The 72,089-nt window shown below is 40.3% G+C and overlaps 2 protein-coding genes and 1 pseudogene across 4 annotated transcripts in view; 2 read left to right on the forward strand and 1 right to left on the reverse strand.

Annotated features, from left to right (window-relative positions):
• Window positions 1-7,727: 7,727 nt before the first annotated feature.
• On the reverse strand, window positions 7,728-8,187 carry LOC102910856 (large ribosomal subunit protein P1 pseudogene; annotated as a pseudogene).
• A 10,603-nt stretch (window positions 8,188-18,790) lies between these two features.
• LOC102911175 (T-complex protein 11-like X-linked protein 1) lies at window positions 18,791-36,882 on the forward strand. Its single transcript, XM_006997910.4, has 11 exons — window positions 18,791-18,835; window positions 19,745-19,846; window positions 20,250-20,389; window positions 24,053-24,182; window positions 27,573-27,693; window positions 28,592-28,812; window positions 30,635-30,771; window positions 31,946-32,163; window positions 32,255-32,436; window positions 33,574-33,737; window positions 36,456-36,882. Exons 3-11 carry the CDS (start codon window positions 20,266-20,268, stop codon window positions 36,683-36,685), a joined length of 1,527 nt encoding a protein of 508 aa, XP_006997972.1. The 5' UTR covers window positions 18,791-18,835; window positions 19,745-19,846; window positions 20,250-20,265; the 3' UTR covers window positions 36,686-36,882.
• A 17,288-nt stretch (window positions 36,883-54,170) lies between these two features.
• LOC102910553 (melanoma antigen preferentially expressed in tumors-like) overlaps window positions 54,171-72,089 on the forward strand; it is an 18,147-nt gene continuing 228 nt past the window's right edge. Inside the window, exons 1-11 of one of the 3 annotated variants that reach the window (XM_076561764.1) lie at window positions 54,171-54,311; window positions 54,496-54,612; window positions 55,151-55,266; window positions 61,624-61,722; window positions 65,521-65,614; window positions 65,979-66,073; window positions 66,783-66,857; window positions 68,266-68,386; window positions 69,544-69,847; window positions 70,282-70,866; window positions 71,625-72,089. The exon at window positions 71,625-72,089 is cut by the window's right edge and continues 228 nt beyond it. In XM_076561764.1, coding sequence (XP_076417879.1) covers window positions 69,552-69,847; window positions 70,282-70,866; window positions 71,625-72,089 — 1,346 coding nt within the window. In that variant the 5' untranslated portion in view covers window positions 54,171-54,311; window positions 54,496-54,612; window positions 55,151-55,266; ... (4 more) ...; window positions 68,266-68,386; window positions 69,544-69,551. Of the gene's footprint in view, window positions 54,312-54,495; window positions 54,613-55,150; window positions 55,267-59,109; window positions 59,205-61,623; window positions 61,723-65,520; window positions 65,615-65,978; window positions 66,074-66,782; window positions 66,863-68,265; window positions 68,387-69,543; window positions 69,848-70,281; window positions 70,867-71,624 lie in introns of those variants that run through there. The other 2 variants (XM_042269539.2, XM_042269540.2) reach the window with 2 other exon arrangements.

A 72,089-nucleotide genomic window follows, 5' to 3' on the forward strand; every position in this document is an offset into this window, starting at 1 on the left:
TGATTTCAGTCAGAGGAGTTAACAAAAACTTTTTATCAGGAACACTGGCAGCCAAGGACACTCTCTGTGTGCACGGCTCCCCCTCCCTTCCTTCCTAAGCCAAGTTCTTCACTGTGATAACTTCAAGGTCTCTTCTGCCGGCCAGCAACTTCTCCGGTTAACCCTTCTCTCTCCTGATATTGCCTGAAAAAGAAATGTTGAATTAACAGTCAAAGATACATGGATTTTGGTCATTTGAGTTCAATGGGCTACAAATACTTGCCATTATTTAAGAGAATTGGTTTCAAGTTATTGTTGGTTAAGATAAAAAAAACTGTATCGCCGGGCGGTGGTGGCGCACGCCTTTAATCCCAGCACTCGGGAGGCAGAGCCAGGCGGATCTCTGTGAGTTCGAGGCCAGCCTGGGCTACCAAGTGAGTTCCAGGAAAGGTGCAAAGCTACACAGAGAAACCCTGTCTCGAAAAACCAAAAAAAAAAAAAAAACTGTATCAAATTCCAAGTAAAGGATAGCTCAATGAATTAAATAAAAAAAGATGTTTTAAGATGTAATGTTTTTATAAAAATATAAAGGTCTGAGATATAAAGATAAAAGTTTAAATAAATGATTTTTTGGTTTGAGGAAGCAGTTTAAGATGTAAAAATTTAAAGCTTAAGCATGTCATGAGGGTTTGAGTATGTGATATCTTGGGTCTGAGTAAGTAGTTTGAGGTATAAAAATATGGAACTTGAAAGTCTAACTCTAAAGTTTAAGTAAGTTGTAAGGTTTGAGTATAAGTAAAATTTATGTAGGGTCTAAGATGTAAAGGTTTTAGGTATGGGAATATAAAAAGAATGTTTTGGGAAGAAGGAAAGTATGTAAAATGCAAGTTATTGGGATGGGTAAAAGCAAGTTATAAAGGTCTGAGGATAAAAAGGCTTAAATAATGGTTTAAAAAGTGACTTGAGGTGTATAAAAGAATGAAACATGTTTCAGATTTCTTTCTCTTGCTAGTCTGCTGTTACATTGAGACTCCAAAGGGTCATAGTTTTAAAAATGTCTGTCTACCCTGCAGGTATGAATGAAAATGTGGCCACATGTATGTTTAGTTTTGAATGTCTGAATTTGCATGTCCTTTGTGTTAAGGAACACAAGTTAATACTAGTCATCCGGCTATCTAGATACTAGTTTAAAGCATACACTGTTCTATTTAAATAAAAAGAAAAAAACAGAACCTGAGAGGTGCATTTGACTAATATATATACAGGAGAACAAATTAGCCAGGTTGTTACCAAACTTAGAGATGTTTTGAAGATTAGGCCTAGATTTGTTTAGCTCAGATATATTTAGTAGATAATGGTCCTCAAACCCATCAAAGACCTGATGACTATGGCATTTAAATTATTTGATAAAAAGCTTACTATATACAAACAGAGACTCCCAGCTCCTAGCAATGACTCCCAAGGTCTCCAAAGAAGATATGGAACAACAACAAGACGCCACCTGAATTGCAGATGACACTGGCCACTGGGCAAGATGCTCTGACTCAACACCTGCTGCCAGGGATCAGGCCCAGAATGGACAAATGAGACACTGACAAGATAAAGTCAGTCTTTACCAAGTTGCTCCTCCACAGGGAGAATTTCATGTTATGATCCCAGCAGCCAAGACTGATGCTGTCCTGACACCTGTCCTGCCAACGATATGAAGACTACAGGAGCCTGAGATGATGGCGATCTGGGTAATGGATAGTTTCTGTCATTTTTTCAAATAAATTTGGAAGTCTGCACTCAGGTAAAATTTATCCTTCTCAGGTCTTTGATGACTGGACTAGCTATGGCTTTGTCAGTTTAGTACCTGAGTGTGGTGGTATTGTGTTCCCCGAAATATTGTGCACCCTAATAAACTTATCTGGGGTCAGAGACAGAAAAGCCACAATATTAAACATAGAGGATAGACAGTGGTAGCACACGCCCTTAATCCCAACACTTGGGAGGCAGAGCTAGGCAGAAATCCATGTGTTCAAAGATACAGCCAAACATGGTGACTCATGCCTTTAATCCCAGGGAGTGATGATAGAAGGCAGAAAGGTATATAAAGCGTGAGGACCAGGAACAAGAAACATTTGGCTTGGTTAAGCATTTGGCCTGGTTAAGCATTCAGGCTTTTGAGCAGCAATTCAGCTGAGACCCATTCTGGATGAGGACTCAGAGGCCTCCAGTCTGAGGAAACAAGACCAGCTGAGGATCCGGCGAGGTGAGGTAGCTGTGGCTTGTTCTGGTTCTCTGATCTTCCAGTTCACCCCAATACCTGGCTCAGGTTTGATTTTTTTTAATAAGAACTTTTAAGATTCCTGCTACACCTGAGTTTTCCACAAGGTTGCAGCCACCTTATTAATTGATTGATCAATGAATTAATTAATTAAAGCTAATAAATCTCTTAGAAAAAGATAAACAGGTTCTGAATATAGACTTACAGATGCTTTTCATTGGGCCAAAGACATTTCAGTCCAATATATAGCTGGCTCTCTAGATAGAAAAGGCAGTATGGATTTCAGGGCAAATTGATAATATTATAATTACTGAGACAATGGGTCTGAAAGTTCCAAATAAGTTCACAAATTTTAACTCCTGTTCCTAGTTTATATCTGTCTCAACAGGTTTCCACTTGGCTGACAGATACATCCAAGCATCATTTGCTGGCAACAACCTACTCCAATTGACTGTGAGCCCTGAACTTGCTGAAAGCTGATATGGACCAATTCAGTCTATATACATACCATCTCTACAGCTGGTCAATAAAACGTTCCCTCCTTGTCTTTGACTAACATTTTGGCTTTCCAGGGCCCTGCCAACAATGTCCCAATGTCAGCAGGAAGTAATTACAGAAGAGAAAACATCACCCTTGTTTTCTCCCCTAGAATGTTAGCTCAAAAGGCAATTTATGTCATAGGGAACCTGAGATAAAGTAATAACTGGTCCCCATTCTCATTTCTGAGTTGGCTCAGGATAAGGAACTCTGTCAGCCATCACAGGGCTTTTGGCCCTTGTGCTTCTGCTAATTACTGTTGGCTCTTATGTCACTGATGTCTTAACTAAATGATGATTCTTGTCTGGGTACCACTAAACTGAGGATGCTAGAATCCCAAAATCCACCCCTGAACCCATGACACACTAATGTGTCACTAATGCTCACTTTGCCATTGATAATGGGAAAACTCTTATGTTCTGGTCCAATTAGTCTCCAATATGATCTACTACCCTGGTCATAAAGTCTTTTACCAAAAAGAAATATCTCCAAGATTGGAGATGATATACTACTCAAGTAGAGAATGAAAGGCCCAAGTAGATGCCATAACAGGCTGCTCAGTCTTCTCTCAGAGATCAGGCCTCAATTTCAGTTTCCTGAGACTTGAGCAAGCAGTTTCTGGGAGGCCGATGAACAAAACATAGTCCTTGCAGTAGCTCCCTTTCTGCACGTACTCTGACTGCTCAAGGTTCAGCCGTTGTTTACTGTCTGGGACTCTTCAACAGCTTAGAGCTATGTGCATGGGTCAATGTGAACGTGCAAGGCCAGCTAGCCTCCATGGCAGCTCAAGGACAGAGCCTGGGCCACTGAGTCAACCCCCACACTCAGTATGTGCTGGGCCAGCCAGCCCCCATGGAAGCTCAAGGACAAAGCCTTGGACTTGTCCAGGACTGCCTTCAAAATATAATTGTTACCCCCAACCAGTAAATTCAAAGGTTATATACCCTCACCCAATCATCTGATGCCAAGGTTTGTACCACCCTGCTTGTGGTTTTTCCCTTTACAAACCTCTCACCCTGGGAGCTCAGGGCCGTCCTCCTCCACCCGCTGTGTCCAGTGTTGGACACGGACCAAGCCTGGGTTTGCTTGTTATCAGTAAACCCCTGTGTGTTTAGTATCTGATATCGGCTCTGTGGTGGTCTTGTTCAGGTGTCTCACGAGGCCGCCACAACAATAACATAAGTAGGCTAACTCTCCATCTCTTCAGATGGAGCAGAGAGAACCTGCAGTAGTTTTGGCTTCTCTGAGTGTCTTGGCTGGACCAAGAGAACCCTGATTCCCAAAGAAAGAACACAGATTTTCAACCATGGGGGTAGATGAAGGGCAAGGGTAAACAAACAATTGACATAAAGAACTGATCAGGAAGACTAGGAGAGCCTGTCACAATGTTCCAGACTGTCTGACTGCCTGGGGATTCAAAGACCCCCTCACATGGCTATCCCACCTTAAAAAGAGGGTCACTGATGTTTACAGAGTGAGACATATCCCTGGAGAGAAATGAATGCCATAATCCTCCGCATCCTAGAAGCCCTTCTGAAAATGTTTTTCTTTTTTGGTTTCTTTGAGACAGGGTTTCTCTGTGTAGTTTTTGGTGCCTGTCCTGGATCTCACTCTGTAGACCAGGCTAGCCTCGAACTCACAGAGATCCTGGCTCTGCCTCCCAAGTACTGGTATTAAAGGCGTGTGCCACCACTGCCCGTCCTGAAAGTGTTTTAACATACACTTTAGAAGGGTTCTTGGGCAGCTTCAATTCCTTCTATCACAAGGGCAAGTGGCAGACTGACTTAAAGATACAGAGACAAACAATACAGACACAGGCAACAACAACCAGACCAATCACAGGTGGCCATCAAGCAGACATTCATCCTATACGCACAGACTCTAAAACAGGATCCAAGGACTGGACTGGTAGTGTCGGACCTCCCTTCATGTGTCCTTTTTAACTGGCACCTTCTACAGAGTGAACTTATCTCCAGAGGTGTTCAGACCAAATGACTTTCATTTTACTCTTTTGAGTGGCAATGTCGGGGTGCTTTGGAGATCTCAGCAGCAATTCATCAGAGAGGATTTCCTGGGGCTCTGGACTATCTCAGGTCACATGTCCCCTAAGAGTTTTCTCTACCTGGTTCACTCTTCATCGTTCTTGGGGGTCCCAAGGCCCTAAGCATCTGGGTCCAGTCTCTGGGATCTTGGTGGGACCTCCAAAATATTGCTGGGAGCTCACTCAGACAAAGTGTATATAGTCAATTGAAAGTCTTTATTCCGGTCTGGGACCACACCCAAGTGAACAGGACCCTGAGTATAGCCCCTAGTGTCCATGATACAGGTGGTTTGTTTGTTTGTTTGTTTTTCAAAGGCAGAAATTATGTCCTGGCATCTTGTTCGGCAGCTGCAGGGGGCTTCGCAGAAGTAAGCATTTGAAGCAAGCAAGTTTAACAGAAGCTAAAATAAGCAGTTAGTTGGAGGGGGTTCTGCACAAACAGGCAGCTAAGTTAAGTTAGGTGGAGGGGATTCCATACAAACAGGCAGTTTAACAGAAGCTAAATTAGTTAGAAAATCCTGACCCTTGGTTCCTAGAACAGAGTTTGGTAGTTTTCTGTAAGCTTCTCTATCAAGGAGATTAGATTATAATTAAACCTGGAAAGGCTTCAGCAAGAATACAAAATGGAGGAACCTCTGTATGGTCTTGCTCCATCACATTCCCCACTGGTTCTATGGCCGTGCACCAGGAATTCTTTTGTTTCTATTCCCCATAATATAGGTTAAAGGCATTTGTGCAATCACACCCAACTTGTTATATGGGTATTGGGATCTAAACTTGTTCTCATGGTTGTACAGCAAGCATCTTAACCACCAAGCAATCCCATCCCTGTGATACATTCTTTTTCTGTGGTACACTCTTATTTGTAATGGTCTTGTAAAGAATGAAAAACACATAGATGAGTATCAAGCATGATATTTCAGACCTTCAGATTAGGTACGTAGGTTTTGATTTTCTGTTTTATTTTTATACACATTAGACCTGAATTTTAAGGGGACAAGCAATTGGTAAGCATAGAATTAGTGGAAGCAGAAATAGTAATTCAAGATACTAGGAAAAGGCTGCATTATTATTACATATGGACAGAATGAATATTTTCTTTACTTGGTCTCTGGTTTACATTGGAGGTGGCAAGAAATGATGTAGTTTATCTTCTGAATGAAGCTTGTGCTTTCTCACTTGGTTCAGAGCACATGCCACAACTAGAAATCCATTACACAAAGGCTTTTTCTTAACACTTTGCTGTCTCAGCCACATGGATCTAATTCACTCTTATCCAGGAGTAAACATCTTGCAAGTATCTAGTTTTGTATGATTCTTTTTTTTTTTTTTTTTTTTTTTTGGTTTTTCGAGACAGGGTTTCTCTGCGTAGCTTTGCGCCTTTCCTGGAGCTCACTTGGTAGCCCAGGCTGGCCTCGAACTCACAGAGATCCGCCTGGCTCTGCCTCCCGAGTGCTGGGATTAAAGGCGTGCGCCACCACCGCCCGGCATTTGTATGATTCTTAAAATAACATTGAAACAATAGTTGTCATACAGAATCTGCTCTCAACCTCAAGTTAAGATATGTGTGTGCAGATTGCTGTAGCTCAGATCCTCTGCTTATGTTGCCTGTCACCAGTGGTCTTTTCTGCATCTTTTCAAAGTAGCTGAGTAATCTGGCCATCAGTTTTGAATTATGTCATCAATGCACACAGAAAGATGTTACCTTAGTTACCAAGAGCAGGGGGGAAAATGACAGAAAGAAATAATATGCTATAAGCCAATCTCAAAAGGAAAAACATTTATATAATATCTCATGCCTAGTGCATTTCATTTTATCATTAGATAAAAAAATCTCATTTACTCTGATTTTAAATTATTATAAAATACCACAAGTATATTAGTTTCAAAACTAATCTAGAATTTAATGAATCAACATTTGTATCTAAATGTAAAAATAAAAACAAAGGTAGGTCTATAATACGATCCACCTATACAATTCTTAGGTGCATACCTGAAGGACTCTAAATCATCATCATATCACAGATATCACTGCACATCTGTGTTTATTGCAGCACTATTCATAACCAATTTTATAGAACTAGCGTAGATGACAGCCAAAAGGTACACAGGATAAAGAACATGTGGCATATAGATAGTAGAGGTTCATGCATCCATAAAGAAGAATAAACTAAACTGTGGTTGGGATGTAATGTATGAGAGAAGAATTTTTAAAAAAGGGAAAAATAATAAATTATTTCTTTTGAACAAAAATTGATACAACTTTAAATCATCACATGTATTACATGTTTTCTCTCATTTGTCAATATTATATTTTACATAGATTCATAAAATCATTTATTTATATAGGCCATGAAAGTGGAAGTGAGACAGGAGTTCAGTTCCCAGCACCTGAGGGACTAGGGACAGAGTATTGACAGGCAGATAAGGACAGGGACCACAATAGAAAATAATTAAGAAGGCAAAGTTTTGGCTTCTTCCTCACTGTCTGGACCTCAAACAAAGGACTGGAGGACTTTTTGTCCTGCCAGTAGGGCTGCATCCCTGCTGGTGGACAGATCTGACAAGTTCAAGGCTAGACAGGACACTATACAGCTTCTCTATCAGCTTCTCTTTCTTTGTTTAAACTGACCAACTTTAAATTAAGGGATGGACACCTCCTTCTGCTCGCTGTCCTGACACACACACAAATACTCCAGTCCTTCCAGTCCACCAAAGGCTCTTAATAACTTCAGCCCTTTGGAAGAGATAGTACTTCAGCTTTTTTTAAATTTTATTTAAGTATACAGTATTCTGCCTGCCTGCATGCCTGCAGGCCAGAAGAGGGCGCCAGATCTCATTACAGATGGTAATTACAGTGGTTGCTGGGAATTGAACTCAGGTACTTCAGCTTTTTTTTTTTTTTTTTTTTTTTTTTTTTTTTTTACGGGTTCATCCTTTTATTGCGTATGTTAACAAAAGAGGTTTAGTCAAAAAGACCAAAGCCCATGTCGTCATCGGACTCCTCAGATTCTTCCTTCTTTGCTTCCACTTTCTTCTCCTCAGCTGGGGCAGCAGCAGTCGAGGGGGCAGGACCGCCCGCTGGCGCGGCTCCAGCTGCTGGAGCAGGCCCACCAGCCCCTACGTTGCAGATGAGGCTCCCAATGTTGACATTGGTCAGGGCCTTTGCAAACAGGCCAGGCCAGAAGGGTTCAACATTGACACCAGCTGCTTTAATGAGGGCATTGATCTTGTCCTCCGTGACCGTCACCTCGTCGTCGTGCAGGATGAGGGCGGAGTAGATGCAGGCGAGCTCCGAGACGGAGGCCATGTTGCGGACTGCCGGCACGGTGCTAGTCACCAGATGAGAGGGCCTCATCCCAACGCGGCCTTAGCTTCCTCGGAAGAACCGAGCACCTTGGTGGCAGCTGAGGAAAGCTCAGCTTTTTTTTTTTTTTTTTTTTTTTTTTTTTTTTTTTTTTTTTTTTTTTAAGTATACAGTATTCTGCCTGTATGTATGCTTGCAGGTCAGAAGAGGGCGCCAGATCTCGTTACAGATAGTAATTAGCCACCATGTGGTTGCTGGGAATTGAACTCAGGACCTCGGGAAGAAACAGCCAGTGTTCTTAACCTCTGAGCCATCTCTCCAGCCCCAACCCCTTCTGATTTGCAAGTGTGCCTTGCTCCTTGCTGTATCTGTTCCCTCACCTTTTAAAAAACCTTTCTTCACTAGGGCCGGGCGGTGGTGGCGCACGCCTTTAATCCCAGCACTCGGGAGGCAGAGCCAGGCGGATCTCTGTGAGTTCGAGGCCAGCCTGGGCTACCAAGTGAGTTCCAGGAAAGGCGCAAAGCTACACAGAGAAACCCTGTCTCGAAAAAACAAAAAAAAAAAAAAAAAAAAAACCTTTCTTCACTACCTGATTCTAACTTCTATGTCTAAGGTTCCGTCCCCACCCCACCCCCCATCCCCGCTGCTACCAGTTTTCCTGCCTTTTAATTTTTGGGTTTTTTTTTTTTTGAGACATCCCTGGCTGTCCTGGAACTCTCTTTGTAGACCAGGCTGGCCTTGAACTCAGAGACCTGCCTGCCTCTGCCTCCAGAATGCTGGGAATAAAGGCGTGCACCACCATTGCCCAGTTCTGCCTTTTTTTAATTGGCAGAGAAAACAAACCTGATTCAGACCTCTAAGATTAGTGGTTCTCACCCTTCCTAATACTGTGATTCTTTAATATAGTTCCTTATGTTGTGGTGACCCACAACCATAAAATTATTTTCGTTGCTACTTCATAACTGTGTTTTCCTACTGTTATGAATTGTAATGTAAACATCAGTGTTTTCCAGTGGTCTTAGATGACCCCTGTGAAACGGTCATTCAACTCCCAAGGGGTAATGATCCCCATATTGAGAACCCCTGTCCTAGATATTAACATATTCACATGAAGTGACTCCTAACTGTTGTAACTGCTGGTCCAAATAATCTGATCCCATCTTGTGGTCTTTCTGGGTACTTCAGTCATGTGCACAAACACTCAACACAGACATACATACATACATAAAAATTACTAAAAAACCCATCTAGACACAATGAGCTGTGGAAACTGTGTCTGTAAGTCTCAAGAGAAGTGTGTGTGTGTGTGTGTGTGTGTGTGTGTGTGTGTGTGTGTGTGTCTGCGCGCTGCCATGACCATGGCTCAAAGCCACCATACACCATACAGGTACACAAAACATAACAGCTTTACTTCCTGCTGTTCTTTCAACTGACATTGGAACCTGATTTTATGTTTAAAGAATTTTAAATATTTGTTATATCCTATGTATGTGTGTTCTGTATTTGTGGATGTGGATGTGAGTGCAGGTGCCCACAGAAGCCAGAAGAGTGCATGGATCCCCTGCAAATGGAGTTGCAGGGGGTTGTGTGCCACTCCATGTCGGTGGTGCACACTGAATTCAGGCTCTCTGCAAAAACAATACCAACTCTTAACAGATGAGCCATCTCTCCAGCCCAGAACTTCACTTGCTATAGCTTGGTGACATTGATAATAAGGAGACACGGGGAAGACTCAACAAGGAGAAGAGGACTGAAGGCTGGATGCTAGAAATCCCAAACCTCATGTTCCACAGTCACTATAGAAGGGAACAGAAGGTGGGAAGCCACCACAGAAGAAGTTTATGGTACCTCAAGCACATGGCTTTGGTCCACAGTAAAAAACAAACAAACAAACAAACAAAAACTGATGGATACACTAGAAGTTTCAGTCCAGTATCCCATATATAAATCAGAAATTCCTTCAGTGAATCAAGTCTTAATAATAGGAAATATACATAGTCAAATATTACCCCAAGGGAGATTATATCCTGATATTAGCTTGGTGGTCTTGTTTTTTCATTAGCCTTAGCTGGCAAAATATACTATTGCAATGGCTTACTGTTGTATTAGCTTTAAAAACCTAGAACCAAGGATAGCAGAGATGTGATACTTCTTGTTATAAATCTTTATAATTTCTGGAAACCATTAATATTCAGTGTGCAAACAAAGTAGTTATCCTTAGAATATCCTTCCCAGGGTCTAGGAGTTGTTAGTCTTATCAAGTACTTAGCATAGTGTGTAACCAACTTTTCCTTGATCTTTAAACTTGTCAGGAGTCAAATCATTGTGTTAACAAAGGATAGAGCTTCCACAAGCTGTTACCAATGTTCTAGCATCCTATAAGATCAATGAAGCAGATGAAACTTCCAACTATCTCCAAATATCAATTTTGATAATGTCATTGTTCTGACAATGCAGAAGCATTTCATAAATTCAGGAAATGAAACAATAAGAATTACTAATTCAGGAAATAAAAGATGAAATCATATCTTTGTGAGAAACCTTTTTTTCTCCTCAGTAAATATTAAGTTTAGATAAAGAAACTTAGACAGTCATTTTTAGCTTTGCATTCTTACTAATATTAGACCATATCAGTCAAGGCACAACAAACTCATTTTTAGAGATAAATATTCAACATTAGTGCTTGGCATTGAAATGGGCTGAAACTACAATTATTTCAGAGATCAGAAACTGATTAGAGGTCAGTGTCCTGTCTTAGGTTCACGTAAACTTAGAGGAGTTCTGTAATAATTGTGTGTGGGGTGGGGCAGGGAGTCATGCATGTATGCAGCAACACATATGTTCACCCATGCTTAGGAAAAATTTTCTTGTGTAAGTTCAATAAATACAATTAAAGAAACAGGTATAACAAAATATTAAGAATATCTAACTCCACTCTATTTTAGCTAGATAAGGAACTAGTGACAAATTAGGTTTTTTAAAATTCTCATATTTACTCTTGGATTCAAACTTAAGGTGTTGGTATTTTAAAATTACTTTTGGGGGGCATTTATGATAGTTTCTCTGTGTAATAATAACCTTGGCTGTCCTGGAACGGGCTCTGTAGACCTGGCTGACCTTGAATTCAGAGATCTACCTGCTGCTGTCTCCTGAGTGCTGGGATTAAAGGAATGAACCACCACTGCCCAGCTTAAAAATAATTTTTATTTTATGTGTATATTTGTTTTGCTTCTGTGTCTGTACACCATGTGCATGCTTGGTTCACTTAGGAGTCAGAAGAGGACATCAGATTCCGGAATCCCCTGTGGCTGAAGTTATAGATGACTGTGAGCCACTATGTGGGTGCTAGGAATTAAACCCCGGTCCTCTGGAAGAGCAGCCAGTGTTCTTCATCACTGAGCCATCTCTCCCAACCCTTAAGATATTGATTTTGGTGACATTAAGAGAGGCAGAGGGAATGACACGTATTAGTAATAGTTATTCTTGCGCATCTAGAATTGCTTCTTAAACCCCTGGTGGCCCAGGACTTGGCCCACACTTTCTTGTTGGGTGTCTCATCAAACTCTTAAAAAATCAATCAATCAAACAAACAAACAAAAAACCCAAAAGCAAAACAGACAAGCAAAGGAACAAAGCCTTTTACTGAGAAGCCAGATCCAGAGAAATGTTCAGGAAAGCATTTTCCCATACTCTCCAGGAGAGGGCATGAGTTTACCATTTTTGCTGTCTAGCTCAATTTTAAGTTCTTCTTCTTCTTCTTCTTCTTCTTCTTCTTCTTCTTCTTCTTCTTCTTCTTCTTCTTCTTCTTCTTCTTCTTCTTCTTCTTCTTCTTCTTCTTCGACAAGTTTTTTCTGCAAAGGGGCTTTTTTCAGTTAAGAATTGAACTGTGTCATGAATAAAATGATTTGACTTCATGAGGTTTAGTAGAATTTGATAACCACTATGAAATCCCCTATAAGACCCTCAAAAATCTATGTAGAATGCACTACTGCTCCCAAAATAACAAGATTCCACTCAAACTCCATTGGTAAAATTACCCTGGGACTTTCAGGCTTTTTGTTCTTCCTTAATTGTGCTTTATCAACTGTTCTGCATTTCTCTTTCTATTAGCTATTGTGCTTATGATCTATGTTAAAAAAATGTCCTTTGGCAGATCTCCAATACTGCTAAGAAAAAAAAATCCCAAGGCACAGGTGTAGTTGGATTTTTCTTTGGGCTACTAGCTCACAAATAATGACAGTGAGAAATTATTAATTATGAAAACTCGGGCTTGTTCTTCTTACAATTTAAATTAACCAATTTTTATTCATCTGTGTTTTACCATGTGGCGGTTTACCTTTCTTTCATTCTGTATGTCTGACATACTCGTGTCTTGATGATGTCTCTCTGCCTCTCAATTTTCTCCTCCGGCTTCTTTGCTCTACTAGGAAGTCCCACCTATACCTCCTGCCTAGCTATTGGCTGTTCAGCTCTTTATTAAACCAATTAGAAGGTGCCTTGGCAAAGATACATCTTCACTGTGTAAATAAATATTCTGCAACACACAGGTAACAAGAGAGAAGGCATTCTAATATTATCACACCAAAGAAACCTTCTGCATAGCATAGGAAATCAGAGAGTGATTACACAAGCCACAGAATGTAAGAAAACATTTTGTAAGCTATTCATTCAGTAGGGAGTTCACACACAGAATTTATAAGAAACTCAAGGAGCTAATAGAAACAGTAACAACAAACCTCACCTCCTAGTTTCCTTCTTTCTTATCTGATGTGATAAAACATTGACCAAAAGTATGCTGGGGAGGAAAGTATTTATTTCACTTTACATTTTCAGGTAACAGTTCATCACTAATGAAAGTTAGGGCAGGACCCTGGAGTCATAAATTGAAACAGAAGTCAAGAAAGAATGCTGCTTGCTGGCTTGGCCTCCATGACTTTCTCAGCTTGATTTTTTTTATATAACCCAGGACCACTTGCTTAGGAATGGTGCCACCCATGGTGGTCTGTGCCCTTCAACATAACTAATTAATCAAGACTTCAGGGCCTAGAGACATGGCCACAGCCCAGTCTTATACAGACAATTCTTCAATTGAGATTCCCACTTCCAAGTATCTAGATTTGTGTGAAGTTGATAAAACCAACCAGCACACACTAAAAATAATTAATTTAAAATGTGGACCATAGACATAAGCAGGTATTTTGAAATAAATAAATATACAAATGATTTATAGGCATGTGTAAAAATCTCAGCATTACTAATCAAGAAATGTGAATGAAAACAACAGTGAGATATCATCTCACTCTTATTAAAATGTTTATTATCAACGACTGACAATAACAAGTGGGGGGGGACAAAGAGAAAGAGGAAAAAGAGTTTTCATATAGTGCTGGGGAAATGTAGATTATTGTAGGCATTGTAGAAAACAGCATGGCGGCAACTCAGAAAATTTAAAATAAATCTACCGTACAATCTAACAATATTACCACTACCTGAAAGAAATGAAAACATCAGAGACATCTGCACTTTTGTCCTTATTGTAACACTGTAACAGCCCTAAACTGAAGTCAATCTATAAGTAGTCACTGATTGATGAATGGATAATGAAAATGTGATGGATATACATAACACAGAACACTACTCTGCCACAAAATGTTGCAATCTGAAACAAAATGGATGGAATTAGAGGACATTATGCAAAGTTGAAATAAACCAGGCACAGTAAGAAAAATACCACATGATCTCAGTCACATAGGTCTAAAGATGTTGATCTTTTTTTCTTTTAGGCTTTTCGACAGGGTTGCTCTGTGAAACAGTCCTGGCTGTCTTGGACAGCCTCGAACTCACTGAGATCCGTCTGCCTGTGCCTCCTGAGTGCCGGGATTAAAGGTGTGTGCCAGAAGCTGAGGAGGGCAGTGGGGAGGATAGAGAAAACCTGGTTGAGGGACACTAATTCTCCAAATCCTATCCAGAGAGTAACTGCATTCGACAGCAAACCATTTAACTTTTTCTAATGAGCAGACCACAACAAAACAAGTAATTCTTTCCACAGTTGGACAATGTTTGCTGAGGTCAGCAGAATCCCTGATAAGAGCAAAGGTATAGTATACAGTAGCATTCAACTTTTCTACAGTCTGGCTTTGTCTGTGCTTTATGCTAACTGAGCCTATTAGTCACCTCTGCTACTTTAACAGTATATCATGCTCTAAACTCAGGTTTCTGTTAAATCAGATGAGGCATTGATAACATTACAATAATTGCCCATAGTCTTCCACTTCCTCATAAAAACTCGTAACAAATGAATTTACTCATCAAGAGGAGCTTGTATGGGTCATTCTTTGGGCTGTAGGTATAATTCCCATTGGGAGTGTATTTTAATTTTATATCTTCCCAGAAAAGTTATGCAACATTTGGTGCCCAAGTAGAGACCCAAGAGATGTAAAGGTAAGCCAGGACAGAACATCAATGAGGATGATACTTAGGTAGCCATCCTTCTCCCAGATGGTGTGGAATAGCATGCCTTCCAGATGTGTGTGGCTTAGTATGACTATGGAAGATGCTTTATAGCTAAATAGGATGCATTGTGGGCAGGACAAGCTCTTTCTCTTTGTTTTTCCCTCTCTCCTCCCCCAATATCCCAGTCCTTCAGGGAAAAGGCAAAGTAACCATTTGCTACCCCTCCTTAGTGTTTCAGGGGGTACAAAAGTCTTTTGTATCCTAAAGTGCAATTACAAGATGAACATACAAAGCTTTTTTGTTCCCTGTACATTTTGTCTCCTTTCTCCCTTTTCTTGTTGAATGCAAACTGAACAGGTTGCTTTTTGTCCTTCAAAGTCATGTGAAGGTGTTACTATCTTGGGCAGGATAGCTGTGCATGGTCAGGTGATCTTAGTTTTTTTCCTTCCGTTGTAAATGTAGTTTGAATTCAGCTTTCTTTTTATAAGTTAATGATTTGTTATACTACTTTGTCTCATGACTAGATTTTAAGTATAAAGTATTTTATTATATTAAGGGAGGAAAAAGGGATAAGAATGTATCACGGAAGAAATGTATTAAGATAAGTGCCATGTTGGCCTGCCATGAGATGGGACTGACAGCAAACCCAGTACCTCCAGGCAGTGGTAGCACACGCTTTAAATCCCAGCTCTGGGGAGGCAGAGGCAGGCAGATCTCTGTGAGCCAGAGGCCAGCCTGGTTTAGTTCCAGGGCAACCAGGGATACACAAAGAAACCCTGTCTCTTTTAAAAAACTGAAAAAAAAAGAGAAAAAGAAAAGGAAAAAGAAAGAAAGGAAGGAAGGAAGGAAGGAAGGAAGGAAGGAAGGAAGGAAGGAAGGAAGGAAGGAAGGAAGGAACCTCAGTACCATCTCGGTATGTTTATGGAAATGTCCAGAGCCAAAGCAGCAGTTCCCCAAGGCAGGAAAAGATGAATGTGTTCAAGCTATACCTATAGCACTTCATGCACTGGAATTAGAAGTCCTCATGCGGTGGGGTTCCAACCCCCCCGCCTCCCCTCAGATGATATTACTTGTAAGAAACAAGCACCATGCTTATTTGGAGGTGGGGGACAGGCAATCATCCTGTCTAGGAGTATACCATCTGTATATCTTCCCTGAAAGAAAGGATAAGATGTGTTTCCTTAAGGAGTTTCAAAGATAGTGGCATTCTGGTAGTGGTTGGGAAAAAAAAAACAATTTATTGGTTTTTAGAGATAACAGTATTAATAATTGCAAGGTGTCTTAGTGTTTCTATTGTTATGATAAAATACCATAACCATAATCAACTTGGGAAGGAGAAAGTTAATTTCCATTACACTTCTACATCACAGTCCATTCTCTAGGGAAGACAGGGTAGGAACTCAAGGCAGATACCTGGAGGCAGGAAATGAAGCAGAGGCCAAGGAGGGGTGCTCCTTACTGGTTTGATCCTTAAGGCTTGCTCAAGTCTGTGTTCTTCCAGCACTCTAGCCTAGAGCTGACACAGCCCACAGTGAGCTGGGCATTCCCACATTCATCATCAGTCAAGAAAATGTCCCCAAAAGCTTGCCCACAGACGAATCTAGTTGAGGTATTTTCTCAGTTGAGGTTCCTTCTTCTAAAATGACTCAAATGGTGTCAAGTTGACATAAAAACTAGCCAGCACAACGGGTATTAATTCCAGTGAGTAAGATCTTTTGTCTAGGCCAAGGTAGATTTCCTTTATCGCCACATAAATTGCTACCACACATCTATTTTCTCCATCACCCTGCCGAAGGAATTTGATGTTGAAATACACTCAAAGAGACTGTTTAACTGATTAGAATTAAATTCTAAATACAGTTTCAGATACCACTGGCTGAACTGTTTAAACAATGCAATTTTGTTAGAAAATGAATTTTTACCATTTTGGAAATATTTTCTGGGTGAGAAGTCAAATAGAATTTTCTGTTTTAAAGTGAGAAATCATTTGAATCTTTTCATACAATATATTTTGATCATTTTCCCCTCCATCAACTATTTCTAGATCCTCCCTGCCTCCCTGCTCACCAAAAATTAAAATGAGAAGTTAATTTCTGGTATAATACAATATGTAATCTAAGGATATGGAAATTTATATGCAGATGATAGTGTGGTGGGGTGGCACAGCCACATCCGATGGAAACAACCAAGATCATAAAGCAACACAGATACTTGACACAGATCCAGTAACTGGCTGCTGTGGCACTTTTGGTTTTGATCTCCACCTGTTGCATGCTTGGGGGGGGGCTTTTAATATTTGTACAATTTGGGGATATTAGATTTATGGAAACTTCATATAAATAACTTGTGGCCTCTTCCAGGAGTACTGCTTCTAAACTTCCCCCCCAAAAATGTCCAGAGCATACTAACCCCCTACTTTTACGGAAATATCTTCTACTTCAAGACCTTCCTTACTCCTTGGAGGTTGTGACACACAGAGAGGCCAGAGGTCTCTTTATGAGGTTCTGAGATATTCTCGAAATATCTGTCCCTCAGTGAAGATATGTTTGTATGTGAGGGGGACCCAGGGTTGCCCTACTGCACTCAGAGATCTCTCCGCCTTTGGATGTGAATACACTGAGCTGGTGCCTGCACTAATAAAACTCCTTCCTAGTAAAAAGTCCTCGTTGCCTTTTTTCTTTCTGTGAGAATTCTGTAAGCATGTGAAATGTAGTTTGAACATTTTTCCTGGGTTAGGTGTGACAACAATTTAACAGGGGAGGGGAGGAGGGATGCAGATTTATAATCTTATGCTAGAGTCACCAGTTAAACAGATGCTTTATTGCCCAAGTTCCCTTGTGTATTACTATGCCAAGAGTATAGAGTGAACTTTCCTCAGACTAAGATGTCCTTGACTCGATTATAACTTCCTTCTTCAAAATGAACTTGCTCAAGATACCCACATTCTATTATTATCGCTAGCAAGGGATGATTGTGATAAGAATTTGGCAACGGTATCATCTTATTTTATGAAAAACATAAGTTAATGTGTTAAGAACGAAGTGAAGGTCCCAGTGCACATACACCACACTAGAAAAACACCCATAGGACATAAAACAAGAACAAAGGAAGTCTTTGTAAAATAACTGAAGTGAAGGTACATGAAGGATGAGCTATTGTGAATGAGTGAACATCTTTTAAAAAGATTGAAGCAGGCCAATTTTGCTCTTGTAACCAGCTGAGGAGTGACAGAGGAGCCTAAGAGTTAAAAGTAAGAAGCATGGGAACAGTGAGAGTCAGCTCTTCCAGCATCCTTGTGTTCTAGATGAGCATCTAGCTTTTTTAGTTTTTTTTTTTTTTTTTGGTTTTTCGAGACAGGGTTTCTCTGTGTAGCTTTGCGCCTTTCCTGGAGCTCACTTGGTAGCCCAGGCTGGCCTCGAACTCACAGAGATCCACCTGGCTCTGCCTCCCAAGTGCTGGGATTAAAGGCGTGCGCCACCACCGCCCGGCAACATCTAGCTTTTTTAAAAAGTATTTTTTTTTATTTTCCAGGTTATAATATATATCCCCCTCCCCTTTCTCCTCCAAACCCTCCCGTATATCTCTCCTTGCTCTCTCTCAAATTCATGACTTTTATTTTTTATTAGTTGTTTATATATATAATTCCTAGATACATAAATATATCATGCTGTCAGTATAAAATTACTTGTATGAATATGTGTTTAAGGCCATTTGACATGGGATAACTGACGGGAACATCCTTCCCTGGGGAAGACTATTTGTCCCTTTCTCTCAGCATTTCTTAGTTGCCTCGAGCTCTTCCTGTGGGGTTGAGGTTTCCTGAGCTTTCCCCCTAGGTTACTTTACTATGACTATTGTTGTCCTCATTCAGCTTATGTTCAAGTAGTGATGTTGATAAGCTAGTATTAAAATTGAGTTGTAATCAAGAATGAACTGTTAATTCGGCTGGAAGAACAAAAAAAAAAAAAAACAGGCCCCTTCTCGACCCCATGATCTGCTTCTTTTACCACATAGCGTCTATGACCAGGAAACTTAAATGACTTTTAGTTTCTGTGTTTGTAAAATATGCGTTTAACAGTTTGCCCCTCTGTTGTGGGGTCTCCACCAGAGAAGGAGGCTCACACAGGGGTCCAAGCCAATAGAAAGTCATTATTGGCTGGCCAATGACTACACTGGGTGTTTGGGTTGATTTACTCCAGTTAATAAGAACAATCAGTTAAAAGAGGAAACTCAGAAACCAAAAATCAAGGTTAGTACATTTACAGACTTTCCTAGGATGATGGACTTGGATGGATTCTATCTTTGTTTTCATTTTGGCAAGTGGTGCTCTCTATGTACTGAATTTTACAGCCTGAATGGTACTTCCAATCATGGAAGTCAGCCATGCTAAGGTCTGTGGGCCTAGTAAGGTCTGGGGCACCTCTCTCCATTGCCTTTTGTAGACCCATTTACTAAATAAAAAACAAAAAGCAAACACTCTTTTAGAAATTTGTAACTTTCTAGGTATTTCACTGTTAAGATCAATGTAAGAGAAACAGACTTTGAACAGCATGAAATTAAATAAGAATGCGTTCTTTTTCCTTTCTAAATAGTTATTTGCAAGCTATAAGTTTCATCTGGGGGAGTGGGACTAAAAGCTTTGGATGGCTTCTTTTTTGTTGTTTTTTTGAGACAGGGGTTCTCTATGTAGCTTTGGAGCCTGTCCTGGCTCTTGCTCTGTAACCAGGCTGGCCTCGAACTCACGGAGATCTGCCTGGCTCTGCCTCCCAAGTGCTGGGATTAAAGGCATGTACCACCGCTGCCCGGCTGGGTGGTTTTTTGATTTTAGATGAAACCAAGATTTAGGGATTAATTCTAATCTGAAAAGAATGATAGCAGCCTGAAGGCCCTACACAGGAAAGTTTAGCCTCCTGCTTCTATTGTGTAGTAAAGTGAACATGTTTGCCTGTCTGTCTGCCTTGTGTTTTGGGGTACCCTTGGTGTAAAACAACCCCCAGTTTACTCCCCAGGAAGCACCATCCTTTGTGACTCATTTTGGACTGTCTAACTTAGCGTCATGCGTAGGGGGGTGTGCCACGCGGGCTTCATGATTTCCATGGTCCTGTCAAAGACTTTTCTGATGGTATCCCCTCTCCCTGGCGGCTGTGGTATGATCCAGAGACCTCCTTGACTGGGAAGCCAGAAGGCTTTTCAGTAACAGAAGCAGCTATCGTGGGGAAGGCCTTCAAACAGCAAGGACCAGAAAGAGTTAAGGAACCAGGTAGGCTTTGTGTGTGAATGTTCCCTGTTGTCCAGGTTTAGGACACCTAATGGTGGACCTGCAAAGAGAATTCAAGAGGAAGAAGCTTTTCCTAGTTGGGCTGGTCAAGTGTTGTGTCTTCTTTCTGGTGAGTCCCCTTTTGGATTATGGTTTCTCTTTTGCTTGTTTAATGCTAACGCTAATTATTTTAGTAAAGGAACTTCCATTAGCAGCAAGTTATTCTTAAAGTATGTTTGAGGACCTGGGTTCTTTCTCTCGGAGGCCCTAGAAGCACTTTTACTCTCCACAAGGACTAGCAACATTGTCTCAAAGGCCCACCAGAGCCATTGAAGAGCTAGCTCTCCCACCTTGTCCTTGAGTCAGACCCGTGTGTTAGATAAATTTCCCTCTTTTCCCCTTCCAGTCCAGATACCATCAACATGCCCAAGGCCAAGAAAACTAAATCCAAGAATGACTCCAGTGAGTCAGAAAATGGGGTCCCAAAGCCTAAAGCACCAAGCAAGAACCAGGACGATAAGACCAGTTCAGAGGGCCCCTCTCCAGGTGGGTCGGTAATGAAAGTTATTATGGCAGGTTAGAAGACCTTGCCTTGGAGGAGGTGGGAATGGGAGGTGGGTTGTGGGGAAAGGCTGGGGGTGGGTGGGAGGAGGGAGGATGGGGGAATCCATGGTTGATATGTAAAATGAATAGAAAATCTCTTAGTGAAAAAAAAAGGAGAAAATAAATTGTGAAACCACCAGGCGTGGTGGCACACGTCCTCAAGTGCAACACTCGGGAGGAAGAGGCAGGTGGATCTCTGTGAGTTTGAGGCCAACCTAGTCTACAAAGTGAGCTCCAGTGTTGAAAATACAAACAAATAAATCAGGAAACCTGTGGCATAGGTGCCTTTAAGGGATATAGAGAAAAAGCCTTTCGCAATGAGTCATTTCCTCTTCATTGCTCTGCCTGGCCCCTCTTAGGTATTAATTTCTTGTCTCTCTTCCAGTCTTATCTTTACATACAGGGTTTAGGGCCTTCATTGGTAAGTGAAATGAAAATACAATGTTAGAGACAAAGTATAAATGTCTGTTTGAAGCCTTATTAGTGTTTGAATCACTTAAGGACATGGGGAATATAAAGCAGACGCACCAGGGCAGTTGCCCTTATGAGGTCACAATGACTGTGACAGCATGCTCAAGAGCTGCACACGCTCATGGCAGACAGACTCTCAGCATGGGTGGGGGAGGTGACCACAGAGCTTCAGCCATAGTTGGGAAGCTATTGGTAACTGGTAGCGCTGTGAGATGGAGTCAGCTTTCTCTGGCCTCCTCTCCAGTAGATGGCTGCACGCTCAGTTATCGATAGCTCCTCAGCTGTGTTTTAGTCATCTGTCGATTCATGAACATAAGACGACTTTCCAGCTTTTAATGTCTTTGATTTGTATTTTCTGCATTTTGTAATACTCACTTGACAGATCTTACACATAATTGGGCAAGTTTATTCTAAAGCATAATTCTATTTTGATGGAATTACTTTCATGAGTACCTTCTCCAAATTCATTATTGATACCTAGAAATTTTTTTTTTTTTTTTTGGTTTTTTCGAGACAGGGTTTCTCTGTTTCTTTGCACCTTTCCCAAGTCCTGGGATTAAAGGTGTGCACCACCACCGCCTGGCCCAAGCTGCTGGTTTTTGTAAAAAAAAAAAAAAAAAAAAAAAAAAAAATTAGGACAACTTCATACATGTATACAATATGAGATTTTATGCCCAATTTCATCCATAGCTACACTGTATCTTACTAGATTCACTTCTTATTATTTTTTCTTGTCCTCCTCCTTGTTGTGCTGCACCATCTCTTCTGTCCAACTAGTCCCCTTGCTTTGATGGTTACACAAATTTAGAGTTGCTTGAATGAGGATGGGTGGGGGATATTTCGTAGTATTTGAGTGGGTCTTACCAGTGATTACACCACTGTGGAAAGGAACTACTTCACCCCTGGCAGCCAGTTAACTGCCCAAAGCTCCTCAGAGTGGAGTGGAACCTCATGAGCTCCTCCCTCAACTATCATGGAAAATTGATGGGCCTGATCTTGTGTGGCTATTGTGCAGGTAAATACTATGGGTTCCTGGTTGCAATGACCATACCATATCCAGAAGATAGTATTTCACAGTACTCTTCCCCAGTCTCTAGCTCTTCAATTCTTTCCACATCCTTTTCTCTGGTTCTTGGAAGGGGTGGTATAGATGTTCCATTTAATGCTGAGCATGCAACACTCACTCTCAGCCTTTGGAACAGTTGAGTCTTTGCATTAACTGCCATTCACTGTACAAATAAACTTCTCTGACAAAAGGGTAGAGCAGCATATATGTTGGGTATAAGCACAGATATTTAGAAGACATCATGACAGCATCCATTTAGCAAAATAAATGTAGTGGACTGTCCATTGGGGTTGTGTCTTCCCCAGCTGTGGGCTTTTGACTAGGTTTATAATCCCAGGCGTGAGTTCTGTCCTATGGAACAGGCCCCAACTCATGTCACAAAGCAGTTGATTTACCCCATAACAGCCATGCCATTGTTGTACCATTGGAGGTATCTATTGGAGGTAGGTATTTGTTCTGGTTTGAGTGCAAAATATGGGCTATAGGTTCTCATATTTGAATACTTGGCCCCCAGCTGTTGCTGTTGTTGGGGAAGGTTGTGTAACCTTGAGTAGGAGTCTTACTCAGGGAAGTGAACACTGGGGGAAGGCCATGCTATAGCATGGCCCCTGTCTTAGTTAGGGTTTCCTATTGCTGTGAAGAGACATCATGCCACAGCAAATCTTATAAAGAAAACATTTAATTGGGATGGCTCACTTACAGTTTCAGAGGTTCATTCCATTGTTATCATAACGGGAAGCATGTGTATTATTAGGTCCAATTTTTGGATTTTGAGGGTTTTTTTTTTTTTAAATTGGAGATTTGATTTTTTTGTTTTTTTTTTTAGATTTTATTTATTTATTATGTATACAGAAGAGGGCGCCAGATCTCATTACAGATGGTTGTGAGCCACCATGTGGTTGCTGGGAATTGAACTCAGGACCTCTGGAAGAGCAGTCAGTGCTCTTAACCTCTGAGCCATCTCTCCAGCCCGATTTTGAGTTTTTTTAAGGCCTATCTAAAGATGAGAGTGGAACATTGAAGTTTTCCACTCTCATTGTATCAGTACCTATCTGATCTTTCATCCATTTAGTGTTTTTTTTTGACAATGAGGCCCCACCATTTGGTGTGTTAATATTTCAAATTGGTATGTATATTTGATGAATTGTTTCATTTACCAACAAGCAATAGCCCTCTTTATTCCTTGTGGCTAATTTTGGTTTTAAGTCTACTTTTATCAAATATGAGAATCACCACATAAGTTTGTTTATAGCTTCCATTACATGGAAGAAGGTTGATTTCCATCCATTGGCTGTGTTTGGATATCTTTGCCATTGGACTGTTTCTTATTAGAGAGCACAGGTAGTTGACTTTTGTTTTTTAATCCAGTCAGTCTGTGGTTTTATATTGGTGAATTGAGGCTATTTATTTATTTATTTATTTATTTTGACCAGTATTGAGAAAGGTTTGCTCATTATTATGGCTTTGTTGGTTGTTCTGATTGGTTGGATTGTTGGCAATTAGTTTCTTCCTCCCACATTGATGTTAGGAGTTTTCTGCTTTCTTACTGGACTCTTTCCTGGTTGTTTTTTGTTCATCATCTTTTCCACTCATGAACTGAACTACTTCCTGTCTCCTAGTAGGTAAGACAGCATTTCTTTAAACATTTTGCAGTCTTGGTTCAGTTGTCATAAATTGCTTTAATTTATACTTGCCTTAAAATACTTATTTTGTCATCAATTTTAAGAAATATCTTTTTTGGATATAGCATCTTGATAATTGACAGTGTTTTTTTTTTTCAATGACAATGAGGCCCTACCCATGAAGTCAGAACAACACAGTCACCTAGACAAGACCTGCACAGTGACAATACCAGTTGTCATCTCAAAATGGATCAGAAAAATCCCACTTCTAGATGAAGAACTACAGGCAGTTGATGCCTGCTGAGAGGGAGAATCAGTCTAACATCATTTTCAATAATAGTTTTATACTACACACTTTCTTAGTATGATTTTATCTATATGCATAGTTTGTTCTCTTAGCAAATTTGTGTGGGATCTCTTTTGATGACTACTATACTTTTCTTCCAGTGAGCCAGCCTGTAGTACTTTCTACTGAAGATATAGAGACAGCTAATGAAGTTTCCAAATTGAGCATTGCCCATGAAATCGTAGTAAACCAAGATTTCGCGGTACAGGAGAATGATTTAGCTGGAAACAGGTACACATACATATTTATTTACTTGTCATAGTTACATAGGATAGATAGTTTTTGGTCATGTTTGATTTTTTTCTATTAAAACATGCAGTGCTTGAGTCTGTCTTAAATAGTATCAAATAGAACAGCAGAATAATCAGTATAATTATTTAATTCTGCTGAGTGGTGGTGACACACCCCTTTAATCCCAGCACTTGGAAGGCAGAGGCAGGTGGATCTCTCTGAGTTTGAAGCCAGCCTGGTCTACAGAGTGAGTTCCAGGACAGGCATCAAAACTACACAGAGAAACCCTGTCTCATTAAAAAAAAAAAGGAAAAAGGTGTTCAAGTGGGACGAAGAGATGACCCAGTGGTTAGGACCAGTTACTGCACAAACGTGAGGACATAAATTCAAATTCCCTGAGCACATGTAAACAGTATGGCATGGTGTTGTGCAACCCATGCCCTGTAAACCAAGCAATATGTGGGACAGAGACAAAGGGATCTTTAGGCCTTGCTGGCTGCCACCGTGACTCCATTTTCTGTAAGAGGCCCTGACTCAGGGGAATAAGATGTAGAGTGACAGAATAAGGCATCCAGTGTCCTTCTCTGGCCTCTATATGTGAACCCTCTCAAGAGCACATAGACTATACACACATACACCACAGTCACACACACACAGTCAAAATATCAAACTATATCTAAATATTAAATAAACCAATGTAATTATTGTCAGAATGTTAATTCTTGGTTTTTAGAGAAATTTTTCAGATCCTTTCAGGTAGACTTGGAGGTTAGAGCTGCTAGAAGCTACTCTTAATTTCCTGCAAATTAAGTGGATGCAGATAAACAACTTTCTTTTTTATTTTAATTTCATTTTCTGTGGATGAGTGTTTTGCTTCCATGTACGTCTGTGTATCACATGCACACAGTGCCCAAGAAGACCAGAAAAGGACATTGGCTACCCTAGGGCCACAGTTCCAGAGAGTTGTGAGCCACCATGTGGTTGCTGGGACTCAAAACCTGGCCTTGGAGATGAGCAGCTGGTGCTCTTAACCGCTTAGCCATTTCTCTAACCCCTCAAATAACTTTTCTAATAATGATATTGCCATTTGTCACGAGTAAGAAATTTCAGAGCATTTATATTTTCTGATTTAATAAGAAAAATGAGCCTTTTGGATCTGTAATTCTTCATAATTACATTGATATTGAAATACATAAATGAGTCATTCAGCAAGTATGAATTGAATACCTCTAATGGATCATTAGTAGTTAAGTGTGGGCTAGAAAAATGACTTAGAAGGTAAAGGTGCTCACCATCAAGCAAGCCTTACAACTTGTTTGATCCCTGGAACTTGCATGGTGGAAGGAGAGAACCAAATTGTACATTTTATCCTCTTACCTCCACACAGATTCTGTACACTCTGTATGTGTGTACATATGCATACACACACACACACACACACACACACACACACACACACACACACGCAATGTAAATATAAAGAATTAAAAGAATATAGTTTTTGCCCCAATATTATTTTATAGCTTTTTAAACTTCCCATCTTGAATTCCTCTCTTATTTTGCCACTTTAGGGATTCTGTTACTAAAATACCATACTCTATCTTGGTTTTTGTGATTCTCATGTATCTTGGATTTATTCTGCTTGCTGCTAATAGTGACACATGCTAAGTACACCTTCCATGAATGGAGTTTTCACCAAAACACATGTATTCTAGAAATCTTCATTCAGCTCATAGTCCCTAGAATCTGAGTTATATTTCTTTTTCTGGATTTACTTTCCAGTACTTATAGAAACACCATTGCCATTCATTCATTTAACAAACATTTATTGAGCACTTATTAGGTGGAGAGAGGAATGGTGAATGCTGAGGACATACAGGTAAGTATGATGTTGTCTTTGCCATCCAGAAGCTCTGTACAACAGATAATCCAAGAGCTATTGTGCAGAGGGACACATTCTGTCTTAGCTAATGGATGGAGTTCTTTGTTAGTATGCAGTTGCCTGGGTGACTATCAGAGGAAGACTGTTTTGAAATCATAAAATTTGAGTTGACTCCCCAGAGTATGAATAGGTACACTTTAGGTGATCTATTGTGAAAAGTACTCTAAAGGCTATGTCTCTTCAAGGGCAGAGAAAGGTAGAAAATAATTACTACTCACTCTAAACAGATTACTGTTGCTTCAGTGCAAGGTGTTGGGAGAAGGAAGGATTCAAAGTCAGGGAGAGTTGACAGAATAGCAGTGTGCTGAGTCTTGAGGCTGTATATCTGGATTCTGTGATGGAGATCTTGAACGATGTTAGATGAACAGGACATGTGACAAGATTTGGATCTTGGGAAAATCATTGATTTTTAGCAAGGATGTGTCATATTTTGGGGGGGGGATGTTCACTTTACAGACCACTGTAAATGTACAGGTGTGAGATGATGTTTGATAGGATGGATTCCAGAGACACTTAAACACTCTGGAATTTTTTGATCAAATGAATAAAATGGACAGGGGCAATGGAATTCAAAACTCTTGAATATGTCAGATGGATGAGCGTTGCTTGCCTTCCACGGTTAGATGGGTGTGTTGGGGGAGTAATGTTAAATTTTTGTATCATTTGTATTTCAAAAGAAAAAGGTGAATTTTTATTGTAAAAAGTTTATTTTTGGGAAAAAAGTAAGCTTTCCAGTTTTTAGAAATAAGGTGAGTGAAAAGCAGGTCTGAAAGGGCGAAGGTAATAAGTTACATTTTGTCCTTCTGTGAAGTGTATGAAATCCTTCATCACTATCAACATGAAGAAAAAATCCTCTCTACACTTCAAACCCGTGTGAAAAACATCACATACTATGTATGTAGAAATAAAAATGCAGTCATACATCTAGGCTAGATGCAGGATTAGGGTCAGAAAGTCTGAATCCCATTTTAAAAGGTTTGTGGTTCTTCTGAGGGGAAGGTAGAGGGAGGGAAAGGAGAGGAGAAGAGTGGGGTTGGGAGTGGGGGACAGACTGAGAAGAAGAGAATGGGACAGACACAGATACGTTGATGGGGGAGATAGAAAGACAAAGAGAGACAAGGAGATACTGGGAAGGAGGGAGGGAGAAAGGGAGGCGGGGAGAGAAGGAGGAAGGGAGGGGAGGACAGAAGGAGTGGGGTATGTGTGGGGAGACAGTGACTGTGCCCTCTGGTATCTTTCTGTGACGATCTAAGGGTTTTTTAATTTTTTATTTTTTTTTAATCTGAGACCAACTGCAGTTAATTCGGCACTTCTCAAATGTAAATGTAGCTCTACTCTGGTCTATAAGTTTAATGGTTTTTCATAATTTTAAATGCTGTTTGAGGGGTCATGATCCTGTATCAAGTCTCTAGGTAAAGATCATTTTGCACATTTAACTTTCTTAATAGTCTGGAAAGCAAGTTTGTGGAGACAATGTACAATGCATTTTGGGACCACTTGAAAGATCAGTTGTCACACAATCCTCCTGACTTTTCTTGCGCTCTTGAACTTATAAACAACATAAAACAGGTGAGTAGCCAGCCCTCTTTGTGTTGATACAAAGTTTCCAGGCCTTAGACCTTGGATTGTTAATATTAGCATTATTAATTTTCTAAGTAGCTTACTTTCTGAACAAATATGGGGTGGATTGACCCCCATTTTATTTGTACAAGACATAGCTTGAGGGTTAGGGCATTACTTTAATAACATAATATGTCATTCAATAAAACATATTTCCACTTAACTTCCACTATGATTTAAGTGTTCCAGAAGCACAGAAAATAATGCGAGTTCTTGCCCACAAGGAATTTATATTTTGATTCAAAAAACTACTTCAAGTGAACATTTAAGAATACCTTGCTTGCCGGGCGTTGGTGGCGCACGCCTTTAATCCCAGCACTCGGGAGGCAGAGCCAGGTGGATCTCTGTGAGTTCGAGGCCAGCCTGGGCTACCAAGGGAGCTCCAGGAAAGGCGCAAAGCTACGCAGAGAAACCCTGTCTCGAAAAAACCAAAAAAAAAAAAAAAAACCAAAAAAAAAAGAATACCTTGCTTATTTCACTCTTGCTTTTTGGAGCAAAGTCATCTAAAAATGCCCTTAGCCCCGGTTCAGAATGCATCATCTTTTGGTGGAGGCGCACATGTTGTTGTAACCTATACTTAATTGTTGCCCTACTCTTATTTTATTCATGTTTTTATGTCATTCTTCCTTGAAAATAATCACTACTGCTACAAATGATTATAAGTGAAGCCTAGAATTATAATTGTCTTCCAAAAGAGAGAAATGACTGTGTATGGAATTTAAAAACTCACTTTCTTTACCTCTAGAAGACAAAGTCTGACATGCCTTTAGCCTGAAAGCACTGCTCACTGGGTGTAGGTTTGGGATTCTAAACCAAATATGGCTCCTTTGATTTTCCTTTGTGGCAGATTTTGGTGTCACTGCTCCTACCACGTCAGAACCATCTAAAAATTGAGATCGAGGAAGTGCTGGACGTGGATCTCCTAAAACAAGAAACAGAGCATGGGGCTCTGAATGTTCCTCATCTTTCCAACTATATTCTCAACTTAATGGCCCTCCTGTGTGCACCAGTTCGAGATGAAGCTGTTCAGAAACTAGAGAACATAAAAGATCCAGTAGAGTTACTGAGGCAAGAATCTAGTCATGCTGTTTTAATCTGTTTTCTGGTGTTAATAACGTGGTATCACAGTATGGGTAAATTATAAAGAGAAAAAAACTTATTTTGGCTCTTGTCCTAGAAGTCCAAGGTTAAGGGACTGCATCTAGTGAAAACTTTGTAGCTGATGAAATCTCAAGGTGGTACAGAGCACCCCATGATGAAAGAAATAGTGTGTGTGTGTGTGTGTCCTAATTTTTCTTAAATCACTTGTTTTCAGTCCTGTGAGTTCTAGCCTGCCATGCTTCTGTAGTCCCGGTGATGGTCTAAAGGCTTCACCCCTAAACTCCATAGTTGCATTAAGTTTTCCACCCTCTCACTATCTCACAGTTGGGTTTAAAGTTTACTCTTTTTGGTGCAGTGAGCTATTTTCAAACCATAGCATATGCTGCTTCTGAAATCTAATGTACCATGAAAGAAAACTTTGAGCCAGATATTATGATAGACCTCTGTCTTAATTGTTGTACTCCTGTGTGGAAGACCTGATTAACGTCATTTGTTCACCTTTTAATTCTCTACTTTTACTTTTTCATTTTTAACAAATTATTTATTTTATTTTATGTGTATGAACATTTTGCCTGCCACAATGTATGTATGGGCACCATGTGTATGCCTAGTACTTGCCATGGCCTAAAGAAGTTGTAGGATCCTCTGGAACTGGAGTTTGGATGTTTGTGACCCACTATGTTACTACTAGGAATTAACCCAGTCCTCTGCAAGAGCAACAAGTGCCCTTAACAACTGAGCAATCTCTCCAGCTTCTCTTTTTCATGATTTTTGACAGCTTCATAATATATACAATGCATATTATCATTTATTATGCCTCTCCCCATCCTGCCGATCCCCTTCTTCTTCCCAATTGCTCCTCTTCTGACATTTGTGTCTGATTTGATGCAGGGCGTGAAGGTAGCTACTACTGCCTTGTGTTCATGATTTCAATGGGCTTGCCAAATCCAGAAGAGAGCATTTCCTCTTCATTTGATCATGAATACTTTAGTAGTGTCCAAGAATATCAGACATATTATAGATACTCTCCCTCACCCTACTCATACTTGATACCCCATTCACATTAAAAAACCTTTTTGTTTATCGACTTTCTCTAAACTCTTTCAGATTCTGCCCGTTTCCCACATTTTCAGGTATTTCATAGATTAACAGTCCTAATACTCAGCATTACTTTTCTCCCTTAGTCTGTTTTGTTGTGCTGTAGCAAAGTACTCAAGTTTCATTAATTTCTAAAATGCATAGATTTATTTCGTAGAGTTATGGAGGATGGAGCATTTAATACTGAGTTACTGCATCTGGTGAGGACATTCTTTTTTTTGGGGGGGGGGGCGCGGTTTGAGACAGGGTTTCTCCATGTAGTTTTGGTGCCTGTCCTGGATCTCACTCTGTAGACCAGGCTGGCCTCAAACTCACAGAGATCTGCCTGGCTCTACCTCCCCGAATGCTGGCATTAAAGGCATGTGCCACTACCGCCCAGCCCTGGTGAAGACATTCTTAACACATTATAACATGATGGAAAACATTATCTGGTCATATTAAACAACATTAAATTCTTAGCCTTGAGTTCTTTTATAATTGAATCCACTTAGACCTGACATAAACATCTCTCATTAGGTCCCTACTCAAAGCAATTAAATATTTTTTGAGTACATGTTTGTAATTGAAGTAAGTACTTTGCAGGCCTGTTCGTATTCTAAATACTGGGATTTTATTATTCCTTCCTTGAGCTCCACTCCTGAACACTAGATTTCCTTTCAAATTGTAAATATTCTGTTTTTGTCTGTGACAGGGGGATTTTCCATGTTCTTAGCCTGATGAAAATGGACATGATGAACTATACTATCAAAAGCATTCGGCCATACCTGCAAGAACATTCTATCCAATATGAACGAGCTAAATTCCAGGAACTTCTTGACAAGCAGCCCAGTATGTTTAAAATTTAACTGGAGTGGGGGGAATTGGCCTTTGCGTTTCTTTTTTATGGTGATTTTTCTATTTTTGAATAGAAAGTTTACTTCTTGGATCAAGAATGAAGAGAAGCAAAATTTTCTAAGACAGAAAGACCTATACAACTCACTTTGAGTTTATCCTTTGCCAGTTTCGTACATGTACACAGTACAGTCTGATCACTCCCAACCCCAGCCTTCCTTATGCCCTCCCACTCCCACAATTCCCCCTTTAAAGAGTCCCCTGTACTACTTTCCTGCCTTTTTGTCTGATGACCACCCGAGTTTGAAGATTACCCACATCGTCATGGGTACAGAACTATCCCCTGGAGTAGGAACAGCTCACTTGGTGGTACATCATTGAATGACTTCCCCCTCCCCCAGCAGCCACCTCCAGGTAGTTCCTGGAGGACAGCACAGCCCCATGAGCCCCTCCCCTCCCAGTCACCGGGTTTTGAGATCATGACTGCAGCAACCATGTCATGTCCAGAGTATAGCACTTCACTGTCCTCCTCTCTGTTGTCCTACATTTGTCCTCTCTCCGCCTTCTCTTCCATGGTTGGTATTCCTTGAGCCTTGGAAGGGGTGTGGTAGATGTTCTGTTTAGAACTGTGTGTACAATACTTTTTCTCAGCACTTTGAGCAGCCACAGATCTTTGCACTAATTGCATTTGCTGCAAAAAGAAGTGTCTCTAATCAAGGCTGAGAACAACACATGAGTATGGATAGAAGTATTCAGAGGTAGTTTGGCAACATTTCCATGTAGAAAAATGAAGCAATGGGTTCATCCCTAGGGACTATGAACTCCTCAGACACGGGTCTTTGCCAGGCTCACAAAGCCAAGCAGGAACTCTCTCCTATGGTGTGGGTCTCCGATTCTGTCAGAAAGTTATTGATTGCCCCCACGTTGGTCATGTTGCCATTGCACTGGTTTGCAGATCTTGCCTGGAACATTGGTATTGTGGTAAACGGGCTCCACAGGTTGGTGGTGAGTTTCCCACCTGATGCCAGCATAGCACCTTCTTGTACTGTGAAAGCTATTCTGGAAGGAAATACCCTGTTCTGTTCCAGCTTTTCAAAGTACTGAGACGATCTTAAACTCTCCAACCCTAAGCCTTGCAGTTTAGACATATGTGTTCCCTTCTCTTTCCTAGATCTCCTTGATTGCACCACCAAATGGATGACTAGAGCTGCCACAGATATTTCCACACCACTGCCAAGAACATCTGTCTCGTCAAGCTCCTCTTCTGGCACAATAAGTTCATTTCCATCTCCAAAAACTGACCCAGAGCCACCTAGTCTTACAACAGTATTATACCAAGGATATTTAAATCTTGTTCTCAGGGACCATGGAAATGAAGAATTCCCTGAGGTAGGAATGTGTGTTGAGGCCCAATCTTGTTGTCTTTTACTTAGAAGCTCCATTCTGACTCCTGACAGCCTATTCTTTCTTGCCTAACCAGACTCTACTGATGGATAAAGCACGACTACAGAACATGAAATCCAGATTACGCCACTTGACCATTCTAGCTTCAGTTTTACTTGTGGCAAGAAGTTTCTCTTGTGGTGTTTTATTCAGCTCACCAGAATTTGTGGATAAACTGAAGTGTATAACCAAGGCGTTAACAGAAGAATTTAGCTCCAAGTATGTCCCATTGATCTTTCCATATGTGTGTGTGTGTGTGTGTGTGTGTGTGTGTGTGTGTGTGTGTGTGTGTGTCCGTCCAGGCACATGCATGCACACGTGTATGTACATGGTCATTTGTCTGTGCAAGTGTGTGTACATGTCAAGGCCAGGGGTCAATTGCAGGGGTCTTCCTCTTGTTTTCCACCTTATTTTTTGAAACATGAAGCTGATGAATTAGGCTAGGCTGGCTGGTGAGCAAGTTCCAGGGAGCTACCTGTTTATGCCTCCATAGTGCTGTGATTACAGTCATGCACTATCACATTTGGCTTTTTATGTGGCTACTGTGGAACTGAGCTCAGGTTCTCATGCTTGTGTGGCAAGCATGTTACCATGTGAGCTTCCCAGTTCTCTCATAGATTTCTTTTAGAGTGACATTTAGGCCATCAGCAGGAACTATAACAACCCATTATCCTTCACGCAAAGGCCCTTTGGGAACTAGATCCAAAGACTGTTGATATTTTAGGTTTGGCATAGAGAAGAATAACAGTTTTCTACCCAGAAGGAGGATAAGGTGATTACTTTGCTACAAATATTCATTATTATGTTTTCCAACACTGAGACACTATGTATTTCATCAAGGGACTGTAGATTTTTGTTATTTATACCCAGAAGTTGATCAGTCATTAATATTGATTGCTAATTCCCTGCATGTAGAGATTCTGTATCAAAGTAGAAAGAGGAATTAGAAATTTAGTTTTATTAATTTATTTGCATTTTTTGGTAAAGTAGGAAAGAATCCTATGTAAAATATCTAAGAATCTTTCAAGAATATGTTAATGTTCAGGATATATCCAAACCCTTGCCCAATATATATTGTTCCATTTAAAGTTGGCATATAATACTACATGCATGAATAATTTGGTACCTCGGGGATAATAACAGAACTCTTTTACATGCGCATTGATTCATATGGTGTATTGATGGTGAGAGGGTCACAATTCTTCCTGGGTATGCCTAACTTCTAGTATAGGCTTTTGGGGCTTGGCCCCTTCGTCAGGGAAACTCTCTTTTCTTTTCTTTCTTTCTTTTTTTAATCAAGAATTTTTTTATTCATTTTACATACCAATTACTCTATTTTCTGTCTTCACTATCCAGGCCAGAAGAGTCTATGCTCAGTGTCAGTGAAAAGGTATCACAGGAAATCCATCAAGGGCTCAAGAACACAGGCCTCACTGCTCTGAGCAGTGAAAACAGGGCATCTCTCGTAGGCCAACTCCGGAACATTGCCAAGAAGGAGAACTGCATTCGTACCATCATTGGTAAGAGTCCCGAAAGTGATAAGAAATAGCAATAAAATGCCAGGGGGGAGTTCAATTCTCCTCCAACAAGGCCACACCTCCAAACCCTTCTAATCCTATCAAAGAATTCCACTCCTTGGTGACAAAGCATTCAAACATATGAACCTATGGGGACCATCTTATGCAAACCACCACATTCCACTCCCTGACCCAGACAAGTTTATAGCCATATCATAATGCAAAAAAAAAAAAACATTCAGTCCAACTTCAGAAGTCCCCATAGCCTATCAAATTCTCAACACTGTTTAAAAAGTCCAAAGTTCAAATTCTCTGAGACTTGTGGCAATCCTTTAACTGTATGTAACCTCTTTTAAAATCAAAATCAAAATCAAAAAGCTGATCACATACTTCCAACATACAATAGCACAGAATTTACATTAATATTCTTAAAATGGGAAAAGGCTCATAGTGAGGGAATATTGGCCCAAAGCAAGTCCAAAACCCAGCAGAGAAAACTCCAAATTCTGCATCTCCACATCTGATGTCAAAGTACTCTTCACATCTCCAACTTCTTCTAGTTTTGCTGACTGCAGCGTGCTTCTTTCTCTTGGGCTGGTTCCACATCCAGTCTGCAGCCTTTCTTCATAGGGGTCTCACAACACTGGCATCTCCAGCATAATCCGGACTTCACCTTCACAGCTTCACAGAGTGTCCTCTCTGGACATCCATTCAGGGGCTTTCGTGCTACACACCTGGCCTTGGTGGCATTCCTTAGCTGGGAAGGGAGATTCCACAACCCTTTTCTTGAATCCTTTCTCTGAGCTGGAACTACATGGCAGAAGTTTCCAGGTTCTGCAGCTTGCTAGGGCTAGAACAAGGTCCCCTCCTACAATTACATATGCATCAGATTTCTGGTTTTGATGGTTTTCTTCACTGCTTAAGCTTTCCTTTTATTCCTTTTCACAAGTTGGAAGCTTAGCTGAGTGGGGCCTTACCCTGAAGTCACCACTCCCTTTATTTCATTTAGAATCGGGCTTTTCTTGAAATGTTTTATCTCAGCATTAGCTTTAGCTCCATTACACTTTCTGATGCTCCTTTTCTCCCCAAACTATACATTTTGTATTTTTCCTTGCTCAGTTTGTTCCTTTTCATTATAGATCGCCATAAAAGTGATGACTGATAACCACATGACAGAGTCAATACTAGGCTGTCTTGAATCTCTTCTGCCAATGACATTAATCCAAAACTCTTCATTTTAGCTTCAGCCAGGTTTTTAGGACAAGAGCAAAATGGCACCACATTTTTGGTCCAAATATTACAAGAACCATTTCTAGGCCACTTACTACTATTCTTCCCCCTATGAAACTCCTTGAGCTGGGCCATCATAATCTAAATTGTTCTCAGCACCACTGTCTTTTATTCTCTTACCAGCATGACCCATCAAGCCCTGCTTAAAATGTTCAACTGCTTCATTTTTATTTATTTTTATGTTCTTGACTGCATTTCCCCTCACTCCTCTCCTCCCAAACCCTCTTTTTCCCCCTCTGTCCCCCCATTCACTCCTCTTCTATTCAGAAAAGGGCAGGTCTCCCATGGATATCAACAAAACATGGCATATCAAGTTACAGTAAGACTAAGTACCTGCCCTCATATTAAGGCTGGAAGAGGCAGTTTAGTATGAGGAAAGGGCCCCCAAAGCCCCTGCTCCCACTGTTAGGAGTCCTACAAGAGGACCAAGCTACACAACTGTTACATATATGCAGAGTATCTAGGTCAGTCCTATACAAGCTCCTTGGTTGTTGGTTCAGTCTCTGTGAGCCCTTATGAGCCTAGGTTAATTGATCCTGTGGTTTTTCTTGTGCTGTTCTTGACCCCTCTGGCTCCTACAATTCTTCCTCCCCCTCTTCTGCAGGATTCCTGAAGTCTGCCTAATGTTTGGCTGTGAGTCTGCATCTGTTTCCAATAGCTGTTGGATGAAGCCTCTCTGATGACAATTAGGCTAGGCACCAATCTATGAATGAGTATAGCAGACTATCATTAGACATCATTACATTGATGTTTTTTTTCTCCAGTTGTGTTTTGTTCTATCCTAGGTCTCTGAGCCATCCAGCCTGTGGGTCCTGGTGCTCCAGGCAGTGTCAGGTGTGGGCTCACTCTCAGGCATGGGTTCAACTGCTTTCTTAATGCAAAGTCCCCAAATCTATATTCCACCAACAAGCAGCATGATCAGGCCTGTCATAGCAATAACCCATTTCCAGGACCAATTTCTGTCTTAGTCACTGTTCTACTGCTGTACAGCAACACCATGACCAAGGGAACTCATATAAAAGAAAGCATTTAATTGAGATTTTCTTACAGTTTCAGAGGCTTAGCCCATTGTCACCATGGCAGGCAACATGGCAGGAGGCAGGAGTGGTGCTGAAGAAGTAGCTGAGAGCTACATACTGGTTTGCAAGCAGAGAGAGAGACAGAGACTGGACTTGACATGGGCTTTTGAAACCTCAAAGCCCACCCCCAGTAACACACCTACTCCAACAAGGCCACACCTCCAAATCCCTCTAATCCTTTCAAACAGTTCCACTTCCTGGTAACTAAGCATTCAAATATATGAGCCTGTCGGGGGTCATTCCTAGTCAAACCACTACACTGAAAAAATGTAAAGTTTTCATGAGCAGGTAGTGAATGGTGAGTTTCTTCTGAATCTCTTCTTTCTACTTTTCATTTTTTCTCCTGTGACAGAACAACGGATACATTTGTTTCTTAAATGCTGTTTGATTCGTGGAATGCAAGAATCTCTTCTAGACTTCCCTGGAGGGCTTCTTTTCATTGAACCAGAGTTGGCAGAACTAGGCTGGAAGTTTGTTAATCTGATGCATCACAACCAGCACGTATTTGGTCCATTCTATGCTGAGATCCTAAAAAATATCATCTCTCCACCGAATGCAGAAGAAAACGAAAAACCCATCTGATAATGCTGGTCCCCAGTCCTGGCATGAGGTATCTGAAGAGAGGGCTCATCATACTCCCATAATGACATCATCTCTGACACACAATTACAAGCAGCCCCCTTCCTCATTAAAAGCCAGGATGCAACTGAAGGGGCCAGACATATAAACACCCAATGGCCCAATCCCCTTCCTTAATAAATTCCTGAGCTGCAAGAAAACCTCAGTGTCTTTTATGATGCAGATGAATCCAGGTCTCTTGCACCTTTCCCCCAACATTCAGAAAAACAATGGGGCTCAGTTTTTCCTGAAGTGGCAGGACAGTATTCAATATGGTAGCCTGGACAGGCATCACGGAGTAGTATTAACATCATTTTCTTCACTTAGAAAAAATTTTCTTGAGTGATACAAAAAAAATCTACAAGATTATCTAGAATTAAGTGCTTCTGAAGTCAGCAACCTATTGAATTACAAAAGAGAATACAAAACAACAATTCTGCCGCCAAAGTCCCCTATGCATTTAAAGGGTATAGTGATACTATTACTACATCCTATTTTGGCATGTGGTTTGAAGCATTTTGAAATTGAGAACAGTATGAAAGTTGCTGTTGTCAGCTTACATTCAAGTGAGACCAAGATTCAATTACCATAGGATTTCTTTCTCTAAAGTGATTCTACAGATCAAGATTGGAGTCCCTCACAGTGACCCACACCTAGAAAGTTAGATCAGTTATTGACCTGTATCAAGTCTATTCTTGTTCCTCTTCTATAATGTAATAATGCTTCTGTTTCCTCATCTCTAGGTTTTGAATACCTTATTTTTGAATGAGTATTCAAAGATAGGACAGTCACTATGCTTTTTACCACTTCTGTTTTGGGGCTCTTAAGTGCTAGTTATGATCATTGACTAAACTAGCATCACAAATGTTGTAAGTTCACAAGGACTTTAGTTTATTTTCTGTCATAGCCAGGCAAAGGTTAAACAGACAAACAGTTACATAGAAAATTAGAAAAAGGTGAGATTTTTGTTTGGAATTTATTGGAGTGAAAAATGAAAACAAAGTAATACTTAAGGGATATCCCAATTCTGTGAAAGAACATCCTTACTATTTCTGAGGGAGGTAGGGCTGAATATAACTTGATTTATTCAAGAAAAATGGCAGATGAGATTTGAGTTCTCTTAGTCCCATGGTGACCTAATTGATTTCTCCAAAGGATAGATTGCAACTGGGTGACACAGCCAATTGAAAGAATGATGTACTTTTTCTTATTAACATACCATTATTTGGTACAATATTGTGATTCAATATATGCTTATAGTGTACAATAATCAAAGTAGAATAATATGCATTTCTATGCCTCCAACAATTAAGTGTTGGAAATTTCATACTCTTCTAGTGATTTAGAGATATATCATAGGTTTTTTCAACCAGTAATTACTTGAGTATGTTAAAGAAGATCAAGAGTTCTACCCACCTAGTTTAGATGTGTTTTGTTGCAGCTAACTGAACAATACTACTCCTCTAACTTCATCTTCCAAGTGTCTCCAGAGACAAATATTCTGTTCTGTTCTCCCATGAGAATGATTTATTAATTACTGAAAATAAGAGGTAATAGGTGGTATTTGCCTTTCTTTGTCTGGCTTATTTCACTTTGTATAGTGACCTCTAGTTCAGGCCATATTGTTGAGAATGACATGAGTCATATTAGATAAAGCAAATCTAAAATTTAAAAAACTGTAAAAAGAAACAACAAATGTTATTATAAATTATTAAAAGAACAATTGATCAGGGAAGAATAACAATTATAAAGATGTACACCCTCAGTATGGTACCAAACAAATATTAGATGTCAAAGGCAAGAGAGATGTGAATATAATAATAGTTGGGGATTTGAATGTCCTACCTTCATCAGTGTATAGATCATTTAGACAGAATATCAATGAAGAAATATCTTGAGTCGAGCCATACTACAGAAAAAAATGAGTGTAACAGACATTTACAGAACATTTCATTCAACAACAACATACTATACATTTCTTTACATCATTCAAGTTAATACCTTTTTGATTTCCTGATAGTGGCTACTAAGGGTGCTTAATCTTGCCTGGTTTATTAACTGCTTTTTTTTTTTTTTGGTTTTTTGAGACAGGGTTTCTCTGTGTAGCTTTTGGAGCCTGTCCTGGAACTCATTCTGTAGACCAGGCTGGCCTTGAACTCACAGAGATTCACCTGCCTCTGCCTCCCGAGCGCTGGGATTAAAGGCTATGCCACCACTGCCAAGCAGCTGCTTGCTTTTTTAAAAAAATATATTTTTTTAACCCAATTATTTGAGAATCTCACATCATGCACCCAGATTGCACTTCCCTCTCAGTCTTTCTATGTCCACCCCTTCCCCACCCTGTGACCTCCCCACAAAACCCCCCAAAAGTCCATTTTGTGCTGTCCATATATTTATTCACTGGAGCATGGTCAAACCTAGTATCTAGTCCCTCAAGAGAGGATGAGTCTTTCTCTACCTTCATCCGTGCCAGAAGCTATCGGCTGAGGAGAACTGAGCAGCTGCCACCAAGGGGTAGGGCCAGCTCTCTTGATGAGCAAGGCACCACATGGGTTTTGGTGGTAACATGGGCTGTAGACATGAACATGTATCAGGACCACTGACCCACTCATGGCCCTCAGCAGCTGCACAGACCATAAGCCTCAGCATGGTCTCAAGTGGTTACACATGCCACTCACATCAGCATGGCTCCCTAAGGCAGCAAAGCCTGAAGACATCAAGACCTCAGGCAGTGAGTGGCACAGACTGCATATGTCTATATGGATCTCAGGCTTCATCATGGTCTGGGGCAGCAGCATGGACCACCAACACCAACACGACCTCCAGTGGTATCGAGGAATGTGGTGATCCTTTGAAGAGCTTCAATCCAGAGAGTGAACCTTTCCTTACCTTAGGCCTCCCCATCATTGTCCAGAGAGCCAGGGAGAATCCCATGGCCAGGCGGAAGGTTCAGGGGCTATGTCTGTGTCTGTAAATGCTCCAGGCTGTTGCACACCATCCTGCAGACCCTACTGGGCAATGATAACATGCCTCAGCCCTCTCTCTCACCTATCATCACCATCATATCTACAGTTCCATCTCTCCCTGGAAAGCGTTTACCACTCCGTTTTCCTATCTTGTCCACCTCTCCATCAAATATTGTTGATTGTACTAGCACCCCCCCCACTCCAGGCCACAGGGCTGGGGCCGGTGCTTGGGGGTCTTCTGCCCATCTGAAAAGCATGCTTTTACCTTTTTTTTTTTTAAAAAAAAAAACTGGATCTTTTGTGATAACTATTTTGTCTCTTTTTTGTTCACATAATATGTTAAATTACACACACATATAAATTTGGATTATAAAGAGAAACGGGTGAAAATTATTAAACTAAAAACTGTAAGTCCCACACCTTGAAGCAAACATCAAAAACAGGCTTTGGAATATAAGATCAAGAATACACTAAGTATGATAGAAAATGTGATCAATGGACCCAGAAGCAGACCCATTGAGAACCTATAAGCAGAATTTATCAAAAGTACATAGCTCATAGGAACTATGCTTCAAAGAGTGTCAGGGAATTGTGGAAACATAATAAAATGGCTAGAGCTTTATTATTTAATTCCTGGAAGAAGAATGGAGTGAGTGTGATTTAGGGTATTGGGGAGGATCTGGGAGGAGTTGGGGGAGAGGAATAACATGATGAAAGCATATTGTATGAAAAACATTTTTAAATTTGAAAACATTCATTTAAAAAGAATAACAGTTTAATATTACCAAAATAAAAATACAGAGGGTGCAAAGAGCCTTGGGGGAGAGTATTTTATATAGATGTACCATTTATGGCTGATAACTCTATAAACACTGTTCTCAGCACTTTGACAGGTTTTGAGTTTCTGCACTAACCACTCTATAGTTCAAAGAAGCTTCCCTTGTGACATCTGAGAGCTGAGCTAGTGTACATTAAAGATAGATGTCTTCATAGGGCAGTTTGATACTATGTTTGTTCATTTAGCAATATAATAGTAGTAGGTTCCCCTTTGGGGTATATGAGCTCCTGAGTCATAGGTTCTTAGTGGTATTTACATTATCAGGCTCTGTTTTCTCCTGTGGAGTGGGCTTAAAATCCAACCAGAAATCAGTTGGTCATCACAACAGCATTTGTGCCAATATTCCACCTATGGGCAATAATAGCTGATAGGGTTCACAGGTAGGTAAAAAACTGTTGGCCACCTTTCTCTCTCAGCAGACTGAACAGCACCTTCTGATACTGTGAAAGCTAACCAGAAGTGAAGAAGCTTGATTCCTACATGTCCTGTGACAAAAGTATGTGATTTTTTAGCAGTAGGGTCTTACTATCAAATGCTGGCAACCAAGAACAGTATCAATATCCTATATTCTTTGGGACTTCCTTTGACATCCCTGATCAATAACTCTGGGGGAGAGATCCCACACCTGGTACTGTGTTGTTGTTTGTTTTTGCTCATTTGGGGGGCCCGCCACCCAGCTCCCAAGTAAATCACACACAGAGGCTTATTCTTGATTATGAATACTCAGCCTTAGCTTGGCTTGTTGCTAGCCAGCTTTTCTCCACTTAAATTTACCCTGTCTATCTTTGCCCTTGGGGCTTTCTTTCCTTCTTACTCTGTGTGTGGCTGAGTGGCTGAGTGGCTGAGTGGCTGGCCCCTGAAGTCCCCCTCCTTCCTCTCTTGTTTCTTGCTCTTTCTTCTTTCCCCAGATTTCTCCTTCTATATATCCTTTCTGCCTGCCATCCCTGTGTAGCATGAATCTTAGAAGGTCTTATTAATAAAATAAAACCTGAGGCCAGTTATTGGGGTGAACGCTGGAAGATCAGAGAGACAGAACAAGCCACAGCTACCTCACCTCACCAGTTCCTCAGCTGATCCTGTTTCCTCAGACTGGAAGCCTCTGAGTCCTCATCCAAAATGAATCTCAGCCGAACTGCTGCTCCAAAGCCTGAAACCTTAATCAGCTAAAAGCTAGTTTCTGGTCTTCACGCCTTATATATCTTTCTGTTTTTGCTATCACTCCCTGGGATTAAAGGCTCACTTCTTGGGATTAAAGGCATGTGTCACCATGCCTGGCTGTTTCCAATGTGACCTTGAACTCACAGAGATCCAGAGGGATTTCTGCCTCTGGAATGCTAGGATTAAAGGTGTGAATGCCACCATTTTCTAGCCTTTGTATGTAGTGGCTGTTCTGTCTCTGACCCCAGATAAGTTTATTAGGGTACATGATATTTTGGGGAACACAATACCACCACAATCCCTGCCTATCTTTTCTCCTGCCTTGCCATTGGCCATTCAGATCTTTATTAGACCATGAGGTGTTCTAGACAGGAAAAGTAACACAGCTTCACAGAGTTAAACAAATGCAACATAAACAAAGGTAATGCACCTTAAAATAATATTCCCCAACATTCCCCCCTTTTTTCTAAACAAAAATGAAAGGTTTTAACTTTAACATAGTAAGACCGTATACATAAGAACAATTATCAAGTAAAGATTACATTCACAATGTACTGAATTCATTTGTGTTTGGTAAATTTAAAGAAAATACTCCATAATCTATCTTATCTTAGTAAATCCAAAATTTTATACCTAATTTACTTTCTATCATATCTAAGGAAAACTGCAACCATAACATCTCATCTTCAACTCCATCAAAGGCCCCAGAAGGATATAATATTGAGTAAACCAAAAAGTGCGTTGCAAACAACTTCCAAAACTCTAGCAATGGCAGAGACATCTGACTTCCTGGTCAGTCACCCAAAGTTCCTTCTGCAACCTTGGGACATCCATCTTCAGCCTACAGACCTAGAATATCAGGCAGACTTCTCAGTGAAGCAGGAAATTTGAAGGACTGTCCTGCCTTGTTTTGGCAAAGTTCAGCAGTCACTTTTTTCAGTGTCCTGCAGAATATCTGACAGACTCTTCTGTGAAGCAGGAATTTTGAAAGACTGTGCTTCCTTGTTTTGGCAGTGTTTTCCCCATGTATCTTGCATGTCCAGTCTACACAGCACATTATAAGCAATCAAAGGCAAGAACAGTTTCTTTGCCCAGTGGTTAACCTTTCTACAATGAAAGCAAACTCCATAAGGAGTTTCTTCAATGCCCATCATCGCTGAAGTAAATTGGTGCTGTCAGGAGCAGATGTGTCTCACTGTCATGAAAAATTTTAAGTTAATAAAATATTTAAAATGCCATGTTCTACAGGTCTTTGAAGTATTTAAAGACCCTCTATCTAAAAACCTATCTTTATATGATCTGGAAAGCATACCTAACATACCTACAATTTTGATTGTTATAAATTACTAACTACTGACCTATGTTTCCTGATTATCCTTTATAGTTTATAATAATAGCTTTCAAAAACTACAATATTACCTTACATTTTAAAATAAACTGCATAGGTACAACACTTTAAACAAGAATAGAAACACACACACACACACACACACACACACACACACACACACACATATATATATATATATATTATGTTGTAACAAAAATAACTAAATTTTTATCAATATACAAAAATCCTTTAAACAAGAATAGAAACATATGTACAATGTGTTGTAACAAAAGTTACCTTAAATTTGTATCAATATACAAAAGTCCTTTAAACAAGAGTAGAAATATATATATATATATATATATATATATATATGTATATATATATATAAAACAAAAATAACTTTAAATTTGTATCAATATATTTTCCTAAATGGAGAACAAACATCCATAACCCACCAAATAACCAAAAACCATCCATACCTCCTAATTCTTGGGAATGTGGGCATAGTTTTCTCTAAACTGCTTCCTGCTGTCTGTGGATGAAGTATCTTTAGGGTCCCAGAGAGAAAATTTGAGATAATGGCCAAGTCCTGGGAAGACCAGCAGTAACTTTTGTTGATAGATATCACCTATCAAGATTCAGGAGGTCTTCCCTGATCCATATTATTCTTCAAGGAATCCACAACCTCTTGTCTCCTGTAGGAACAAAACTCCAAAGCATTTTTGATTTCCATTTGAAAAATACATTTTTATTTCTTTTTGAGAGTTAAGACAGCCCTAATGTATCTAGGGGTTCAATTTTGCAGTCCTGTTCACAAGCCCATGTCTGCTAGCAGCTGTCTTTTGTTCATTACCATTCAAAAAATTCAAAATCAACAAAATAACACACAGATCCAGACTACCTATGTATTTCTCATCTTATGTGGCTTTTTTCTTTTTTCTTTTTTGGTTTATTGAGACAGGGTTTCTCTGTGTAGCTTTGGAACCTTTCCTGGAACTCGCTTTGGAGACCAGGCTGGCCTCGAACTCACAGAAATCTGCCTGCCTCTGCCTCCCAAGTGCTGGGATTAAAGGCGTGCGCCACCACTGCCTGGCATGACTTTTTTTTGTTCCATCTGGACCTCTTTTACTGCATATCGCTTGTCTTTTTTGACTACATGAGCAAACTTTAGACTGTTAACCTATACCTGGATCCTCCACATATGACTCTTTGGCTGGCTCTGCCCACTTCTGGGCTAGTGAAAGCAAAGTCTAAAGCTCAAGGCCCACTTGGAGGTGCTTGACTAAGAATTACATTTAACCTTTCTAGAGCTCTAAAATGCTGGTGCTTGCACTGTGGCAGGCGTTTTTACTTAGTTTTTTGTTTCTATTTGTTTCTAGTGGGGTGGGGGAAGCTGTTTAAGTGCTCTGCTGTATAGCCGGATTCCCTAAAGGAGCCGTATTTTTTTTTCTTTTCAGCTTTCTCAGGCCCTTGGGGATATTCAAGCCTCACATTGGGTGGCAAAATGTTGTTTGTTTTTGCTCTTTTGAGGAGCCTGCCACACAGCTCCCAAATAAGTCACGTGGAAGCTTATTCTTAATTATGAATTGTTGCTAGCCAGCTTTTCTTCACTTAAATTTACAAGGGCACTATCCCACAGCACATCTATCTTTGGCCTTGGGGCTTTTCCTTTTCTATTTCTGTACACTTTTTCTTTCCTTCTTACTCTGTGTCTGGCTGTGTGGCTGGGTGGCTGGGTGGCTGGCCCCTGAAGTCCTCCTCCCTCCTCTCTTGTTCTCTTGCTCTTTCTTCTTTCCCCAGATGTCTCCATTTATTCCTCTGCCTGCCAGACCTTTCTCCTGCCTCACCATTGGCTGTTCAGTTCTGTATTGGACCATATTAGACCATGAGGTGTTTTAGACAGGCACAGTAACACAGCTTCACAGAGTTAAACAAATGCAACATAAACAAGAGTAACACACCTTAAAATAAAATTCTACAACAGCTCTGGGCTTTTTATTTTGCAACCTATGGTTTCAGGGAGGAGTGTTATTCCCTCTGTAGTGTTCAGAGAATGACATTGAAAAGGGGAGAAAGGGCCGGGCGGTGGTGGCCCACGCCTTTAATCCCAGCACTCGGGAGGCAGAGCCAGGCGGATCGCTGTGAGTTCGAGGCCAGCCTGGGCTACCAAGTGAGCTCCAGGAAAGGCGCAAAACTATGCAGAGAAACCCTGTCTCAAAAAAAACCAAAAAAAAAAAAAAAAAAAAGAAAAGGGGAGAAAGGAATGTTAGTGTCAAGGTTCGGAAGAACCAGGGTGACACAGTTTCTCCTTGACATGACAGGACTGATGTACTTATGAATTCACAGCAACTATAGTTGCCCGCCCAAGATCAAGCCAGTCCTTCTCCCTGCCTCAGTGCAGGGAACCATGGAGTTGGCTTGGCCTAGCTTCCTTGAGAGGTATGCATCATAGGTTTTTCAGGTTGAGTCCATGGCTCCTGGGGCTCTCATGTCCCTTCCAGTTCCTGAGAGACCAGTGCACTCCCTCAAGCAGTGAAGCATTCAGGCCAGTTTGTGTTTCTCTGTATGTTCTCTTACTAGTCAAGGAAGCATGAAGTCTTGACAGGACAATTGGACTTAGGCATTAATCTGTGTACCCTGTATGACTTGCATACTTCCTTGTATCCTGGCTACTACAATGGTATTGATCCTCGCAATTGCCATTATATTTTGTGTCTGATAAAGGTATAAAAAGTCTGGTTGCTCTTAATAAAGTTGTCACAGTCTCAGTCTTGCTGTAGCCCCTCTAACCCAAGCCTAGTTTCATTTCTCATAGCCATATCTGGTGACCTTGGCCAGATAAATAAGTGCCGACATCTACACCTCGAAATTCTAACAAATCTTTCCTTCACTTCTCCCAGACATCTTCATCCAAGCACCAGTGAAGGATTTCCTTTCCTCCATAAATCTGACAGTTATACAAATAAAATCACTGATGCACTTTCACAGTCTTTTAGATGGACTCAATGAAGGAGAACTGTTACTGTGCCTAAGTGTCCTCATTATTCCGCTGGAAGAGGCCAGAATGTTTATCAACCCAATTCCATAATAGCGGTTTATAGTTACCACTTCAGAAGGAAATAATGAGAGTGGAAGATAGAAAGTGATTAGGCAGTTTATGGTAAAAAGACCCTAAAAGATAAGTAATCTATATTTTTTCCCTAGACTAAAAGCCAGAGATATTCTGGGCCTCTTGGCAGCCTTGTCCTTGGTAGAGATTGCAGAAATGTGTAGGGCCTCTGAGCTCTCATCTGATTTCTAAATGATTTGGCAGTATCTTAGTTATTGCTCTATTGCTGTGAAGAGACATCATGTGCAAGGCAAAGGAAAGCAGTTAATTGGGGCTGGCTTACAGTCTCTGAGGTTCAGTCCACTGTCATCAAGGTGGAGAGCGTGCTGGCAGACATGGAGCTGGAGTAGTACCTGAGAACCATACATCCTGATCCACAGGTAGGAGGCAGAGAGAGAAAGACAGGGAGAAGGAGAGACACAGAGAGACAGAAACACTGGGCCTACCCCCACCCCCAGAGGCAAGCTTCCTCCAACAAGGCTATACTGCTTGTTTAATTCCTGGTGGCCCATCAACTGGGAACTAAGCACGCAAATATATGAACCTATGAGGGCCACTGTCATTCAAACCACCACATACAGTCACCTTTTCAGAAGGGTAAATGTTAGAGTAACAATAAAGGCTTATTGAGGGAAGGAAATAATCTCTGGCTTGGGTAGAGACATAACATTGCAGTTTGTCTGGATCAATCACTTTGGCTAAATGACTCCTGGAGAGATTGGAGGAATAATTACTCTTTTAATGAGAACATGTGATTTTCCTTCCAAGTATCACCTCTAGCGTAGTAGCTTACCAGGCTACAGCTGTGCAGCTTTGCGTGCCTGCCACTTTTTAACATGATTCAGAACAATGTAATTATTCCTTTTTTCAATCGATTTCCCAAGCATGTTTGTCCTAACACTTGGGCTTTTCTAACATCTTGGAACTCCTTAATCTTTCCCTAAGGCTCCCCTCCCCATGTGACTGCTTGTTCCCCATGTGTCTGGCCTCCATGCCACCATAAATGGCACGACTTCTTCTTCATCTCTTCCCTGGGCAGTTGCTGAGATTTACAGGCTTTCTTGGTTTTGATTAGTAGTTAAGTGAATTTTTTTTTCTTTTCCCTTTTACATATGTTTTTAGTTGAAATCGAAATACATCACTTCCCCTACTTCCTCCCTCCAGCTCCTCTCAGCTACTGTCCCGCAAACCCTCATGTCTCTTCCCCACTCTCAAGCTGAGAGCCTTATCGATACACAAACAAAAATGGACTCAGCGGGCTGTATCTATATCTATATTTGTGCAAATATAACTAAAGAAGGGGGTTTTCTTTTAAAAACTAATGCAAATTGCTCTCCAGCTTCAAAAAAGAAAATCAAGTCAGTCAACATTCGAGCATGGAGGGGGAGGGGCTTGTGAGTCCCCATCCCTAACTGGAGAGCTCTTGACTGTTGATGGCTGGGAGAGGAGGAACAATACGTTATCTTTAGGGATGTGAATTCTGGTAGGTTGACCATGCTCCTGTGAATGCTTCCACACCCATGCATATATGGGCAAGAAAAAAAATCAGATTTGTTATTTCAAAAAAGGATATGGGAGGGGACAGTATGAATGTGATGGTTTTAGGGGAAGAATTGGGGAGTGATTATGATCAAAATACATTATAGTATACATGCATGAAATTCTCAAAAATAATAAAATTATATTTAAAAATATAACTATCCTTACTTTAAGATGGCATTCTCGTATACTTACAGTACTTCAGCAATATTATAAAAGTTTACTTCATATAAATCACATAAAACTATTGGAATAAAAGATGAGCACATGGAAATAAGTTTCATTTGTGTATACTAGCAATGTAAATGGAAATTATAATGGAAAACAACATACAATTTCAAAATTTATAAAATTTTTATGTGTGATTATGAATCTGAGAAAATACACAGTGTCTGTGATTTGGGCATTTCTTTTTTTATTAAGAAATTTTCTATTCATTTTACATACCAACCACAGATTTCCTCCTCTCTCTCCTTCAACTCCCCAGCTTTTCTCCCCATCCCAATCCCCATTCCCACCTCCTCCAAGTCAAGGCCTCCCATGGGGAGTCAGCAGAGCCTGATACACTCGGTTGAGGCCCCTCTGCCTACACCAAGGCTGTGTAAGTTGTCCCACCATAGACACTGGTCTCAAAAAAGCCTGTTCATGTCCTAGGGATGGATCCTGATCTCACTGTCAGGGGGCCCCTTAAGCATATCAAGCTACATAACTGTCTTGCCTATACAGAGGGCCTAATCCAAACCGGGTGCTAGGGAAGTTCCAAGAAATTCACAAGGATGACCCCAGCGTAGACTACTAGACATAGTGGAGAGGGTGCCTGAACTGGCTTACCCCAATAATCAGATCAGTGAATACTCTAACTGCCATCACAGAGCCTTCATCCAGTAACTGATGGAAGCAGATGCAGAGATCCACAGCCAAGCACCAGGCCTAGCTCCAGGAGTCCAGTCGAAGCAAGAGAAGAGGGATTCTATGAGCAAGGGGCATCAAGATCATGATAGGGAAACCTACAGAGACAACCAAACCAAACTAGTGGGAACTCATGAACTGTATTTCTAAACACAAAATGGAAGACATCACAGACCCAAATCAGAGACACACCATGATGTGTTCAAGGATGATTCAATGTAGGAAAGATGTCAATTGTATCAAAATAATTTTAATGCATTATCTATCAAAATGCTAGCAACTATTTTGTAGCTATAAACAATCTTAATTCTACATTTGTGTGGAAATATACAAAAAACACTAGATAACCAAAATATATTTGATTAAAAATAATAAAGTGTAAGAAGTCACTGTATATGACATAACTTAAGCATATACTACAAGAATCAAGACAATGGCATAGACATGGACATACACATCAATAAAACAACATGTGAAAATGTATCCATATATATCTGTCCAACTGAATTTTGAGAAAACTGTATAGCTATTTGCTAAAGAAAGGATACAAATTTCAACAAGTAAAACACTTAGATCTCCATTGTGTGTGAGAAAAGAAACTCTTTGATCCAAACCTCACAAAGCATACAGAATTTGAATCAAACTAGGCCAGAGATTTAAATGTAAAGGATAAAAGTATAATGTTCCCAATATGTGTACACACACACACACACACACACACACACACACACACACACACACACCTCCTCGTAGAAAAACTCTGGAATCTAGGCCTAGGCAAAATTGTTTGTCTTGACCTCAGAAATCACTTTGTAAAGAGAGAGTACACCAAACTGGAGTACATGGAAAGTATAATCTTTTTCTTTGTGAACTACTCAATAAAATAGATGAAAACACAAGCTACAGACTGGGATAATCATTGCATACAACCCATCCAACAAAAAGTCTGGTATCTAGAATATTAAAACTCTCAAACCTCAACAATAAACCATCAACTCAAGAATAAAATGAACAAAAGATGTTAGTAAAGCTTCAACCAAAGAGGACATAAAGATTTCAAACACCACAAAATATCCCACATGATTGGCCATCAGAGTAATGCAAATTAACATATTGGAAGAGAGAGAGATCATCACACCCATATAAGATTAGTGAAAATTAAAAAATAATAACAGCATAGCCTGGCAAACATAGAGAAACTAAATTATTCTTACATTAGTAATTGGAATTTAAAATGGTTTAACTACTTTGGAAATGTGGTTTGAAATTTTAAAATAAGAATTTACTAGGTCTGCTGGTATATTCCTATAATTTAAGCACCCAGCAAGCTGAGTTTTAGACAAGCCTGGACTACATAGAAATTCTAGCCCCCAAATCCAAAAGCAAGTACAAAAATAAACATGAACTTAGTATATAGACCAAAATACTCAATAACAAACATTTAGATCATAGACTTGAAAGAATAAGATCACATAGTTACTTGTCAGCTATTTTTCACAGTAGCTATTTATTGGGTGGATGGTTAAACAATCCATAGTAAGTCATGCTATGGAATATTTCCAAAAATGAAAAAGTGACAGAGTCTTTCTAGGAAATAAGGTAAATGAAAAACTAATTTTAATGAGTATTTTGAAAGGAGGAAGCTTTAGAAATGAAGATAGTTTAGTAGCCTCCAGTAGTCAGGAATGGGGAGTTGGGTGTGCTTCTAAAAGGGTGACATGTGAGTGATCATTTTGGTAATGGATTTGTTTAGTTTAGCATCCATTGTGGTTGATACAGGTACCTGAAAATCGGCTAAAACAGCATAGAACTTAACTGTATGAAGGCATGTCCAGGTAAAACTGGAAATGTCTAAACTAGATCAATATCTATTATTGGTAGCTATATTCTTGTTACTATATAATAATTTTGCAATATGTTATTTCTCAAATCATAACAAAATTGGGTGAAGTGCATTATTAGATTTCTATGTAATGTTTCTTATAGCTGCATGTGGATTTACAATTATTTCAAAATTAAAACAAACATTTTTAAAGATAAGAAAGACATAAATCCCATTCATCCTGAATCTATGGTGCATTCCCCTTGGGAAGAAACTTCTATTTTATTGTTACACTCCACGTGAGAAAGTTACATATCACCACAAGGCAAAATAAAAATATTGTTTAAAGCTGGTAACCTAGAGCAGGCTCCTGCCAGAAGGAACTCCTGGTCCTAAGCAAGGCGTGGTAGGATTTATAAAACCTCAAGCAATAGCTGGGCGGTGGTGGCGCACGCCTTTAATCCCAGCACTTGGGAGGCAGAGGCAGGCGGATCTCTGTGAGTTCGAGGCCAGCCTGGGCTACCAAGTGAGTTCCAGGAAAAGGCGCAAAGCTACATAGAGAAACCCTGTCTCGAAAAACCAAAAAAAAAAAAAAAAAAACTCAAGCAAGCCATAATTGCATCGTGGGAATTTAGATCCCCATCATCCATGTAAACGCTGGCTGGACATGACAGCCTGAATGTAGTTCCAGCCTTAAAAGGCAGAGACAGTGGAATCCCTGGAGCAACAAGCCCTGGCTTTCATTGATAGACTCAGCTTCCATGAATAAGTGGGGGCAGGGATCCTGCTGGACAATGATTTCCCACCTAGACCTCATGCCTCTACTTACACACACACACAAGTTCATATACATCCACACATATGTGAATCCATACATATTCTAAAACATTATACATGCATGGATACTCTTTACACTTATAAAAATGGTAAAACAACAAATGGGTAGTCTAACCATATTCACCATTGTTTCATAAGACTAGTTTTCTAAAAAGTAATCTTTTGACAATTTGCCATTGCTATATTTATTGCAGCAAGGTATAAAGAAAACCATAATAAGGTCACAATAAAATACACAGCACACGATATTGTCCTTGGCAAATAAAAAAAAGAGAGATGTCAGATGGCTATTTTCCAAAACTATTTTGAGAGGCTTGAGAGATGGCTCAGCAGGTAAGAGCACCAGTTGCTCTTCCACAGGACCAGGGTTGGATTCTCACCACCCGCTTTCTGACTTACAGGCATTTGTAGCTCCAATCCCAGAGGCTCTATCCCCCTCTTCTGGTCTCCTTGGGTGCTGCATGCATGTGGTACACAGATATACATGCAGGTAGAGCACCCGTGAACATATAATAAGATGCTTAATAAAATTAAACAAGTTATTTTGAGAGCCATGAGAATAAGAAAAATATTATCAAAACCCCCTGTGTTTTATTTTTCAAGGGTAGCATTGTTGCTCTTTTTAAATGTAATTTTTACTGGAATGCAGTAATTGTACTTAGCGATAGATTGCACAGAGGCATTTTCATATAAGTATATCATGTAATTTAATCACACTAATTCTTCCAAATTTCCACCTTTCCTCTTGACCCCTCTAACTTGTTTCCCTGAGACAGTCTTACTTGTACTTGTGCATATATGCTTTTACATATCTCAATAAAACCAAGGATCCATAAATGACAGAAACACAAGATATTTATCTTATTGAGTTTGACTTATTTAAGATGATTATATCCAGATGTATTATTTTTTTCTACAAATGGAATGATTTCATTCTTTTTTATAATTGAATAAATGTCCATTCCTAGGTCTGAACCTGAGGTACATTAAATTAATATCCTCCAAAAATAATTGTACATATAAGTTTCTTGTGAAATCATTCACAATAGTTTATTTATACAATAAGCCTAGGTGTCCTTAGTTGTTGAATGGAGGAAATCCTAAGTTTTCAAAATTTCCTCTGTTGTTCAGTTTGCCTCAAGTAATGGCCCACCTAAAATCACCATTAAACATAGTATCATCTCCCTGATTCTGACTGACCTCAGCAAAGTGGGTCTCTACTCTGACCTTTCTCTTTTCTTTTTTTTCTGTTTGTAATTCATCAGGGAAACTAGTGACATTAGATTTGTCTAATGTCTTTTCCTTTGAAGGAGGGAAAGAAGGCTAATGATAGTTTTTTTTTAAGAAATATTCACTCATTCATTTGTATGTGTGTTTGTGTGGGTAGGTCAGAGGCCAATGTGTGAGAGCAGGTTCTCATTATGTGACTCCTGGGGATGAAATTCAAATCATCAGGCTTGGACTCAAATACCTTTACCCACCAAGGCATCTTGCCAGCCCACCTTCTGGCTTTAAAAATATTTTAAAGGAACTCTTTTTTTCTAGACAATGTAAGCAGTTCAACTATCTTTCATCCAGCAAAAATATAATACCATTTCATGATGATTTATATTTATATATTTTCTTCATAATTCTTCTGATAGTTAATAGTGACAGGGTCATAGTTTGGTGCCTAGATTGAAGGTGACTATGTGGAAATAAAAAGAAAAAACTCTTCAAGAAGTAGGAAATGTGAAGAACCCAGACTTTCTTACTTAGTATTTTAGTAACATGTACCCAATGATAATTATTATAATTAGTATTATTTCAACACTGTCAAGTGGTTCTGTATTATCTGAATGCATCCTGTTCTCACAGCCTTATGCGATTTGAAGGTATTTGCATTTCCAATTTAAATATGTGTGATGCAAACTTCACTGCCAGTTGTTTAGGTAAAAGGAAAAACAATTTGTGAAAGAAATAACAGCAAAACAAACCAGGAAGCCGGGCGGTGGTGGCACATGCCTTTAGTCCCAGCACTCGGGAGGCAGAGCCACGCGGATCTCTGTGAGTTAAGAGGCCAGCCTGGTCTACAGAGCGAAATCCAACAGGCACCAAAACTACACAGAGAAACGCTGTCTCGAAAAACAAACAAACAAACAAACAAAAAACAAAACAAAACAAAACAGGAAAGTGGTATGGTCACATGGGAAATGTCAGGAAGAAAAATAAGCCATATTGGACAAGGTAGTTAGAAATGTCAATCAAGGATGGTGACCATATGGAGAGACTTTTCAGGAAAACACAAATGCATGTGAGTCCTGCTGGATAGTTAGTGATGGAAGAAGAAAAAGGAAGCATTGGGGCAAGAGAAAAATTCCAAATACCCACTCAATCAAGCACCGAAGTAGGCAATTGGGATGCATTAATGTGCGGTAGGCATAGATTACTACCCATCTGAATCTTTAGTTTTTTCTTTAATGAAAGTTGGGCAATAAAAGATCCAGTAGGATGTGAGTAAACAGTATTGTATTTGATTGGATGGTAGTGTGAAAAAAATATATACAGAATCAGTATTGTAGGATAAAAGTTGAACAACAAATGATTAGGCTTTGTCCACTGAGTCCGACAATAAGTACTCTGAAGTACTTATTGACCTGAACTGGTAGAATCTGTAGCTAGACAATTGTCATATCTCATTCATAGATTTCATTTATTGGTAACTAACCCTATCCCTAACCCTTACTCTAATCCCTAATCCCTAATCCACAATCCCTAATCCCTATCCCTAAAGCAGGTGAAGGGCACATAATCTAAACCTACTGGTACTGCGCCCAGGTCACTGGTCTCAAGGTACAGTAGGAGTCAGTGGCCTCGAGATAGAGCATGTAGTGGAAGGGTTCGAGACAAGTCAGCTGACCCTGCAAAGCCAATCAGAATACTCCAGCGGCTGCTTTAAATCGGAGAAAGAACCGTTGAGGGGCAGCCGCCACCAAAGACTATGGCGTGCCCACCACCGGCATCTCCTCTCCAGAAATGAGCGGCTGCCACTGCTGAGGGAGTGGAAAAATCAAGAAAACTTTCGGATCCAGCCACTTAGGTAAACTCCAGTAATCTGTTTGAATTAATTAAACTTGTTTGGGGGTAATTGGCCAGGGTAGAGTGATTAATCTGTGATCTGGATGGATCCCTCAGTGGTTTCAGCTCTTGTGAGGCGTCAATTTCTTCCGAGGTGGAGGTAGCTTCAAGTATGTGACTAACCATTTCCTACTTTCTCTTTGAAGTTCTACATACATCGTTTCACTCCTCTTCCAAGACTTACATTCTTGAGCCAGGCGTGGTGACTTTTCCGGAGCCATAAGAGGATTTTGAGATCTGCGTCAACTGGGATAGAGAACGCGGTGAGACCTTAACTTAAAAGAATCATATTCTGTATTTACATCTAAGTTTCATATGCCATTAGTTTTCATGTGCTAGTCTTTTTAAACAGCAAGGACTGAATTGTATAGGTATTTGTTTCCATTTCTATTGTATTCAGTATTTTAAAAACCATTTTTCACACCTGAAGAGCAAATATATGCCCACCTACCCGTTGTAACTGTGATTTCATTTCCTATAATGGGCTCTTTAGGGTAGATGGTTATTTTCAGTGCCACTGTGTATCTGCTCACTGGCTTGAAATTTAGTGATCCTTCCTCTTTCTGCTTCTTGGTACTAGAATTATAGATGTATGCTTCTATACTTATAATTTTAATGTTGATTTTATGAAATGATTTTAGACTTGTAAGAGAGTGCTCACAAAGATTTCCATAGTGTAGACAATAAAAGTGTAAGGTTACCAAAACTAGGACATTAACATTGCTGATGTGCTGATAAGTTAACTACGGATTTCATTGGTATTTGGTGGGTTATTTCAGTAATATTTTCTTTGTATTCCAGGATGTTATTCCAGATACTTCATTAAATTTGACCAGTATTTCTCCATAGACTCATTTAGATACACAGGTCTTCAATCTTCTCTGGATTCACAACTCTGACACATTTGAAGATTCCTGGTCAGTCATTTTTTTTTTCCTCAAAATTCTGAGAATTTTATTTTGTCTCATTATTTATTTTACATAATGTACACAGTGCAGGATTTTCATATGACAGTTACACAAAACACTACACACACACACACACATATACTTGTATATATATGTACAAATAAATATATAGGTATATGTAAGTATATGCGTGTGTGTATGTATATATGTATATGTATGTATATATATATATATCCTTATACACTTATATGTATATACAGTGTAGGAGACTTGTAGAAAAAGGCACTGTAATATTGTCTTCTTAAAATATCCAATAGCATGTGTGACTGTTCTTTTTTCCCACATTCTACTCAGCAGTAGTTATTTGTTTACTTGATGGGAACCATTGTGACTGGGGGAAGGTAAAATTTCAGTATGCTTCATTCATTATTTGTTGGTTCCTTTATTTGTTTAATATTTCTATTTCTTTATAGATTGTAGTTATTATTGTCACCAGGCCCATAGCTGGAAATGATTGTTTCTGTTCTGATATCTGCCTTTTCACTGTTGCTTGTTTCCTCTACAGAAGTTTTTTCAAGAGCTATTTATTTTTTAGGTAGATGAGTGTTTTGCCTTTATGTATGTAAGTGGACTGTGTGTGTTCTTGGTTCTGTAGAGGCCAGAAAAGGGTATTGGATGTCTCAGAATTGAAGATATTGACTGTTGTTAGTTGCCACGTGGGTACCAGGAGTCAAACCTGGGTCCTCAGCAACAGCAGCAAGTGCTGTTAACCACTGAGCCATCTCTCCAGCCCTCTCTATGGAATATTTTTAATTTATTGTAATCGCACTTGTCAATTCTTACTGTTGTTTCCTGAGATGTTTCCAGAGTCCCCTTTAGAAAGACTGCTACACCTGTATCTTAAAATGTTTCCCTCGTGTTTTGTTACAGATTTCAGTATGTCTCATCATACATTAGGATCTTGGATCTATTTTGAATTAGTTTTGAGGAGTGAGGGACGGGATGAATGATCATCCATTTAGTTAGCCAGTTTTACCCACTCCATTTGTGGAAGCAGTTATCCTCGGTGTTTGGTTTTTGGCATCTTTAAAAATACATAAGTGGCTGTGGCTGTATGGTTTTATTTCTGAGTCTTCTATTCTATTCCAGGGGTCTACATATCTCTCTTTTTGCAGGAGCATTCATTTTTGTTGCTGGCTCCATAGTGTAATCTGAGAGCAGGTGTTGTCCCACCCCCAGCATTGCTGTGGCTACTTCTGGTCTGTTGTTCTTGTCCCTGCATTTTAGGACTTGGTTTCCTTTGAGCTAAACATAATCGGGAATTCAAGGCATTGCACTGCATCTGTGTGTAACTTGCAGTAACGTAGTCATTTTGCTAATCTATGTGAGTGGGAAGCTTTTCGCTCTTCTAGTGTCTCCTTCCATTTCTTCAGAGATTTAATGTTTTCATTTTTCAGTACTTCACTCCATCCGTTAGGTTTGTTCCTAGTTATTGTAAATTTTTGAAAACATTGTGCATGGGCTTGTGTTTCTGATTTATTCCTCAGTATCAGGGTTTGGGGTCACTATGGACTGCACAGTATTTTATGCTGCTGAGCACCCTCCTTCCTTGGTGGAAGTGTTAAGTACAGATTAGTGTTTGTGTTTGAGTGTTTGCATTCTTTTAACCATATGAGCACATCACTTGCCCATAGAGATTATTTAACCTCTTCTTTTTGTTTGTTTTTAACTTTTATTAATTCTTTATGGATTTCACATTATGCATTCTAATCACACTTATCTACTAGTCCCCTTGCATTTGCTCTCTGCAATCAAAACCAAATTTAGAAGAAAAACCAAAAACAAAACAGAGCAAAGAAATAAAACAAAACAAAATATAAATAAATGAGAGAAAAATCTCATTGTGGAAGCAGTAGTGTGGCCTGTTGAGTCACACAGTTTATTTAGCCTTTAGTCCATTCATCTTGATTTTTAAGTCTTCATTGCTATGAGCCATTAGTCTGGTTCAAGACCTCTGGCCTCTGCTACACTATCGATACTGGGCCCTCACCAGGCTTCCTCTTGGATATCCATCTTGTTGTTGTCCTGTGTCATGGAGATCCTACTGTTTTGAATCTGTAGTTTTGTCCCCCACACATGCTCCAGCAGTTCATAGATGAGGTGGATGTTGGCGTGGGCTAACTCATAGCCCTGGTTCTGGGCCTGGGGGATGGGAGCTGGGTTGGTCAGCCCGCCAGCTTTCCCTCATTGACACTACCAGCAAGTTCTCCAGCACTGCCTAGGGTAGCTCACCCAATGCAGCCTGCAGCAAGGAGAGGGGCCCGTTTTCCTGCTCTTACGTCCTCAGATCCAGGACACCCAGACTCACATCATCAGGGCTCACTCTACTGTTTTGCCCAGGCAAGGTGCAGGGCCTGCTCTCCCGATTGCTGTAGAGGGCATAGGAGGGAGGCCAGGGTCAGTTCTCCTGCTCTCACACCTTCAGGGCTGGCTCACCTGTGTCCCAGGGTGACAACAGGGTCAGTTCTAGTGTGCTGCCCAGACAGGGAGCAGAGCCCACTCTCTTGTGCATTGCAGTTGATGAGGGTCAGGGCTAGCTCTCCCAGTCTTGTGACCCCAGGGCCAATTCTCTCACCTGCCACAGGTAGTAATGGGTGAGAGGGGAGGGCATCTTTCCCTCACCAATGCCACCACATGGCAGACAGGGAGGGATGGGGTGAGTTCTCCTTCTCTCACTCCCCTCAGGGTCGTCTCATCTGTGTTCCTGACCACAGGGTCCACTCTAGTGTACTACCCAGGTGAAGTGCACACCTGTGGTGAGGGATGGGGCCATTTTTCCTGAGTGCAGGGGGCCAAAGCTTGCTACAGTATCCAGTGAGGGCCAGGCCCAGCTATCCAGCTGTCCAGTGGAGTGTGGGGCTGGCTCAGCATGTCATGGTTCCAATGATCCCTTCTGCTAACACAGGCTATGGACATCATCACAGACCCCAGCTGCAGCAGGACCAAGGACCCAGACATGACCCTAGGCAGTGGCCCAGGCCTAGACATCTCCATGGCTTGAGGTGGCAGCACCAGCCACCCAGATCAGTAAGGCCCAGGCAGCAGCATGGTCCTCAGGGAACAACATGGTCTGAGGTGGCTGACCAGACCCCAGCCATCTACTTGGCCCTCGATGGTAACAGGAGCCGCAGGCATCAACCCAGACAATGGCTTTTGTAGGGACAAGGACCCAGACAATGTCTTTGGCAGCAACCCCAGCATGGGCGACACCATGGTCCTGGGTGCCAGCACAGGTCACTCAGATCAGGATGTCCCTGGTGGCAGCATGGCCCTCAGACACCCTCATGACCACAGGTTGCAGTCCAGACCCCGGGCCTCTATGTGGTCTTTGGTGGTAACATGGGCCATGGACATCAGTACAGACCCAGACATGTTCTTTGGCAGGAGTCCGGGACCCAGATGTCACCATGGTCCCAGGTGGCAGTGCAGGTTACTTGGACCAGCATGGCCCCAGTGGCAGAGTGACCCTTGGACACTAACATGGCCCCAGGTGGTGGCCCAGAACATAGGTCTCCTGCACAACAGGAGCCACAGACCACCCCCCAACTGTTGCAGGGCCCCAGACCAAGACCTGGCCCTTGGTCATAGCTCAGGCCTGGACTCGGGTGGCCAATTGGCCATTCATATCAGCCCATTTTTCACCACTTTCACCTCTCCAGATCTGCCTCCCTCTCCAGCCCACCAACCAATCTGTCTCTCCCTCTCTTCCACCTCCCCACCCTGTACTCTTTCATCACAATGGTGCCCAATCACCCAGCGCCAGGGCTCTTGGTTGGGTCACAGGTGGCCCTTGGTTGAGTATTGTCCACCCCAGTCATAAGGCATGGAACGAAGCTGTTGCCTTTCCTCTTTCCTGTTCCCAGGCCTAGAAACCTCAGGAGTGCTTGGTAAGATGCCTCCTGATTGATATGCTGGTTGGGCTGTTGGTTGATTCTGACCTCCTCAGACCAAAAACTCTGAGAGGGTGCCATCTGTTTCCTTTGCCTATTCAGGTCTGGAGTTAACCTCTTCTTTTATTTTATCCCATTTATTTCCTTCTTTTGTATGTGGGTAAATCCTTCTAGCAGCATATCGAAAAGGTTTTGGGGAAGCAGATCCCATTGTCTTATTCCTTGACTTTAGATAAAATGGTTTCTGCTCTTCACAATTTAGTATATTGTTAGCTATACGTTTGTTACGTAGAACCATTTTATGTTGAGGTGTGCTCTTAGAATCTTCAGGGCTTTTGTCATTAACCAGTCTTTAGCTTTTTCAAGATCTTTTCTGTTTGTTTTTCCAGTTTTAGGATGTGCCCTGCTTAGGCAAGCACACCTTTCTGCATATTTTAGATCATCCTGTGATCTCTGCTCTGAATGTATTTAGGTGCTGTATAGTCTTTATTGATTTGTGTAACGTGAACTACCCCATGTCCCTGATAGGAACCCAACTTGATCATGATGTTTTTGATGTGGGCTGGTGAGCAGGCTGCATGACCTGAGTTAGGTCTTCTCTGAGTTTTGCCTTCACTATTTATTTATTTTTATGTTGTTGATGTTTAAATATATAATTTGCTTGAATCTTTCTTCAAGTTCTAATGTTATTTAGGTTAACTGATACTGATACACTTTGCTGGTGAACCTTTCTTTTCTGTATTTTTTATTTTTAGTTCTAATAATTCTATTTTTTTTTGGTTTTTCGAGACAGGGTTTCTCTGTGTAGCTTTGCGCCTTTCCTAGAGCTCACTTGGTAGCCCAGGCTGGCCTCGAACTCACAGAGATCCGCCTGCCTCTGCCTCCCGAGTGCTGGGATTAAAGGCGTGCGCCGCCGCCGCCGCCGCCGCCGCCGCCGCCGCCGCCGCCGCCGCCGCCGCCGCCGCCGCCGCCGCCGCCACCACCACCCGGCTAATTCTATTTTTTGTCTGTTTTCAAACTCACAATTTCTTGCTCATGTATGTTTTTGGTTTGCATCTCCATGTCCTTAGTTGGATTCCTTCACCTGCTACTTTGTATCTTCTTTGAAATTTCTGAATATCTTTTCATGTGGAGTTTGAATTCTTAGCCCAGCCTTTCAACCACTTCATCGTCTTTAGTTTCATCATTTTAGGGGTTATGATCATTTTTCCTGCTTTTCATATTACTTGTGCTTCTGTGTTATATTTTCTTCATCATTTACTATTGGTTTCTCTTCCAGTTTTATTTGGAGATGCTAGTGAGCAGCCTACTGTTCAGAGAAGACAAAAATAACTAGTATGACAGCTGTAATACCAATATAGACCATGTCTATAAAGAGACATAAAATTATTAACTCCAACTGCCCAACCCAAATGAGAACAGAACAGGAATCAGAAACAGTGTGCAGTGAACTGTGAGGTTAAGACTGAATGGGGTCCATGTGGTCATAGTAAATGAACTAAATGAACTGGGTAGGGTGGGAGGAACCTAAGAAGAAGCAATGCTGAATAAAAGAAAGTGGAGAAGGAAAAAGGGGAAGCATGTGAGGAAGAGGAGGGGAAAGAGACAATGATAGGAGTGCATAATTACAAATGTGTGAACCAAACTAGGTAAATGTACGGAAAGGAATAAAACCTAGAAGGTTTGAAAATGCTGTAAAGTATCAATGATACAGAAGAATAGTGGAAAGGAAAGGAGGGAATACAATGGGCAAAACCAAAACTTTTTAAATGTCCAAGTCTTAGAGATGCTTATTTCTAGGTCCACTAATATTGGAGCTTGCCAGTTGGACTTGGTGGGGAACTAAAATTGGACTATCTTTCTTAAAATTGTTTATTTTTAATGTGTGTGTGTGTGTGTGTGTGTGTGTGTGTGTGTGATTACATGAGTTTATATGAAACACAAGTGTGCTGGAGCCCGTGGAAGTTGGAACTGAAGTTACAAATGGTTGTGAGCTGCCAAGTAGGTTCTGCGAACCAAACCTGGTCAGGTTTTTCATGAGAGCAATAATTTTCTTAACTGCTGAGCCATCATCTCTGCAGCTCAGAATTTGGATTCTCTTACCCTTGGTAACCTTTAGGCTTGTACTGAAGCCCCTACTAGTCAAACTTCAGTTGTCGCTAATGTAGCTGTCTTTCTTTTAGGAACCTCCCTTCTTTGTGTTCCAGGAGTCTCTGAGACACAGATTGTTTTGATATCTCTGAGAAGACTGGGTTCTTCCTCTCTCCAGAGACTCTCCAGTTTATGAATGCTGAGTGTGCTAATGTCCATGTCAGAGTGTATGTTATGAGTGTCTTTTAAAACTAGGGGAAGGAAAGAGAGCACTGAGATTTGTGCTGGAATTTTGGTCTTAGTGCATTCATTTCTCCCTCAACAGTAGACCATCCGTGAGAGGGAGGAGGCTGCTGCACCCTGAGGCCTTCGTGGACCAGCAAGTCGGGATTCTCCATTTCACCAGCATTGAACCACACAGAAGGTAAGTGGCTGCAGATGTAGAACTGCTCCCCAACCTCAATCATGGGATCACCAATGTCCTCAGTCATCACCAGGTGGTGGTGACTGCTCATGAACACACAAGTGATAGGACCTCAGAGCAGCGGGCCCTTCATTACCAGAGGATCTACTGCCTACATTTTATAGTGTGTCCTTGCCTGTCAGTCATTCACCCAGCCCATCACTGCCTTCGACAGGTGTCTCCCACAAAGTTGGTCTGGCAGACTCTAGTCCTCATTTATGAGAGTGTTTGTCTTAAATAGTTGGCCTCTCTCAAAATTGCACCTGGATGACAAACCTTTGGGATACTAGGGGGAAAAATCAGATTTTTTTTCTTCATGATTATTTATCACACATGTGGATCAGTTGTTGTTTTTGTTCTTTTTGGGGGGTCCCACCACCCAGCTCCCAAATAAATCACACACAGAGGCTTATTCTTAATTATAAATGCTCAGCCTTAGCTTGCCTTATTTCTAGTCAATTTTCCTTAAATTAGCCCATCTACCTTTTGCCTCTGGGCTTTTCCTTTTCTATTCTTGTATATGTTTCTTTGTTTCTTACTCTGTGGCTTGCTATGTAGCTGGGTGGCTGGCCCCTGGGTCCTCCTCCTTCTCTGGCAGCTACTTCTTTCCTCCCAGATTTCTCCTTGTATTTATTCTCTCTGCCTGCCAGCCCTGCCTATTTCTCTCTCCTCTCTCACTATTGGCTGTTAAGCTCTTTATTAGATCATCAAGTTTTAGGCAGGCACAGTAACACAGCTTCACAGAGCTAAACAAATGCAACATAAACAAAAGTAGCTTACCTTAAAGTAATATTCTGCAACAATCAGTGTCATCCCAGATTTACCAACTCAATTTAAGAATTGTGAAAATGGTAGGCATGTTCTTTCCATAAAAATCCAAGTCTCAGGGATGAACAGGCTCAATGGTTAAAATATGCTCTTTCATAGGACCTGGGTTCAATTCTAGTACCTACATGGTGGCTTACAACTGTCAGTAACTCTAATTCCAGGGGATCCAACACCTTCTTCTGGTTTCCACAGGTATTCAGATACATGTGTGGTGAGCAGTCATACATGCAGGCAAAACACCCACATAGAAAATAAAATTAGAATAAAATAAAATAGAAATACCAGTCTCTGTACTAGGGGTCTCCTATTTTACATTTTGGATGAGCCTTTTTCCTTCACCAATCCTGACAGGGAGCTGATGTTGTTTGGTGGTACTAGCTGCTTTGGGCTGCATGACCTTTCCGTTTCTCCATAATGCATCTTTGGTGATTTCTGTTGCTTCAACGCTCTTCTTCCTGTCTTTTAAATAGAATCCATCCCTGTTTGGGTATTTCCTTATTTATTTAGATTCAGGGTCCGATATAGCCCAGGCTGGCCTCAAATTCCCTATGTGGTCAACAATGACCTCGAACTCCTGATCCTTTGTCACCACCTCCCAGATGCTGGGATCATGTGTGGACATGGCTGCCATGTCGAACTTTTATACTGGCTCTTCAATTCAGGATTTGACATGGAGCCAGTTTAGAGTCTGTCAGCTTCACTCTGACTTTTATGTCTTCTAACGATTAGATTGAAATTATGCATTTTTAGCAAAAAAAATTACCTGTTTTTCTGTCCTCTCATTCATCCTACTTATGCAGGAGGGATGCCTTCCATAATATTTTGAGGGGGCAAGTATATGATAGCTGACACTGAAAAAATAAAATATATAGACGTTTACTAGTTACACATACAGCCTAAGACTGATGGATATCACATGGTAAGAAAACCCACAAAGTGGAAGAAAGCAATTGCTGTGTGGACAATCTTAATAATAACAAGGCAACAAAATAACCTGGTTAATACAAAGATGATTTGCCTGCTTGAACAATCTTGTGGGTTTGTGGGAAACTGAATTGTGATACTCAGGCATACAGAGTGTTGCAGTCCACACGCTAAGGAAAGAGGCTACTTTAGCTAGGGATCATCTTTCCATGGGAAAACAGTAAGGACAACTCGTTGTTCTGGAGAAGTCCACTTGGTTTTTCCTCCTGATGGCAAAGCTTGCGCATCTTTGGTATTTCATTTTAAATCTCATACCACATTACCACGAAAGTGATTTTGTTTCTTGTCTTGCTTCCTATCAGGTAGTGACATTGCATACATATGTTGCATTACTAATAATGCTCACTTAAATCTCATCTTTAAATGTAACATTTATGTTGCTCCAGTGCAAGGCTACTGTTACCTCCTTTAGAAATAGCCTGGTGAAGGAAACAGCTTAGGGGTATAAAATAGCCTTTATCTTCTCAGACTCTGATTTACTATATTTAGAACTTTTCTAGGGACCTATCCTGAAACAAATGTTACTTAATGCTGATCTTCAGATTTCCTCATTCTTATGATATATATTGATTGGAATTCCTTTAAAGGAGGAACTATCTTTTCTTCACCCCTTTATTTATGTGTTTAATTTATTTATATTATTATTTGGTTATGAGTAATGAATATATCTTAAATTATAATCATATTAAAATATAGTCTTGTACCTTAAACTGTTATAGCTTTGCCCACTGGGATTACCTTTTAGTTAGTTTTATACTCACATTTCTTTCTTACACGCATTTTCTGTCACTATAAAATTTTCAAGGACATCTTATACATTTCATCACCACTGTCTTAGATTAAGTCCACTTTCTCAAGGAGTCTTTTTTTCCCTTTAAGAATGATATTTAGAAACTAATGCCTTTGTGTATGTTCATTTTTAATTGGGTTTCTGCTAGGTCCTGTGCGTAGACAGAGGTGGGATGTATATTGTGTTTACTTAACCATGTTTATATCAACACGTTTATGTATTTCTGCATTTAACTGTATGTGTTGATAAGACTCAAATACATGAGATTCCAGTCTATTTTAGCCTTATCTGTAAGTTAAATTTTTCTGATCTACTTTGTATCATCTTTGATATATTTACTTATTTTTTCATTCCTAGTCAGTATATACAGGGTAGTTTCACAATTACTAACTAATATCTCTGTTAGAAATGACTTATTAGGCTGGGCAGCAGTGGCACACGCCTTTTATCCCAGCACTTGGGAGGCAGAGGCAGGCGGATCTCTGTGAGTTCGAAGCCAGCCTGGTCTACAGAGCAAGATCCAGGACAGGCACCAAAACTACACAGAGAAACTCTATCTCGAAAAAAAAAACCACCCCCAAAATGACTTAACAGATGTCTTTGTACAGTTCTTTCAGTTTTTACCTTGAAGAAAAAAGTTAACTCAGTGCTTTGCAAAGTTTCCCCAAAAACTGTTTTCTTAGTCATTCCTCTATTGTGGTTATATTTATTTACTATACAGTCAGTCAGTTTAGGAACTGGAAGATGGCGCCCTTGGTGAAGTACTTGCCACACAAGGATGAGGGGTTCTAAGCTTAGGTCCAGCACAATGTAACATTTAGGCATGGCTGTGAACATCTATACTCCCTGTGCTGTGGGAAGTGAGGGGAAGACAGAGGCAAGTGGAATCCCTGTACTCATTGGTCAGCCATTCTGGCCAAATCAATGAGTTTCAGTCTCAGTGAGAAACCTTATAGCCAAATGCAGGGAGGAATGAGACAGAGGGAGACAACTGATGACGATGGCTGTCTTTGCACCCATGCACCCATGCACCCATGCACCCATGCACACACATACACATGCAGGCATCCCCCCAAAGTATAGTTAAGTTGTTAATGCTTCAGTCACCTCCATACTCTGTTTTTTAAATCATTTTACTTGTTCCTTGCTGTCAACAGTGCACTGGTTCCAGAAATCTGTCAGTGCGTTTTCACTGAAATTCTGTGCAAGTTCATGATCTTTGTATCCTATGGTATAGTATTGGCGTATAAGGTACTGTGTTCCTCATTATACATTAATTCATCTGTAAATTACTTACAGTTTCTAATTCAATGTAAATGCTATATGAATTATCGTGCTATATTACTTAGGGAATGGAGGCAAGAAGACATCTTGCACATATCCACTACAGAGAGGTTTTTCAGAGTATTTTTTTCTACCAGTGGTGGGTGGAATCTGTTAATCCAGGACTAAAGATACAAAAGGGTAGCTGTGTTTGTGTTTTGGCTGCATGAAAATTACTATTATTCCAAACACCCAAGTTATATAAAACTGGGTTCTGGGGGAAGTGCCACTCCTCTCTCCTGCCTTCTACCCTGTTCTGATTTCCCATTCCCTTCCTGTCCTCCTCCTGTAGGGACAACTGCTGCATTCAGCCACGGACTCCTCTCTCCTGGACTTTGCAAAAGGAGAAATTACATGTTTTGCTATATAGTCCTCCTTATAGTAAAGGTAACAAGATAAACCAGCTTTCTATTTTTTTCATGTAACAGCATTTGTAGGAATGACACCCTGCCATTTCATAGAGATTTTCATTATCCTTTTTCACATTTGTATCAGACATATTTGTATGAGCATACTGTCTTTTTATTTAAATATTCACCTATGTCTGTTTTAAATTGTGTTTAATATTTTGAAATTTTTAATGTACCTATGAATATCTCTAGGCAGATGGATTTTTGTATTTATGGAAATAGATCTTCATAGGACCTGCAGTAGGATTTTTGAGTCAAATTTAAGATGATACGTAGTTTGTTTAAAATTTTGTCCCGGAATCATTTTCCTAGTTTTCACTTCCATTAACAGAATGCGCTGCTTTTACTTTAAACATTTTTTTCCTGTAGTTGACCTGACACTAAATGATAACCACACAATTGTTTTTATATACATATGCCTAATGGTCATTAAAATTGAGCTTTTTATCATTTGTGGACTATACTTTTACATTATTTTGCATGAATTACTAATTCACATCTTTTCCTAATTTTTATACCAAATTCTGGTCCATTGTCTTTCAGTTTTAGATATCTGTAGATAATTAGCACATTCCAGTTGTCTCTGAAAATTTTCAGCTGCCTTTTGATTTAATTGTGACTTTCATACTTTGAAATAGCTTTCATTTTTATGTGACCAAATTGCTTCTTTCTTTCTTTGCCTCTAGAATTTGAGTGATATTTAGAACATCCTTTCCTCCGGTGAAGTTAAAGAAGAGCTGCCATATTTTCTTCAAGAAGCTGTATGGTTTAAGTTCTTTTAAAATTACTTTTATGTTTATGAGTGTTTTGACTGAATGTATGTATGCGCATCACGTGTTTGCCTGGTGCCCTTGGAAGCCAGAAGAGGATGTTGGAGTCTTTGGAACTGGAGTTATACAGGCAGTTGTAAACATCTATGTGGGTGCCAGGAACTGAACTCAGTGCTCCAGATGAGCAGCACATACATACTCTTAACTGTTGCTGAGACGGTCCGCTAGTCCTTGGTTTAACTTTTTGCTTAGATCGTTAGCCTATGTTATTAGGTATGTAAATGGCACATTTTATAGATCTGTTTTAGAGTTTATCCTAATTGTCTCATGCTCCCCTTTACTCCAGCGATGCTGCAGGCCACCTTTATTAAGCACTAATTTCCACTGGTGTTGACTTTTATTTCTAGGTTGTTTAGGCTAATCCATTGGGCTGTCTATTCTTGTAGTTTTTTTTTTATTTCACTTTATGTGTTTGGGTATTTTGCCTGCATTCTCATCTGTGCACCTGTGCATGTCTGGTTCCCATGGATGTCATAAAGGGTCTTGTATCCCCTGAAACTAAAGTCACAAATGGTTGTGAGCTACCATGTGGATGCTGGGAATCAAACCTGAGTCTGAAAGAGCAGTCAATTCTTACTTAACTGATTAACCATATCTCCAGCTCTTATTTCCTTTTTTTAAAAGATTTATTTATTTACTTAATGTACACTGGTGTTTTGCTGGTATATATTTTGTGAGAGGGTGTTGGATCCCCTGGAACTGGAGTTACAGACAGTTGTGAGCTGCCTTGTGGGTGCTGGGAATTGAACCCGGGTCCTCTGGAAGAGCAGCCAGTGCTACAAGTTGTTTAATTCCATTAAATGTTTGCAGATATTTTTGCAATTGAATTAAATGTCTATATCAGGGAGAAGAGACATATTTTTGATACTAGGCTTGTCAGGAAAAATAAAATCACAGCAGCAGCATTGCTTTGGCACTCTTAAAATGGGACCTGGAACCATTGTTAAACCAGACTTCAGGCACTATTAATACTTTGAACTATACTGTCTGAATATTTACATATTCACCCAAGAACAGGCTGACCTTAGCTACTAGCATGAACTTCAACTTTTAAAACAAATTTCACTAGTGTTTGTAACAGTTTGTGACATCATCACACTTGCTTCCTGAGTCTGCCCAGTCCCTTTCCTATAAGCAAGTTTGACTTTTACTTCAGACAAGGGAATCACAGTTCTTGATAGAGGGGGTGCAGTTAAATTCTCTTGCCCCTTACACTGTTAAAGGAGCCCAATTTTTAGAACCTTGGAACATAGTTTTCAGGATTACTTGAATGTTGTCTCCTGGGATTGCAATCCTAAGAAGTCTCAAGTTGATGTAATTCTTCTTTGCCTTTGACCAGGGTGAATTTTATCTCAGTTGGCAAGTTATTCTATCCAAGGACAGTGACTGAGTGGCAAGTTATTGTATCCAAGGACAGTGTCTGAATGTGTACAGGTTCATAGTAAAGTGCCCTAGACTCGGTATGTGATAAGAAACAGAATTTTGGTTTTGATGGTCTTAATGGTTTAGCTTGTAATTTTACTCACTTGTACGATATTGCATTGTTTTACATAATATCTATCTTTATCAATCTATGTTCTGGCACTTAGTGCCATGTAGTTCATTTTGCCATTTTTATGGTAGAGAGAAAGGTTATGAATACTCTAATTTTGTTTCTTATATATTACAAGAGTCTTATTTCCTGCCTTTGTTTCTTTTATCATCACTACCAAAGTTCCTGGCAATGCTTCTCCCATCTCTCTGCTTTTATTCTTCCCCATAAGCTCTATGGTTCAAACACTGATGTTTCAGATCATTCACATTTGTTACTTAATGCCATTCATTTAGTTGGTAACACATATTAATCACACATCTGAATGGGAGTCATTGTGGTATTTCCACAACTGTTTCTAGCTTACTTTCATCATAGACAACTATGCTTTTTCACCCTCAATCCTCAACTATGGCACTCTTTCCAGACCCAAGGAATCACTGTTCTGTTTTCAATTTGACTACTTTTTGGTTTTGAAGTATGGGGAAAAACATTAAGTATTTGTATTGGACTTTTTAATGGAGTGTCCCTTCTCCAAATGGTAGCTGCTTCCTTTAGCATCGGGACATATTTTTCTTATTTTAGGCTTATTTCAGATCTAATTTTTCTGTCTGAGGTTTTATGTCAAGTTCAAGACCCTAATTATATTTCTTCATTTCTATCTCTTGCAAGTTTTTGTCCGTCTGCTTCACTACATAAAATGTGTGGTAATGAAGTTGGACTGGCTGCAATTTCAGTCTTTTTCTCTTTAATAATTGTCATTTTGATGTTTTGTTATTTGTATCTTTTGAGGGGAAATGCTGGGTATCAGGTAAATAGATAACTAACTTTATCTTCTATTAACCATTTATTTCTAATGCTAGTCTTTCATGTACACACATACAGGTTTGTACACACACACATATTTGTACACTCATAACAAACAGTTTCTAATCTATGTTTACAATAGAGGTCTCTAGATGTGGTTATCAGTCTCATAAAAATTATTCTGCGACTAATATATTTTCTACATTGCTCACATTCATTTTAAAAAAGAGTCTGAGGGTATCTTCTCAGGACTTCTAAGTGTCTCTCATCCTGATGCAGGTTTATTTATGATGATGGATGAAAGGGACCCATCTACCCTGTTGGACCTTGCTATACAGAGTTTACTGAGCAATGAACCTGTTGCAATTCATTCCCTCGGGGAGATCCCCCGGGAACTTTTTGTTCCATTGTTCTCTGCTGCCTTCATGGGAGGATATAGGAAGACACTGACAGAAATGGTGAAGGTTTGGCCCTTTACCTGTCTCCACATTGGAACACTGAGTGTACAGGAACCTCAACGAGAACTCCTGAAAGCCATGGTTGAGAGTCTTCAGTTCCTACCTGTCCAGAACTCGGCTGCTAGGTAAGATCTTGTATAGTAAAGACATGGTAAGACACAGGAGATTATTTCACAGCCTGCTACTCTTCCAAAGGTAGAAACTAGTGAATGTTGAAGATTTATGTGTGAAGCAGTTGGTCCAAAACTTGGTAACACACTAAAGGCTGATATATTCAATGTTCATTATGAAATTTATGTTATTGAGGATATCATTGATGGATTTACATAACAGGTGTTATTACACAGAAGAAAGACACCAACTCTAAGATTGGAGAGGATTTAAGGAGAATAAAAGATGGGGAAACTAATTAAAGGATGTTGAATTTTCATGATATAGAACTTGTTAGTGTTTGGCATAAAGAATACAGACCAAGTCCCTACATGCCATTGTTGACCCTGTGGGTTTACATTAAAATTTGCATACCTCTTAGATGTTCTATTTCCTCTTTCCCCAACAGGAGCCCTAAACTGAGGATCCTGGATGTAAGGCAGGGTGTTGACTGCAGGACAACATGTCCTGAATTTGGAATCAGATCGCCTACTTGTTTTCATGGCTGTACTCACTCTGTACACTCTATTATGAAGTTAGAAAGCCAGTGCAGCATTGTCAACTCAAAGCCTAAGAGTCAATCCTCAAGGCAGCCTATGGAAATACTAGTGGACCTATCTCTCGATGGCACCTTGAGAGAAAGGGAATTTTTTGCTTTGCTTCTGAATAAAGTTGAACAGAGCTCAGGGTCATTACACCTCTGCTGTCGAGATTTGCAAATTGATAAATTTTCCTATGCCAGAAACACTCTGAAGTTTTTAGATCTGACATGCATTCATAACCTGGCAGTTGATCAGGCTTCACTGAGTGAAGTTACCACCATTCTGGCTCACATGATCTATCTGGACAGCCTTAGTCTGTCTAAAATCACTTTTAGGTCTTTGCATGGGAAAGTCTTCCAAATGTTTCTCAACTGTCTTAGGCAGATGAACTGCCTGAAAGAGTTCAACTTGTCTTCCTTCAGCCTCACGGATCATCTGGCCAGCCTACTCAGGTGAGGGCTTGGGATATGTACCTGGGTTCCTGAACTGCCAGCCTGCTAAGACTGGGAGAAATCATCCCTGTGAATTCTTGAGATCCTTAAAACCCTTTATGCCTTTTATCTCTGCCCTCCAGAGAATTTCAAAGTAGCCATACAAAAAAGTCTCTCTCATAGTCTGAGGAGAAAAACAGGATTAAAACAACCCTTAGTCAGCTGAGCATGTGCGGGCACTGTGCTCATTCCAGAAGTATAAAGTTCAAAAGAACAATGCAGTCCTCCTCTGGCCATCGAGAGATGAAGAGGAGGAATTGAGAGAAAAACTTCAGGTTGGGCACAGGTGCACATAGCCATCTACCCATAGACAGAAATGTCAGAGCATTAGGAAAATCTCCAAGGTTCAAGCTGTGACTGTAGAGGCTGTCACTTGGGGACTGGCCAAAGGGAGCTTCCAGTTGGTTGCTACTCTCTCCTGTCTCTTCTGAGCAGGTGAACTAGCTCCACCTTAGATTATATTGTAATTACTAAGTAGATAATATTTTCTACTAAATCTTTGGCACAAATCTCTATATTAACATACTGTGGAAATTCTCAAGGATATACATTCTATCTGAAAATATTAAAGTAACTTTTCTGGGTCACAAATCTATTGAGTGAATTCAAGCCCATATTGTTAGCTGCTACAATGTATGTGTGCAAAACAGCTTATTCTAGATTCTTCGGACTATTTTCCCACATCTGAGAGTCATTCTATCTTTGTTTTCTCTCCACAGAGCCTTACCACCTAATTTGGACTTCTTGTATCTGCCATTCTGTGAAATTTCTTACAGAGACCTCAAATTTCTGTCCCAGAGCCCTCAGGCCACCCACCTCAAGCTGTTGAATCTTAGTAACAACCCAATGTATTGGGATGATTGTGGGCCTTTTCAGATTCTTTTGCAGAAACTCTCAGACACCTTGCAACATTTGGCTATAAATCATTGCCATTTAACAGATGCTACACTCTCTGCGATCCTGCCAGCCCTAAGTAAGTGTTCCCATCTCCGTGTGATTAGCTTTGTCTCTAACCCCATTTCGATGCCTATGCTTATGAGAATCCTTCACTACTTAACACCTTTGATGGAGTTGAAATACGTGATTTACCCTATTCCTGTGCATTGCTATGAACAATGGAGTTTTCATGGCAGCTTAGACCGACAGAAGCTTGCTGATGTCCAAGCACAACTGAAGGCAATGCT

Source organism: Peromyscus maniculatus, chromosome X (genome assembly GCF_049852395.1).
Source record: "Peromyscus maniculatus bairdii isolate BWxNUB_F1_BW_parent chromosome X, HU_Pman_BW_mat_3.1, whole genome shotgun sequence".
NCBI classification, from domain to species: domain Eukaryota; kingdom Metazoa; phylum Chordata; class Mammalia; order Rodentia; family Cricetidae; genus Peromyscus; species Peromyscus maniculatus.

Excerpts from the sequence above, each read along its gene's own strand:
- LOC102911175 (XM_006997910.4), top strand. The coding sequence starts at position 20,266 with ATGCCCAAGGCCAAGAAAACTAAATCCAAGAATGACTCCAGTGAGTCA. Across the intron at positions 27,694-28,591 it reads TTATAAACAACATAAAACAG|ATTTTGGTGTCACTGCTCCT; the intron begins GTGAGTAGCCAG and ends CCTTTGTGGCAG. Across the intron at positions 32,437-33,573 it reads ACAGAAGAATTTAGCTCCAA|GCCAGAAGAGTCTATGCTCA; the intron begins GTATGTCCCATT and ends TTCACTATCCAG.